Source organism: Heterocephalus glaber, unplaced genomic scaffold (genome assembly GCF_053883595.1).
Source record: "Heterocephalus glaber isolate CG9 unplaced genomic scaffold, H.glaber_assembly_v1.0 deba00000613, whole genome shotgun sequence".
NCBI classification, from domain to species: Eukaryota; Metazoa; Chordata; class Mammalia; order Rodentia; family Bathyergidae; genus Heterocephalus; species Heterocephalus glaber.
The window spans coordinates 5,779,306-5,851,394 of NW_028258152.1; the positions used below are offsets into that span (position 1 = coordinate 5,779,306).

General features: G+C 38.1%; 1 long non-coding RNA gene across 1 annotated transcript; it reads left to right on the forward strand.

The window, feature by feature from the left end:
• Positions 1–32,303: 32,303 nt before the first annotated feature.
• LOC147829465 (uncharacterized) lies at positions 32,304–43,963 on the forward strand. The gene is made up of 3 exons (XR_015449077.1): positions 32,304–34,474; positions 42,907–43,127; positions 43,301–43,963. It is a non-coding gene; the product is annotated as an uncharacterized LOC147829465 (long non-coding RNA).
• Positions 43,964–72,089: the final 28,126 nt, after the last annotated feature.

Genomic DNA, 72,089 nt, shown 5'->3' on the forward strand with positions numbered 1-72,089 from the left:
TCTCGCCTCAGTCTAGCCGAAAAGAGTTTCCTATAACTGCATGTATCATATGCATCAAAATGAAATGTCACATAAGGAACTTCTTCCTAGTACTGTGCTTTTGCTGTTTTCTAAACAACACAAACCAACAGTCCTGGGCCATGTGAGTTATAACGGCAGTGTTGGAACATGGAAGAGTTGGAGGACGCTTTGGAAAGATTATGGTAAGATTATGGCATGTTTCACAGATAAGGAAGTGAAAGCTCAGACATCACACTAAGCTTTTTTCTTTACAATAATAAATAACCTTTTTCCTTTCTCTTTCTTTCTTTCTTTCCTTCTTTCTTTCTCTTTCTTTCTTTCTTTTTTTCTTTCTTTCTTTCTCTTCCTTCCTCCCCCCCCCGTCTCTCTTTCCTTCTGTCTTTCTTTCTCCTTCCTTCCAGATATGTTTGTATATCTGGGAGAAAATTTCTGGGAAAAATTAGCACTTGCATCAGCAGACTGAGTGAACCGCAACCCTCACTAATATGGGAAGGCATCCTCTAAGCCTGTGAGGGTCCAAGGACAACTAAAAGCTAGGAAAAGGGCAAATCCTTTCTTTCTTCTGGAGCTGGGACGTCCACCTTTCCTGCTCTCCAACATCAAATCTGCTGGTTCTCTGGCCTTTAGACACCAGGTCTTACCCTGATTCTCATGATACCATGCACTTTCCTGGTGCTCCAGCTTAGAAAGAGCAGAGCAGGGGACTTCTGGTCTCTATAATCATGTGCCAATGTCCACAATAAATCCCCACTTATGTGTCTGTTCATCTGTTATCTGTCTACTATTGGTACTGATTCTCTGGATCACCCTAGTATCTTTCCCTCTGCTCTACTCTTCTCTTCCCTTCCCTTCCTTCCCTTTTTTTCCTTATGTAGCATTGAAACCAAAGGTTAGAAGTATTGTGCATTTTTCTCACCACTGTCTTCTCCTCCAGGTACCATTAAAATGCTTTTGAGAGTTTTGTTGAACTGAAGCTTGCCATTTAAATTCTCAGCCAATAGACATAATATTATTTGTGTGGAGGGGTTGTAATTTGAAAATAACCACTTATGTATTTTACTTTTTTTTGGTACCAGGGATCAAACTCGGGTCCTTGTGCTTGTGAGGCAGGTGCCGGAACCACTGAGCTAAATCCCCAGCCCCAATTTTACATTTTTTAACACTGCATAGCTCAGTTTATCTCTGAATTATTTGAACATCAGTTTCTTTATACCAGTGGTCAGTATAATTAATAAAACTACTTAAACCATTGAACCATCTGCTTTCCATTGAAACAGTGAGAACATTTCATTATGCAGGTTAACAATATTTAGCATGGATCATATTCATGTAGATTCTATTATCCTATTAGGTATAATTTTAACTTAGCTTTTACTTTTTAATATAATTTCAAAGTTGAAAAACATAAAGTTGAATATTAACCTAATAAGTAACTGTGACAGAGGAGTTACTGAGGTCATATAGCTCATTAAAAGGGGGGGTCAGGCAAGAGAAACCACCAGCAGTGTGAAGAGACAACCCACAATGTGGAAAAAAATCTTCACCTGCTCTTCCTCAGACAAAGGTCTACTATCTCGAATCTATAAAGAGCTTAAAAAGATCAGACCTCCCAAATTTAAAGACCCAATCCAAAAATGGGCATCTGAAATGAACAGACATTTCTCAGACAAAGAAGTAGAAATAGCAAATAAATACATGAAAAAATGTTCAACATCACTGGGCATTCAAGAGATGCAAATGAAAACAACACTGAGATTCCACTTCACTCCAGAAAGAATGGCTGCTATCATGAAATCAACCAATAACAAATGCTGGTGGGGGTGTGGGGAAAGAGGAACCCTGCTCCACTGCTGGTGGGAGTGTAGACTGGTGAAACCACTGTGGAAATCAGTATGGAGACACCTCAAAGAATTAGGACGGGAAGTCCCATTTGACCCCGCTATTCCACTGCTGGGGATCTTCCCCAAAGGATTAAAAGAATCATACCACAGTGATATATGTGTGCCCATGTTCATAGCAGCACAGTTTGTGATAGCTAAAACTTGGAAACAGTCCAAATGCCCATCAACTGGAGACTGGATAAAGAAAATGTGGTTTTGTTATAAAATGGAGTACTACTCAGCCATAAAAAATGAGAAATTAGAGACATTTATAGCTAAGTGGATGCACATTGAGGCGATACTCTTAAGTGAAATAAACAGGACACACATGAATAAATACAGAATAGCTTCTCTGATGTGAGAAACTGAAAGTGTAAATAAGGACTAAATGTATAATAGGTAATGTGAAATAGGAAGAAAAGGGGCAAAGTGGAAGGAAGTGGGAGGGCTAGGGGAAAGGATAGAAGGGAATGGGATTAATATGAGTAAATGTAAAAATAGGAACAAAATCTTTGTAAATAGGGAGGAATGGAGGGGTTGAAGGGAGGGCTGGGCAAGGGTGAAAAATAAGAACCAAGAGAGACTATGTAAAGGTGCAAATTTCCAATGATGAATGTCATATTGTATACCTAAAATGTACCAATGATTAGAATGAATAATCGATAATGCAAAATAGGAAGAAAAGGTCCAAAGGGGTAGGGGTAGTGGGAGGGGCAGGGGAAAGGAAAGAAGGGAAAGGAAAAATGCTGAGAAATGGAAAAAATGGAAATAAAGTCTTTGTAAATAGGGAAGGGTGGAGGGCATGAAGGGAGGGCTAGGAATGGGGAAAAAATAAGAACCAAGATGCATCATGTAAAGGTACAATTCCCAATGAGAAATGTAAGTGTGTTGTATACCTACAATGTACCACTAAAAGAATTTAATAAAAATCAAAAATAAAAAATAAATAAAAGGGGGGTCAGCACTAGAACCCAAGTCTACCTAGTTCTATTGTTTATTCCACCATGTCCTGTTGGCCTTCCTCACAAAAGCAAAGAGGACAGATGAACAGACTTATTTGCATCCTTCCAGTTTTAAAGTCCCTAAAGTAAACTTTTACCTATACATTTTTTATAATCATTCTTATTTGTGAATGAGAAGGGCATAGGATGTTACTATTCTGTCTTCCTTTTTGGAGTTCTACCTTTCTTTCATCTTTGGCCCTTTATTGCAGTTGTTCTGCAGAAATGATAAACTTCCAGATTTTTGACTGATATCATCAAAGACAGAAAATGCACTTCTTTGCCCTTGTGAAATAGGTTTCCTTCCTGACTAGACCAGGACATCAATTTTTATGAAAGCAGGTCCATTGAGAAGTGCCCTGAGCAATTCATTAAGAATGTGGGTAAAGCAATGGGGGGTTGAGACAGAACTTTCATGTTTCAACTTCTGTAGAAACCATATAACTTCACTCTCCGAGGAAGAACGTAAATGTGCCTTTTTACTTACAACATCTGTTCATCAACACTGAATCCCACCCCAAAATGCCCCTCCCTCTATAATCTCACTTCAACCTTGCCAAACGTCTGCATCTTATGCGATGAAGCACTTACAGAGTAAAATCCAATCACTCTTCAACACCCTCCTTCACCCCCTCCATTTCTGATTCTCTATTTACTAAACCCACCTCCTGGGTCTCTCCCTCCCTTTGACTAATTCTTCCTTGTCTTTGGCCTGTTTCTCACCCTCTGTTGATCCTTGAAATAAGGTTCCATCTTCTCTTTTCAGTATGCAAGGTCTGTTGACCAGTTCATCTGTGAAACCAGTAGCTACATTATCCTTCACAAAGGTAAACGTCCAGCCCAGATCTCTCTCATACCTTGCATAGATAAATATCTAGAGCCACGCTGTACTATAAGAAAAAGAAAATGAAAAAAAAGAAAACATGTGGCTACTCAAATTTAAACTTGTTAATAATTGTTACTATAACTTAAAACTCAAGTTATAGTTAGTCCCATGTGGCTACTTATTACCACAATGAACAGCACAAATATAGGACAGTTTTCAGTACAAAAATTTCAGTAGTACAGAGCTGCCTTTGAACCTTCTGTAGACAATATTAAAATATCCAAATAACTCCCCATAATCTTAAAGTGCTTACAACTTCTCTCCTGTGAATCTACAAATCTACTCCTCCATATGAATTTTCTCTTCTGTCTCCACTCTGCTCCTATTGCTACTGCCCTAGTTCCCACCAGTTTTGCAACAGTGTCCTAACTAATCTTTCTGCCCACATTCCTGCACCCCAAATTCAATTTTCATAATGCAGCCAAGCATCTCTTTCCAAAACTAAATCCTCTCAGTTAATCTCCTGCCAAGAACTCTTCAGTGTTTTCTCAGTGGTTATCTAAGGTGACCACTTCATTTATCACCTGAACCTAGGCAATTTTTTTGTAATGTGGTGCGGTGAATGATGACACTGCTATAACAGGACTAAACGGAGACTCTCCCAGGCAAACCAGTGAGTAGGGCCGCCTTGTACAGAATCTGAATAGTTCAGTGTGACTTAGGAGCTCTCCTATGATCTGGCTCTGGCTCTGTTCCCAGTGCTGTAGATCTCGCTGCCCCTCACCAGATGTGAAGTCCTGATCACACTTCAGTGAATTTGCTTCTTCCAGTCCTCATGCTCATCTCACCTGCACCCTCCTTCTCGTGCCTGCTAAAAATATAGAATTCCTTAAGACTTCTATAAATACTATATACTATTTCATTTTAAAATATATATAATTACTAGTTATGAAATAATATCTAATTCTCAGAAAAATTTGGAAAATGTAGTAAAACTCTCAAGAGAACAAATTATTCACATTCCTAGAACAAAGAGACAACCATTGTTAATATTCCATTTTCTCTGCTATATATACGTATGTAGTTTTTGTTCCAAAATTAATTTTTTTCCTGTTTTGTACAAGTTCTTATTATATAATACATTATTTGTATTTTTTGTCATTGAACAGCAGTTTATAAGTTTTAATGACTGAATATTCATTGTATGGAGACAAAATGGTTTAGCTAATATTGTGTTGGATATTTAAATTGCTTGAAATTTATAAAATAGTTAAATATGCTTTTGCATCACAAAAGCAATTCATAATCATTGTAGACTTATGGTAAAGAAATACACGAGGAATTGAAGAGATTTACTACATTCTGGAAAATGATTTTCATGTTTAAAAGGTAACTTTCTATGAAAGCATATTTCTAAATTTGTTAAGTCAATCAAAAATATTGCACTTCTAGAAATAGATAAATGCAAAATTTCAAGAATACAAGTATTGTATTAGGGAAGTTTCTACATGGTTATGAATATTTTCCCCAATAATTTAATACTGCCACTAAGCTGAATTCTCCCTAAATGTATACATACTAAATATGTTTATAAGGAATACATCTTAATATATTTAACAGCATTTGAGAAATTCTACTCATGAACATTAAGGTGTAATGTAGCCTTTCCAATAATTTCCCCAGCATTTTATTCACAAATGAAATATAGATTCATTTTGCAAATGTTATGCAAAATTTCTGACCTGGAAATCTTTGAAAATATAAATTATTTATACCAAAGATGTAAGATTTTAAAAAATGTAATAGGACCTGAACTTGTGGTTTTAGGAAACATAAACATGATTAATATAGCACAGGTAGAGTCACTATTTGCCATTTCAGCAAGTGAAAAGTACACTTGAGAATATATGAATAACAGAGTATGTGCCAAAACATGATTATAATTTTATTACTTCTGCTGTTCTGCTAATTTTAAAATGATTCATTCAACCTCAATTAAACTTTTAATATGCCACATCTTGGCAGGAAAATGTCACAAATTTATTATGGTGGTCTCTGAACCTCTGGTACCTATGTTTTAATTACTTCTTTTCAAAAAAGGAGATATTGAAATATTTGGAAGCTAGCTAGGATACATAGAGGTTGAGTAGTATCAATATGCATTTGGATTGGGTGGGAGGTGGTTAAAAACTATAAAAATAACAAGAACTCCACTCCACGTCGTAAATGTACACATCGCAGGTGATCCAGAAATCATGGTTGAAGGAAAACAGGAGCTTGGGCAGAATTTCAGCAAACACTCTAGCATATAAACCTAGTACCAACCAGTTGCCATAGAGAAAGAAGGAGCACGGTGGCACTTGACCAGTCTGAACAGGTTTCTGGAAAGGCCACGGGACTTATTTTCGAGGGTGGTATTCAGGTGTATCTGGGAATCATCAAGTGTGAGTGTGTATCCCACAGACTGTGCACAGTTGTGCAGGCTTTTTATGAGAATACTGAAATGCCAGCAAACACATCTTAGTATCTTTAGCCAATGAAAGAAGGAAAGAAAGCCAAGGAGAACGGCTCTAGAGCATGGCTGAAAACACTGAAAGTGTGCTGGTTATTGCAGGAGACAGCGTCTCTGTGTGTTTACTAGTGGTGCGATTCCCTGCGGTTTTCACAGAACAGTAGAGAGGGAAGCACCGACTGGGACTGGCGGTGGGAGATAGGGAATCAGGTAGCTGCGTTTCTAAGAAGAAACCCTCAGCAGTTCTGATCCTGTGAAGGGCGATCTCCTGCGACTCACACTTGCCACCCTGAGCTAGTAGTTACTCCCTTGAGTAGGGCACATTGCTTAGGGTTTTTATTTTTTCACTTACGGACATTTTTGTGTTTAATTAGTCCCTCACACGCAACTTGTTCCTAAATGGCCTAGATAGAATTAACATTCCTATAGACCAAATCACATTTTCCTTTGGCTTCCAATTGAATTTTATAGAAAAGATTCCGAAGTCACATAAGCTAAGTTGGTCGCCATAGTCGACATGTAAAATTAAGTGTTGTCGTTAGTAACGATACACTGTTGCAGCTTTGAAATCACTCTTACGTATATTACTTCATTTCATGTCATGATCACAGTAACTAATAAGTAGGACAGGAGCTAGTATCATTGTCGTGTTAATGAGTAAACTACTCTGAATTTAGACATATTTCACGCATTACTCAAGACTCCATAATTAGCAAGTGCTTAAGTTATCTAACTTGGAGTTCTGGATTCTTCACAGTGAAAACTGGATTGTTGTCATATATTTTTAAGTTTCAAAATATATATTAATAGATTGATATACAGATAGATAGAGAGATATCTCTACATAGGTGTCTATATGTTCCTTATGCAAATTTCTATATATAGAAAGCTAGATAAAAGGTTGGTATGGAAAGTCAAACACAATCTTGGTAAGCGTATACATGCACATATGTATAAATAAGTATTTATTTTCTATGTTCACACAAACATATTTCTAGAAAGGAGAAACCTGTCTACCTAAAGTCCCTAACTCCACCCCTCTCTGGACACTAGGAAGAGACAGGAATATGACATTTCCTTTAGCCTCAGGGAGGAATGAAAGGATAACCCCTCTGCCCTGCCTCCCTGGGAAGAAAGGCAGGAGGAAATAAGTCTCCATCCTGGAAATACACAAAGCATGAGTCATCCGTCTTAATGTAATGGCAATAGTCTCTGCCATCTAAAGTCACTTTAACTTGGAGAAAGTTGGCAGAACAATTTCCAACTTCCAAGTCAGGGCCCTGAGCTACTGAATATTTTATTTAAATGACCTTTCCCTTTAGCAAATTCTGAATCTGAATTTCCTTCCACTGCTGCAAGCCTCAGACTACAAGTAAAATAGCTGAAAGAGAGGAATAAAAATGGGAAAGTTGGTAAGACCACGACAGATGATGCCCCAGTTACATATAAAACATCAACCAAGAAGAAGGCAAGATTTGTCTTAGGTGATTTAAATTTCCAAATCTTTTAGCCATAATTTTTATTAGCTGCTAAATCTTAAGAATATTGAGTTGTATATGTCAGAGCAACATCAATGGTGGCTTATATCTTTTTATTTGGCCCTTTGGTAAGGTACTTTTGCACAATTATATCAACACATTGAGTTAGCTTTTGTCAAGAAGGGCAAGCACTTGAATCTTTATCAGTCATTCCATTAAAAACGAAGGGTCTGAGGGTCAAGAACAATAGGCAAATATCCTTGGCTTCAGTGGTGCATTTATTCTGATCTTTTGACACATTTTTACAGGCACGTCTGGTCAAGTATAGTCACATTAAGCCTAGAAAAAGGAAAGAGAAAATTCCACTCTACTTGACTCAAGAGTGGAAATTAAATACTATTATCTTTCACTTTGAAATTCACTTATAATAGTAACAGGTGCATTCAAGCCAGGCTGGGGTTAAAAATGAATGGGAAGAAACTACAGTGAATATTAGGTTCAAGATGTGATCAAATTTAACACAAGTAAGGCAGAGAGTCTAACATATAAATGAGACCAAGGATAGATTAATACCACAAATCTCATTAGTTGGAACAGAGACAGTAAATAGTAGAGTCTGCTCAATTATATTTTGAAATGAAAAAGGCATATATTGGGGAAGGACCACAAACTTTAATTGTTACTTAGATACATAAATGTTAATCTTAATTTATTCATATTTCCCAAAATAAATAAACACTCAGAGATAGTTTAATCTTCTAACTAATAACCATATTACAAATATTAATCATAAAAGTCAATCCCTAGAAATAGCATAACCACGCCTCTCATGCTATCAGTATTTTATATGATTTCATTGCAAAGATAGAAATATTCTTAACCAGTTTTCATCCTCAATGTAAATATTCTTAACTATTTTTTATCCTTTACATAGAGTGGGTGACTCTCAGGGAAGGAGTTAATAAGCCTACCTGTGGGGAGTCTTTGGAAGCAGACATTAGTAGTCCACCTGGGAAAGAATGACTTTATTTCTCTATGTTTCCAGAAAGAGTTGCATAGTGGTCGGCTTTGATTAACTATAATAAAATATATCAGATAATTAACTTATAGAAGACAGGGTTTATGTAACTTATAGTTCTGGAGTGTCCAGTCCATGACTGAGTGAACCCATTGCTTTTGACTTCTGACTAGGGTGTGGGATAGCAGGGAGTGCATGGGGGAACAAATTTGCTTATAGCACAAGCCAGGGAGTAAAGAGAGAAAGGAGATGGGCTGGGGTCCCACAATTCCCATAGGGGGCGTCTTCCCAGTGACCTGAGCACCTATCACCAAGCCCCACCTCCTAAGGGTTCCCCCACTTTTCAACGGAACCATTTTGAAACCAAGCCTTTAACACATGGGCCACTGAGAACGTTTCACATCTAAACGTAACAGGCTGAAAGAATGTCTCCACAAGAAATGTTTTTGCAACCACTGGAGACAAAACATGAGAATGAAAATGCTTGTATTCTAATCTTATTTGCATAACTTTTTTTCTGTCCGTAAAATTTAAGAACTTGAAGTAGTCCGTATCAGTAACAGGCATTTGTTTTGTTCCCTATTAGAATGGTTAACTTCCTCAAGACAGTAAAACCCCATGAAGAAAGAGGTCTTCTTTTGGTTTTGTTCATGAATGTAGATTTAGCTGGAATATAAGGAAATCTCAATTCATACCTGGGGAATAAATTTGTAGTAGGTACTTAAACTGACTTCTTATATATTAAACATCTCTGGATCCCTTCAGAATGTGTATGATGAAAGAAAGAACCTGGGGGCCGGGGATTTAGCTCAGTGGTTTCGCTGCCTGCTGTGCAAGCACAAGGACTGGAGTTCAATCCCTGGTACCAAAAAAAAAAAAAAGTAAAAATAGTAAGAAAGAAAGAACTTGGGCTGAGTCCAGGATAGGACTGAATACTAATCTAATCTAATCACAGTGTCCTGAGTTCCAGTTCCCCTTTACAGAAAACAAGACGTAACATCCTTTGCAGAGCATAGTAGATTACGCACATGAATGCAGACACACACACACACACACACACACAAAGTCCAGTGAAATATTTGACCTATAATATATAACCAATAAACTGAAATTATTTCTTACCATTTATTACTGGTATCTTTGTACTAAAAGAAGTTTAAATTGTTAAGCCAAAGGCTAGTGCAATGTCTCAAAAGTGGGGGAAAATTAGCTTTAAAAGAACAAGAGATCCATTGAGAGATTGAAAAGTAGCACTCTAAGCTGGGCATGATGGGGCCCTGGAAACTGAGGCAAGAGGGTCTCAAGTTCAAGGCCAGACTGGGCAACTTGGTGATTTAGCAAGACTCTACCTCAAAATTTAAAACAATATAAAGGCCTGGAGAAGTAGCTCAATGCAAATTCCTTGGGTTTCATCCCTGGGGGTAAAAAATGATTTAAATGGCATTCTCCGGGACTGTGGGTCTGAACCAGTTCCTGCTGAAAGATCCGAGGGCAGATTTCACTAGTTCAGTCCTCTATCTTTAATCACCCACTGATTTTTATACAGTTCAACATATGCCTTCTTAGGCCCCACAGCGCTTATATAATTTCTTTTCCATATTAATCTCAACCCCTTTTGTTTTAGTTCCTCTGTCTCCAAAACCAGGTAAATAACCTTGGAGACTCTATATGATAAATCTGTTCTCCAAGTGATTGTAGCATATATTAATTTAAATTGTTGTGACACTGGCTAAACTGGATCATTTCGATATGCTTTATGTATCACTTCAACATTTTAGAATTTAACTAAGAGCTAAATACTGCTTGGTAACATACTCCCTCAACTCATAAAAACACTAGAAAATCTTAGCCTGTGCCTAAGGCAAGATGTGATATTGTGAGGTAGCATCCTGCCATTTTACAGATGCCTCTGATAACACCATTCTTTTTAGCAAATTGAAATTATCCTGGATGGCTTGAAAACATCTGGAGAACCCTTCTCGGCTCCCAGTACTACAGTTTCTTCCAGTTTCTCTTAACTACTTTCTCCACCATCATTCTATGTCTTATTCTTGCCACTCTGGTTACACTGTCGTGACCCAGCATGCTCAGCTAGGGGTCTGAACTGGCAGCATATTCATCTACAGCCAACTGCAAAATCCAGTTGAAGACACCCATAGCACTGAAGGCACAGGATTGGGAACAGTTCTCCAAGTTAGGTAGCACAAAGGCAACGTGCCTTGGCCAGACTCACCTTTGGCGAAAGTTACCTCATCTGCATATTGACAGTGATGAAAACGCTGGCCCTAGCAATCAATTCATCAGTGCTACTCAGAGGTTCCAAGTCTGTGAAAGTGCTCTGAAACTGTGAGTGCCTAGAAATATCGGTTACCTTTATCATTATTACAAAAGGATCTCTTTCCTCAGACAGGTGATAAAGTTGCAAGGGAGTTGAAAACTATTAATAGAGTTGAGTTATAGCATTAGTGGGCTCAGGTATTTAGAAGGAAAAGGTCAAAATATTTTGAAATGCCAGCCAGAGATATCACAAGAGATGGATAATGCACTGAACTGGGAGTTGCATGTAGACATTTTTAATTTTATCTCTACATCTCACTCTACAAACAGGGAAAGTTACTTATCAAATTAACCATTACATGCCACGTACTGTGCTAGGTATACAATTCAAATAAATTATATTTCATCTTAAAATATTATAACAAAGTAGATATAATTATTCCTGCTTTGCAGGTGAGGGCACAGGAACTCCGAGTGGTTTAGTAGCATGCCTAAGATGACAGACATACTGAACAGTAGTCTTAAGAACAGGACCCGGTCTTTTTTCCAAATTCCTTTCGTTCCCTATTCTATCATGTTTTCTGCCTTCATTGTTTCATCTGTGTCTTGAATGGTTACTACCATAATTTGCTCAGGTGGCCTTCAACTCTAACCTGTGATGATTGACTGTAGACCACAAATCGGGTCAGTTGATTAACTGCTCAGAACTATTAAAGTAGCTGGAAATGACTCAACCAGTGCACCTATGATCAGATTGTAAAACTACCAAAATGTGGAGACTTTTGGTCCTCAGGCTTGTGGGGAGAAGACAGAAGATGTAGGGAGATGGGGCTCTGGGCTCAATCACTATGAGCACCCACTTTTACTCTAGCTAGCTGGGCAAATAAGGCAATGTTCAGTGTGTCAGGCCAGGAAGTATTTGGGAAACTCTGGTTATACAGAAAGCAAAGAACGTGTTTTATAGCTTCTAACTATTAAGTCCATGTCATTCAAGCTATGTTGTGATTCAAAAAATGACTTGGTTTCCCCAGCAAAATAAATAAATAAAAAGGAAGGATAATTTATATTATATATCCTGCAGCTTATACAGTTGGAACAGCAAATAAATTGTAGAAGTAGACAGACTGATTGAGCCAAGGAAACTAAAGACCAATCTTTGGAGCATTCCTTGGTAACTGTATGTATGTGAAAGTTTCATCAAACTTTTTCATCAAAAACAAAACCCAGTCTTGTTACATTTTAAGAGTTTGTTAGGCAAATCAGGACATACAGTGCCAGGTTGATCTACTGCTGACCAAAATCAGTTTTGAATTCTGAGATGCAATGTAAAATTCTACTGAAGTGATACTAATCTTTACTTTCCATTGATTCAGTAATTTTTAAAGTACATTACATTGTAGAAACATGCAAAGTAGTTACCACAGAACACATCATTGACATAGTTGATATTTAAAAGGTTATCAAGCATGTACATATTTGAAATATTGAGAGCAAAGTTTCCTGGACAAATTATAAAACTGGTACTTCCACCTGCTTTGGAGGTCAGCTTTTAGATTTTATAGTCACAAACTGCCCTTGAGTCGCTCACTGAAACAGCTGTGGAAGCATAGGGTGCAGTGGTTCCCACAATACCCTGTTTTCCAGAAGGAGTCTTCCAGCAATGGGAGATACACTAAGGGACAATGGAGAATGGTCCAAAAACACAGTATCCTGTGGGCCAAACCTTTCTTATGTAATTAACAGATATTGCAATCCCTTTTAAGGACATTGGCCCTAAAAACTTGCTCTTCCAAGAGGAAGCCAGATACTGCAAAGTGACTGCAACTGCATGTCCTACTTTGGGCTGGGACAAGTCCATACAATCCTGCAGCATGCAGAAGAAACAACTGGCTTGATTGCTTCCTTCTACAGCCTTCCACTAATCCATAATTCTTTTAAGGAGTGTATGGCTTCAAATAAAGATTGCCAATTCACATTCGTTCACATATGAGCTTAAGAGGGCAATGGACTCTGATATCGAACAATAAAATTATTGGTTTCATCTATGAGTCATAGAACAAATTCTTTCTTAAATACACATCATTATTTATGGCTTGCTAACATTATTAAAGAGTTTAGAGCTGGATGCTACTATATATGTTGGCTTTAGTAAAAGGAAACAATACTTCACAGATATAACCATAACAAGGCTTCCTTTCTTTCTCAGGAGTCAACTTATCATTTCATTTTGCCTGCTGTTTTAAAAGTGACAAAGTTGATCGAGTATCTTGTGCAAATTACAAAGTGGAAATAAATTGGCTTTTTATAAACATAAAAGATGCTTTAAATTCTGTTTACTTTAAAGAATCAATACTGATTCTTTTCAGTGCTTGTGATGGAACCCAGGGCCTTGAGCATGCTAGGCAAGCACTCTACCCCTGAGCTACATCCATGCATTCCCTGATTTTAAACTGTGGACTATAGCAGACTTTTAAATAAGGCCACCAGACTTACAAAAGCCTTAACTGGGATTTTTCTGGATAGAACAAAGAAGTTATGTTTATGGACGAACCTAAATGTAGAATGTCTCTTACAAACAGCTGACAGAAAGGGTTCAATGAAAAAAAGTTCCAGAAGGGTGATGCTAATGCAGTGGAATGCCTTTAGAAGGGTTCCCTCCTCTTCCAGTTTTTTTTTTTTAATTTGAGAAAAATTGTGTGACCATTAATCCAAGACACACCCAGCAGATTAGAAAAGCACACTCCTCTGTATATCTAGGCGGGTCATGGACAATGACCTTGAGTATGATAAAGATGGTCTTTGGCAATTCTGATTCCTATCAGCCATTCCTCACCTCTGCTTCCCTGACACCTTGAACCAAGCAGCTTTGCTTCCCCATTCCCTGACATCCTGATATGCTGCCTTGGAGCCAGCCAATCATGGCCTGAAACCATGGGAAAATTAAACCTCTCTTTCTTTAAACTCTAGGTATGGGGTATATTAGCTAAGCAGCAAACAGCTAATACAGATTAGTATTAGTTCTTTAAAAGCATGGTGGATTTCTGCAGTGAAGCCATCAATTCCTGGAATTTTTTTTTTATGGAAGCATTTTTATTACTGATTCATTCTCACTGTTTGATATTTGTCTGTTCAGGACTTCTATTTCTTTTTATTAACACACATTAATGGAGTTCAGTGTGATATTTCCATATATAAAAGCAGTGCATATTGATCAAATCCAACCACTCTTGTGCTCTCTACCCAGTCCTTAGTAATCACTACTCTCTATTTTCAGATTACGTTTTTGCTGATGCTGCTGTTGTTCTTCTTGTTGTCTGTTATTATTGTTTCCACATGAGAAACAACACTTAGAAGTTTCTGTATCTGGCTTATTTCACCTAACCTAACTATCTCAAGTTCCACCCATTTTGTTGCAAATGACAAGATTTCATCCTTCTTTGTGGCTGAATAATCCTCCATTGTGTAATACTCCAAGGTGATGGGCACCTTGGTTGGTTCCATATATGAGCTGGTATGGCTAGTGGGTCAATAAACATGGAAGCGTGCATTTCTACTTGGTATCCTGATTCCATTTCTTTTCCATATTCTTCCTGAGGGAGAGTTACTGGATCACATGGTGGGTCTCATTTTAGATTTTGGAGTAAACTATATATAGTTGTCTATAAAGGCTATACTAATTTACATTCCCACCAACAGAATATCAGAGTTCCTTTTTCTCCACATCCTCCCCAGCATTTGTTATGTTTTGGATTTTGGATAATAGCCATTTTAATTAGGATGAGATGGTATTTAATTGTAGTTTTGACTCATATTTTCTTGATGGCTAATTCTATTGAGTATTTTGCATATATTTATTGGCCATTTATATTTCTTCTGAGAAGTGTAACCATGTAAATATCCAGATCTCAGCTGTATTGGCTTACATCCAACTTGAGTTACAACCAGCCCCCCGGGAACCAATCGAGTTTGTAAGTCAAGGGTCCACTATAGTTGGTAAATATTTTCTCCCATTTTGTAGGTTGTTTCTTCACTCTTTTGGTTATTTATTGTACAGAAGCTTTTTAGTTTAAAGTAATCTTACTTGTCAATTTTTGCTTTAGTCTTCTGCCCTTGGGGGGGTGGGGCCACATGCAGAAAATCATTACCTATACCAGTGTTCTGAGGTTTTTCCACTATGTTTCCTGGTAGCAGTTCCACAGTTTCAAGTCCTACAGGTTTTGATCTATTGTGAGTTTATTTCTGGACAGCATGTAAGATGGGGATCAAGTTTCAACCTTCTGGACATGGATATACAATTTTCTTAGCCCCATTTGTTGAAGAGGCTGTCCTATCTCCCATGCATATTTTTGGCAAATTTATTGAGAATCAGCTGCCTGCAGACATGAGGGTTTTTTCTGGAATCTCTATTCTGTTCCATCAGTCTGTGTGCCTGTTTTTCTGATAATACCATGACATTTTGGTTATTATGGGTCTATACTATGTCTTGAAATCAGATATTGTGAGACTTTTTGCTTTGTTATTTTTGCTCAAGTTTGCTTTGGGTATTCAGTCTTTTGTGCTTCTATGTGAAATTTAAGATTGTTTTTTCTGGTTCTGTATGAAGATCTTTGGTATTTTTGATGGGGATTGCACTGAATCTATTGATCACTTTAAGGAGTATGGACATCACAATAATATTGATTCTTCCATGAACATGAGGAATATTTCCACCCTTATCTGTCTTTTTTCAATTTTTTTCAGTGATTTTTAATTTTTATTACACAGATTTTTCATTTCCTTATTTAGGTTTATTTCTACCTACTTTTGTACCTATTGTGAATGGCATTGTTTTTATAACTTCTTTCTCAGAAAATTCATTATTAACAGATGGAAAGCTACTAGCTTCTTATATTGATTTTGTTTCCTGCTACTTTATTAACTTTATCAGTTCTAATCTTTCAGTGGAGTCTTTAGTTTTCTATATATAGAATCATATCATCTACAAATAGGAATACTTTGACTTCCTCCCTTCATATTTGTATGTCTTTATTGTGTCTCATTGTTCTTGCTAAAATTCCTAGAACTGTGTTGAATGAAAGGGATGAGAGTAGAAACCCTTGAATTGTCCCTCATCTTAGAGAAAATGCTTTCAGCTTTTCCCTATTCATCATGATCTTACCTATGGGTTTGTCATACACAATCTTTATTATGTTAAGATAGTTCTATATGTAATTTGTTCAGGGTTTTCATCATGAAGTATGTTGAATTCTGGCACATTTTTCTGCACCTGTTTAAATAATCATGTGATTTTATGCTCCATTTTGTTGACATGCTGCACTGTGTTTATTGATTTGTATATGTTAAACCATCCTTGCATTCCTAGGATGAACCCAACTTGATCATGGTCTATCCTCTTTTTGGTTTGCTGTTGAATTTAATTTGCTAGAATTTTGTTGAGGATTTTTTCAGGTATGCTCATCACAGATATTGGTTCATAGCTTCCATTTTTGTGCAGTCTTGCCAGGTTTTAATAACAGGGTAACTTTGGTCTCATAAAATGAGTTTGTAAATGTTACTGTTTTAGTTACTTTTCTCATTACTGAGACAAAATAGCCAAAACTCAAAGCTAAGGGAGCAAAGATTTATTTGGCTCACAATATTTTAAGGTTTCAGTCTATAGTCAGCTGACTTCAAGGCAGGGTGGTATGGCAGACAAGCATTGCAGAAGAGAAACAGTTCATGGCAGGCAGAAGGTAGCAAAGCAAGCAAGGGACAAGATAAGACAAGCCCTTTTTCTATCCCTTATATTGTATCCAGGCTACCAGGGTTAGGTCAGTGCCAAATCAATCAGTGGACTGATTTAGTAATCACTCACCCTTAATCCTAGCACCCTTTATCCTAGCATTGAACTATGAATCAGTCACACACTAGATTCAGCCACCTCTGAAAAATCCCCACCTATGACCACAAGAGACTTTGGAGGGCCCATCTAAACACAAGCCAAAACAGTTACTTTCCTTTTGAGTCTATGGAATAATTTTAAAAGAGTGGATGCTAGTTCTTCTTTAAAAGTTTGGTAAAATTCAGCAGTGAAGCCATATAGTCTTGGGCTTTTCTCTCCAGGTGACTTTTTTTTTTTTTTTTTTTGGTACCGGGGATCTAACTCAGGTCCTTGTGCTTGCCCAGCAGGCGGCAAAACCACTGAGCTAAATTCCCGGCCCTCCAGGTGACTTTTTATAACTGATTCAGTCTCATGACTTGTTATTTGTCTATTCAGATTTTTTATGTCCTCTTGCTTAAGTGTTGGTAGGTCACATATGTCTAGAAATTTCTCCATTTCTTCTATATTTCCAACTTGTTAGCATTAGTTTTTCTCAATAACCCCTAATTAGCCTGTTGTATCCATTATTATGTTTTCTTTTTCAATTCCAACTCAGTATATTTGCATTTTCTCTCCTTTTGTTCTTGGTAAATATAGAGGAAGCTTTGTCAATTTTATCTTTTTAAAAAAAAAAAACTCTGTTTCATTGATATTTTTGTATTTTGAAGTGTCCATTTCCTTTATTTCTACTCTGATCTTTATTATTGTTATCCTTCTACTCTTTGTTGGTTTGGTTTGTTCACTTCTAGGTATATACCAAAGGAAATAAAATTATTCTATCAACAAGAAATCTGAGCTGCCATTATTGCAGCATTATTCACAGAAGCCAGGCTAGGGAATTCACCCAAATGTCCAAATGTCTATCAACAGATGAATGAATAAAGAAAATTGACATATATAATGAAGTCAGCCATAAGAAGCATGAAATTCTGTCATTTATAACAATGTAGATAGACCTGGAGCACATTATGTTAAGTAAAATAAGCACAGAAAGACAAACACTGCATGACTTCATTAAAAGTTGATTTCACCAAAGTTGAGCAGAATAATAGTTATCAGAGATTGAGGAAAATAAGAGAGAAGGGGAAGTGGAGAGGTCAATCAATGAGTCTGATGTTATTGTAATAAGTTCTGTCATTCTGTGGTACAGCAGGATGAACATCATTAAAAATAATGCATTATATATATATATATAAATAATTAGCAGAGATGAATTTGAATGTACTCACCATAAAGAAACGTTTAAAAGTTTAAAGTAGGCATGCTAATTAGCCTGAGTTGATCACTAGACAGTGCATACATGAATCAAAAGATCATACTGTACCTCATGAATGTGAATATATTATGTTTCAATAAAAAATTAAAAACAAACAAACCTTGTAGCTGTGGAGTGTTTGGGAGGCTTTTGTTTGTTTTCTTTTCTCTTTGCATAGAGAATGAAAGATGACGTGGGGCTCTGGTAAATTATTCCCTGCATGTGTCATGCTGTCTCGGGCCCCATCCTTTTTAAAGTGTGTGCCTCTGCCTGAGCACCCAGCACTTTTGGCTAATGCCAAAGTTAGTCATCATGGCAGGACCAGGTTGAATGTGGCTACCTTATTTAGGGATTGCTTCAATTGATCTGTGTCATTAGGTTTGGGTGAAATTGATCCAAGGCACTGATCCAAGCCACCTTAGGCATTGGCTAAATTGACCCATGACATTAGGTACTGATTAAATGGATCTATGACACTGATCCCATAGACAAGTCTAATTTAGCCTGTCTCATATCATTTAATTAAGGAAGTCTCTGCTGCTAGACTTTTCCTTCTGAGCAGAAAAGCAGAAACCAAGGCAGACTTTGCTTTCTTATTGCCCTAAGGTTTTTTATTTTTGTTTTTGTTTGGTTTTTGAGGATTAAATGTAATGAATTAAGCTACCTAAAACAAGATTATATGTTTTCTCCATGATAAATAAATGTCTTCTCATGTTACGTTTGTTATGATTAGGTCACAAAGCCTGCAGGGAACACAACTAAAAATCGAGCCAGCGAGTCACACTGCGCTTGATGGGGGGGGTTGGTTGAGCACTCCTACCTTCACTCTAGTCCTTCATTCCCTCCCATGTGCCTACTGCCCTTGACACAGGATAAATGCTTCATGGGGTCAGTGACAGATTATTGAGGGAACTTTTCTATGCATTTTATCATACAAAGAGCCACATACTTTCTTTCGATTCTTCCTGACTTCTTGTAGAATCCCTTGTTTATCTGGTATACAGAACTAATGGCCTTCTTTTTAACTACTAATCTACACTAAACTATGAATCAATTGATGATATTATCACATTGATATATTTAGGAAACCTAGATATTATTCATCTTTGTTGTTATTTGTTCTTAGACAGGAGGAAATTGTCAGTAGCAAATATTTCCACAAACACTGAATCAAGTAAAAAGTAAACAGTTGGAACAACTGATTTGTTTGTTCTTCCTAATACGTAATATCATAAATATTTGGAAATATTGAGGTATTTGGAAACCTAGGTATTTGTCAGTATGTTAGCACAGCTATAAACTAAATTCTGCTTTCATATTTTCACTCTTATAAAGCATACAACTGGAAAGTGATAAATTTGATTTCTAGTGTTGTATGCACATGTTAGTCTGTAGTCGTATAACTTGTGTGCTTTTCTTTGTCTCAGCGTTACAATACATTAAACTAACCATGAATGCCAGCCAACGCATAAAACATTATGTGTGTGATGATCTCAAAAATACAATGATATATCCCTGAATTCTAGGAACTTATAGTTTAGTAATATATATTCTTTATCTTTGTATTTTTCCTGTATATTCTCTCTCTCTCTCTCTCTCTCTCTCTCTCTCTCTCTCTTTCCCTCCCTCACTCCATCCATATGAAATTTAACTGGCAAATTTAGAGGCCTATAAAATCTGAAGCAGATTGACTCAGTATTTCAGGATTTCAACCTGAACTATAATGGCAGCATCCAGGAAAATATGAGAGTAAGACAGTAATTTTTAAACTTAAGTATCATCTCCTTGGCTAACAAACATGTGTTGAGCACTTTCCTATTAACAAAGGTTAATGTGTTGCTTGCATTTACCATGGTGTCTGAGAGAAGTGCCTGCTCTTTAAATGCAGTCAGGGAGGCCCCCACTGGGTCTATGCACCCACTCCTCGATTGGTTTTAGCCAGTGTTCGAACAGCATTAGTTTGCTATGTTGGTCAACATCATTCCAGTATGTTCTGTGGCCACTAGCAACACTCTTTTCAGAAAGTGAACCACTTCACCTAGTAGACTGTAAATAAATTCCACACAGCAATAGAATTTTCACTAGCCTACAATACTGTAGATTTCCTCAGAATAAAGAAGATCTGAACATGAAATAATTAAATATTGTATATTGGTTTTCTAGGGCTACCATAACTAAATACTGGGTATTAATAGAAATTTATTTTCTCACTGTTCTGGAGCTGAGAAGACCAATACCAAGGTCGGTTTCTCCAGAGGCCTCGTGGCATCCGTATCACTGATGTCCCTCCCCTTGTTACAATGACATACGTCATACTGAATTAGGACACTATCCTTATGGCCTCCTTTAACCTTGATTACCTCTTAAAAGGTCCTTTGTCCAAGTCAAGTCACATATGAATTTGGCCAAAGAGGGGAGAGAAATTTAGTCCATTACATATGGAGGAAAAGTCCTTGAAAATCATGACTTCAAGTAATCTCATGGCAAGAAACTCCTTTTAATATTTTTCCAAATAGATTTTCAAATTTTAATTTTGATAACACAAATGTGTGATTTAACAATGTATGTTCTTATTCAATTCATTAGTTTCTTTTCTAACCTCTAATATCAGGCTTTGTCATACTGAAATTGACAAACTCCTCTTAATTGTCCAAGGAATTTCCATATCTCTGAGGAAATAAATTAGACCAAAGATAAAATACAGCCATTGTGATTTTTACTCTACACCTCAGGTATAAGAAAGACCATTTGTTAATTTTCTAAATTATATTTAATCTAACCAACAGGCTACGGAGAAATAGGCTTTAGTGACTTTTATGACTCTATGACCTACTTTTGCTCAGGTATAACATTGATCCCGAAACCTTCATGACTAAGAACTTTTGGAGAAATCCCTGGTGTTCAGCCTACTCTGGTCATCATAGTCTCTAGTATGTTGCTCTGGTCCATGTAGGATAGACTGGACTGGAGTTGTGCAAGCCAGGCAGTCGGGGTCCTCCCTCCCTCAGAGCATGAGAGGAAGGTGGGAAACAGGTCAGAGATTTATGCCACCATTGGAGCCCCGAAAACACCTACTTGCACTCCTTTCCAGATTGGCGAAGAGCTCTCCAGCCTGCCTACTTTTTTTTATGCTGAGGATAAAACCCAGGGCCTCATGCATGCTAGGCAAGTGCTCTACCACTGAGCCACATCCCCAGCTACAACCCACTTCTATTTACCTTCATCATTCAGTGCTCTGTAGGGAATCTCCCATCAGCGGGCTTTAGAAATATGAAATGGAGGCTTCTCCTTATAGCAGTCATTTTTTTCTTACAAAAATAAAAATAACAAAAGCCCTGCACTGAGCTGTCTTGCAGGCTGACTTATTCAGTACAGATGACAGCTGAGGTCTACAAAATCCATGAAAATGAAAAATTTTACATCTGTCTCAACATAGCAACCAGGAGAGCATGAATATCTCCTAAGAAACAAAGAGAGCATCATAAACTAAGAAGATAAAGAAATTGGGTGAGTCTCATTATAGGTTCTTTGAATGTCTTTTAAAATACCTGTGTTTTACTTTCCTCATCTGCCCTCCATTCCACTTTTCTTACAAGTCTCAAAGCACACCCGTCTCTCTTGGGCAGGAGGAAGAGTCACATCCAGAGAAAAGTGACAGGGAGAGATGAGCCCTTTGACACTAACACATTCTTCCCTGCTGCATATGAATCTCTGTTCACTTTTATCCAAATCTGTGCAAAACTACTCATCTGGAGAATCTCAGTAATTCAGTGACCATTCTGGGATTAAACAAATTGTTCAAAAGTGTTGTAAGAAATTGGATTGGCCAGGCTAAGTGTATAGCTCAGTAGTAAAGCACTTGCCTGGGGTACAAAAGGCCCTGTGTTTGGTTTCCATCAAGGAAAGGAGAGAAAAAAGAAGGAAGAGACAGGCAAACAGACATACACATAAACACACACACACACACACACACACACACACACACAGATTTTACTTATTCCTGCTAGCTACCTCCAAATGTTTGAACAAGCCAGACAAGATTAATTTCTGTCTTCTCTGGTATTACTCAGGATTTCTACATTAAGAATTTTTATATTAAAGACATACTTTGCATAACTGTTTTTATAAAATTAAAATACAAATCAAATGTCATAATTTTTTAAATGTCATGTTAAAAGTGTTAACACTAAATTTCCCCCACATTAAGTTTCTTTTGTCAAAGACTTTTGTCAATTTTTAAAGGAAGAAAAACTGGAATAATGTGATTTGGGGGACTTGTTTTAAAGTCATCCAGGTCTGGGGTGGGGGTGGATTCTCGGGGAAAATGAAACAAGATTGATCATCAGATGTTAATTTTAAAAGCTTTGTGATAAAAACATGGGTGTTCATTACATTATTCTATTTTTGTATATATTTGAATTGTTTGGTAATGAAAGTTGAAAATAAGTAAAACTTCAAAATTGAATATAGGACTCCTTATTAAAAAAAGAACAACAACAGTAAACATGATGGAAAGGTAAACATAACTTTACTAAAGTACACTGGACAAGTGCCAGGGTTACTCAAGAAATTTCTGCTACTTTTCCAGTTAAAGTGCCGGGAACCCCAGGGAATTCAGCTCTGTTGTGCTCCTCTGTCACATTTGTGAAGGCTGACGGGTGTGTCAGTCCCCCTGAAAGTGTCTCTTTGGGGAATAACATCAGTGTGTCAGCTACTGCTGCTTGGTGCTCACTCTGTTTCTGTATTCTCCAAGGTCTTATCAGTCAGCAGCTGCACTTCTGAAAAGAATTTAAAACCAAGCCTCAGTGCAACTCTGCTTACCCTAATAATCTATTAATGGGGGTAAAGAAGGAGCAAAGAAACTGGCCATTCCCCTCCAATTGACCTTCATCTTCTGAGTCTGAGTCTGGCTATTTCCCTCTTTTAATCTTAATCTTTATATTAGATATAAAATAATCTTTATATTAGATATATGTACTTTGCATAACCGTTTTTGAAGAATAAGTATATTCATTCTAGAATTATCTGCCAAATAGTGTATGAAACCTTGCCAGGTATGACCAGGGATGGACAAAAGCAGCAGCCATTCTCTCTCCCTCTACAGAGCTTGCAACCATATTAGAGTATGGAGAACTAAAGGTAGAATAAGTTAAAAATGCAAGGCAGTGTAGGCTCTATGTCCACTGACTAGCATAGAAGTCAAATACTGTAGGAGTTCAAATAGGAAAGGGACATAGTTAGGAAGTAATTTGAAAACCTGCATTGCCAGGATGAGGTTTAAATAGTAGCTTTAACCATCTCGAAGTCAAGGCCTGAGTCAGAAGCAGCACAGTAAAAAGATCAGGACAACCGCATTAGCCACATCTCCCATCCAACGCCAGCTGTTACCTCAAAGACTCCATTCTCCTCTGTGCAAATCATCCAAGGCCATAATAAGGATTTACAATATATATTAACACTGGGGGCAATGCCTGTAACTACAGAGGCCCCCAGTAACTGTTTTCCTTTTTATTTTATTGGTTTTGAAAGACACAGGAGAAAAAAATTATAAACAAACAAATACAGCCAGATTAAAGAGACCCTGAGTGTCAGACTCGGGAATGACTTAGTTCTGTAGCTGGCTATTCCCCTCCAGTGGCTTCTTGCACACAAGGTCATGGTGAAAAGAGCGTTTGGGAAAATTATTGCTGCAATTATGCAACCTGGTTGAGAGGGAGAATTGGTTTAGAGAAATTCAGCAGGGGATCAATACAGTAGTATGAGCAGAGGGGAGTAAGGGCTTAAACTAGGGTTGTGACCAAAGATGAATGCACCATGAGCTAATGAAAGAGCCCTAGAAATACCCTCACATAGTCATGTTATTTTGTCAACTTTACAAAAATAAGATATTAACTACTTATAGTTACTGTCTCTCTCTACCCCGACTCCTTATCACTTTCTTCTCGTGCTCTGGAGTGGCAGTGGGCACTTTGGAAAAAAGGACAAAGGGGAATTTGTGTTGGAGAGAGATCTAGCTGAGTTTCATCACTTGCCTGGATGGTTATTGCTATCTCTATCTAGACAAAAGTGGTTTGGAGCTACTCCTTTGCCCCAGTGCCAATTTATATGATGACATAAGCTCACAGCTGTATTGCAACATAACACACCCAAGGCCCCTAGGCCACAGGTGGTGAGTGGTAGAGGAGAAAGGTTTTGAAAGGTATGGAGCCATGGACAAGCCTGTGGGAAATTCTTCTAACCATCAAGTATAGAAAATTAAAAGTTGACAATCTGGTTTTCATTGATAGTTAATTAAAATAGATGTTTTCTCCTGCCAGAAATATATTTGACAATTCTCCACATACATTCTAACTATATGACTGCAATGTAGTAATAAACACTCTATACTTCGGTTTGATGTTGGAATTGTAAAATAAATTTTTAAGAATAAATTTATAAGAATTTATAAGGTTTTATAGAGCATAAACCTTTAGTCTCATCTCACAGTAAGTTGAAACAGCTTATTTATGAAAAAATCTTTTGATAGTTTTTTTCACAGATTTGAGAACAATTTACATGACATTACCAATAATGAACTGTGATGCTAAAAGAAACTTTTCTAAACTATTAATAATTTTTTAAATGTCAATCCACCAGGCTGGAGAAGAGAGTAAGTTGTCTTTCATTCTCACTACAGAAAAATATACAATCATTAGCTTATAAAGAAATAATCAATAAGTATATAGCAAAGCAATCAGGAAAAAATGTGTTGAGGTATATCAGACAATTAATAAAAATGTTTGCTTATTTTCAGTTATTTTCTAGTGTTTGTCAGCTATGATCCCTAAAAAAATAATTTGTGTTTAATTTGTATAATTTTTTTCTGAAAAGAGAGCCCCCTAAACCTGGATCTATTCCCAGACTCTGACAATGAGAATAAAACAAAAAGACAGAAGCATTAAGGTGGCCTTAAAACATCTAGTGAATCATAGTTGTTATTTAGGAATCATGAAGAGAAAACATACCTAACCTGGAACACTGGAGAAATGTGGTGGTCTTTGAAATATTTGGTTGACTTAATGGAGTGAAAAACAATGTCAGACATGTCACTGGAGCTGGAGGAAAAGAATTCAAACTATAGACCATTTAAAGCAGTGTCCTCTCTGGAATTATCCTGAATCGTGGTTGGAAAGAGTAAAGTAATACTGATAGTCCTTTTTTCCCTTCTGTGGTCTCAGTGTGTGCTATGGCTTGAGTATGAGTACTGCTCCCCAAAAGATGATAGGACAAGGGTCTGGTCTCCCCAGTGGTGCCACTGGGAGGTACTGTGGACTTTCCGGAGGTGGGGCATTGTGGGAGACTGTCCTTAGGTCACTGGGGTTATGTCCCCTAGGGAGGACTGTGTGACCCTTGACCCTAGCATATTCTCTCAGGCTCCCTCCGCTTTCTCTCTCCCTCCCTCCTATCTCCTTGCTCCAGTGCAAAATGTGAGCATTTTGCTTGTGTATGAACTCCCCATCATTGCTCATCATTGCTATAAGCACCATGAGGTGATACAGTCAAGGTGTGGCCCTTGGCCCATGCCAAACCTGTATTACATCGTTTGGATTTAAGCTTACAAAACTGTGAGGCCAAATGAACTTTTTCTCCTTGTAAAGTTAATTACCTCAAGAATTTTATTGTAGTGACATGAAGCTAACAAATACACTAGGCTACGACCAGAGTGCAAAGACCTAACTCTGTTGGCTCTTCAGAGATTTTATGAAAGGTCTTCCCTGATAAATATATGTGAGATACTCTGGGTCAAAGAAAATTAGAGTTGTTTCTTAAACATACAATTTCTCAGATCCTTTGACATGCTAATTTGCCTTATTAATCTCTGAAAGAAGGCTATTTTGTTTACCATTAAAAAATTTTTCCACTGTTTTATGGGAACATTGTAATGACACAAGTTTAGAGTACTCAAGTCTAGTAGAAAATGAATAATAATGAACTCCACATTCCCTCAGTGTCTCACTGCCACTACCAACACTGCATTGTTTTTTACCTGCAGTGGGGTCTCGACTTACCTTCCTCTCTTTGACCTTATCATCACCATCCCTTTACCCAAACCATTCTCCAAGCTCTGGATAAAGCCCTGTCTCTTATTTGAAAGTTAGGTTATATTACCACTGTATCACTCTATTACTTCTAGAGTAAAGTACCATTCCTTAACATGGTTGTGGACAGTGAAGGATTTCTTCTCAGGCTACTGCTCCTGTCTCTCTATATGGCTTCCCTGAGAACTGCATTATTCCTCTTGTTACAGTTGATAGATGTCTTCTCCTAGATTTTAAGACTTGGAACTGAGGGAGTTAGAGATCATATTTTCTGTTGTTCAGCTCTTAGAAGCAGATGTGTCTACAGAGAAAAAGAAGACACATGCGCAAAGATGAACCAAGATGAGGAAGTGCTGATGGTATTTAAGTTAAGATGTCTATGTGATTTAGTGCCACACTTACCCTTGGTCTCCATAGATGATACCACAAACTTGTGATAAAAATCACCTCACTTGAGTTAGTGTGATGTGCTTCTGGCCCTTTGCTTGAATGCCAACAGTTTGGCATGCCTTTCATGATCTAGACCCTCTTCAGCTGTCCAATCTCATGGCTCACTGCTTCCCCCTCACCTTTCATGTTCATTCTGTATCATGTCATTCCAGTTCCACTCTTACCATCAAATCCTTCTCTGCACATGCCCTTCCTTTCTCTCTTCATCCTTTGTGTCTATATAAAAATGTGTTTTCCTTACAGAGACCTTCCCTGACTTCCAACTCTGGGTCATGTGCTTCTCACAACCCTTGTCCTCCTTTGAGTGGATTTAACTTGCTATGTGTCATTCCCTGTTTGTCTCCACTGTGTATTTCTCTACCACACCCCACCTGCAAAGGAAAGAACCATGACTGTCTCATTTATTTTTCCATATTCTCTGCCTAATACATACTGGACACATTCTACAAAGTGTGATGGAAAAATACAGGGAATATTTAATTTTAAAAATTTACTTCACTGAAAGACACATTGTCATTTATCTCCCTCAAAATACTTCCCTTTGCTTCAAACACACTCATCCCTTCATTCTGTCTACTTTCTGAAGCAGTTCTGAAAGTCTTCTTATGAGTGTCTTTAGTTGTGTTGCCATGGATGTCTTAATTTTCGGAATCTATCTATTCAAAATGTCTACCTTTCATGAGCATTCCACTTTGGGGAAGAGCTAGAAGTCACACGGTGTCAGATCCAGGGACATAATATTTTTACAAGTCTGCCTTTCTCTTGAGTCACACTTGCCAACAGCATTCACCACAGTTTTGAGCACACTCTGTAAAGACACTCACAAAAGAGGACCCTCAGAACTGCTTCAGAAAGTGGCAAGATTAATAGGATGAGTATGTTCAAAGTGAGACGAGTATTTTAAGGGGGATTAATGGCAATGTGTCTTTTATTGTAATAATTTTTAATGATTTTAATTTAAACATTAATTTAATTCAAACATTCACTGTACATTTTGATCAGCACTTGTATACTTTCAATATGTTTGTTATAAATTAATCACTCAGTGACAGGCACAAAACAGCAGTAAATGAATAGAATCGGATAAACACTCAGGAACCCATATTTGCTTTACAAGTGAGCACAGTTGGAGCCTCAATAGCCCCTGTGCGTATTGCTCTGTTCCGTTACGTCACTACCCAGGACCCCCAGGGGTCACCACTATCCCAAATTTTGTTTTGTTTTCCTCATTGACTTACATTTTTTAAAAAGAGCCTCATATCACATATGTAGGTATCCCTAAACAATAAAAATGTGTTGCTTATTTTTAACTAGTTTGAATTTTATAAGATTGTCACCATACTATGATTATACTTCAATTTGTACTTTTAAAGAGACACAGCATTTCTAAGCTTCATCCCTGTTCATGTGAGTAGTTCACAACAGGGGATGTGGTAGTTCACTTGTTTGTACTGCCTGATATTGCACTGAGTAAACTTACCATAGCTGATGTACCCACTTTGTTCCCATTCATCTACCCACTCAACTTCCTAGATTCCTTCCACAGTCTGTGACAAATTCTTTTTCCAAAGATGCTACAATATTCTGCATTCCATGGTGGTCTCTTCTCTGATTTTGTCATTATTCTATCAGGAAGTGTGGTTTTATTGGTCTTGCCCATGAATCTAGGTGGGGCTGTGTCTGCTTTCTCCAGGAGAGCCTGGCAGAGGTGACACATATGACTTCTGAGGCCAGGCACTTCCCACGCTGTTCCATGAATACTCATTCATGGAGTGCTGAGCCACCACGTAAAAGAATCCAAGTACCCTAAGGCCACCATATTCTGAGGAAGCCAAGCTACATGGAATGGCTATGAATGGGTGTCCAACTGGCAATTTTGGTCCTCAAATCAATGCAGCCCAGGTGCCAGGTACACGAATAAAGTAGCTTGCTGATGATTCCCAACCCCATCCATTGAGTTACTCCCAGCCTTCGAGTCTCTACAGCTGAGATCCCAGACATGTGCCCTAGCCAAGTTCCTACTCCATAGCACACTAAAGTTGGTATTGTTTTAAACAGCTAAGTTTTGGAGTCACTTGTAGTACAACTACTATAGCCAGAATAAACTCTTAAGCAACTGTCCCTCCCCTGGACCCCATATCTGTCAGCAAAGATACTTGCTGCTTTCAAGGATTTTCTAACTGATCAACCAATGTCCTTTATTCTGATACCCACCATAGCTCCTTCTATCCAGACCAACTCATTATTATTGACTGAACTGTTACCAAAATTCTTTATTAAAATCACGTCTCTATGCCCACCAATTTCACAGGACTCCTTGGCTCTGCTTGAGTAGAGCCACCTGTCAATCATTTCTCATGGATTACAAGATTTAGTTTCTCTAAAGACTGCTTCACCCTTGAGCAAACATGTCTATACTTTGTTCCTCAGTTTAGTCCAGAGATCACCTACATCCTTGTTTAAAAATACAGATTCTGGAGAGCACTCCAGACATGCCAAATTCCATATTTGGAGCAAGCACACCAGTGTGCTTTAAGCATTCTAGAATACACAAATCCATGAGTTTCCTGGGAACCATGGGGGAAATGGAGGATGTAGCACTGGGTGCAAACTTGAGAAAACAAACTTGGGGAAACCCAAGCAGAAATTCTTTTCCTTTTGCCAACTAAAATAATTAAGGCCCCAGTGTTCCATATATCTAGGCCTGCTTCTTTTCCTAGGCACCAAAAAACCCATGACCCCAAAGTTACATAGCAGATGATCAGAGGGCATAGCAAATCTTAAATTTAAAATGCTAAATAAATGACAAAATGAAAGAATGTAAAACGTATTGTCTACAAATCATTACAAAAGAAAGTTTTGCTTTTGGATTATGTTAGGGGTTAGTGTCAAGGCTGGGGAGTAGATTTATAACCTTCAACAATATTTAAAATACATAGTGGCTATATATACACAAACAAGCATACTGATAATAATACGAAATTTACGCTTAGGAATGGTTATTTCATTAATGTTAAACAGCCCCCATATGAAATTTCTCACTTTGTATGCCTTTCAAAACATTCTTTCAGGCTGGGGATTTAGCTCAGTGGTTCTGCTGCCTGCCTCACATGCACAAGGACCTGGGTTCGATCTCCGGTACCAAAAAAAAAAAAAAATTCTTTCATTTCCTTTTTTTCTGATTTCAACATTGTTGATATGTTTTATATACTCTGCTTCACTTCACAAAAGATTTTGAATATTTGCTCCATGTATATATTGAAACAAAAACAAATACAAATATATAGATAAGGGTTTTCCCACTCAAGCCACCTATACCTCAAAATTAGGGACAAAGGCAGAAAGTCATCTTCTCCCCAAATCTGTTAATCTGAGAAAATTATAAAATTTGACTCCTTCTTAACTTGTCATGAAACTATATACTGATGTTTGAATTTAACATTAAGAAATGTCTTCTTGGCTGTATGCTTATGAATCTTATATATTGTTTCTCTCAACCACTATACTTTGAGTTCTTCTAGTAAGCCATCACAAAATTTGCATGCAAAAGGCAAGATAAATAAGAGTAAAAGAAGGAAATAAGACAAGGAAAGGGAAACCAAAAGGAAACTGTCTCTCTTATTTAATGAAAAAATAAAACAAACTTTCATAACCAAATAAGAGAATAACAATCGTTATTATACTGTGTATCATTATAGTCAACAAGATATAAACCAAAAAGATTCTTACAAAGAAGAAACAAACTAACACAAACTTTCTTTTTTAACAAACTAAGATAAGCTATAAATTAAACAACTTACCATATACACTGAAGTATTTTTAAAACAACAGAATATGTAATTTGTGGAAGTATTTGAACTTCTCTCTCCTTCCTATTTAACTCTCTTCTACTTTGCTCTTTATTTATGTCTGTCTATACAAACATATACAGAGAGAGAGATATTGATATATAGATCTATCTACCTGTGGTGTTTCTGAGAAAAAAGAAACCATGCAATATTTTGTCTGACTCATTATAGTTAACATTATGTTCTCAAGTTAGATCCATTTACCTATGAATGTCTCAAGTTTATCTTTATGGCAGTGTAGTACTCTATTGTGTGTAAATACCACGTTTTCCTTATATGTTCATCTGTTGATAAACATGTATCCTGTTTCCAAGATTTAGCTATTTTAAATTGTGCTACCACAAACATGGGTATCCCTACAATATGATGATTTTTAACTCTTATGGAAAGATACCTAGATGTGGAATAGCTGGCTCAAATAGAATTTCTACTTTTGGTATTGTGAGAAATTGCCACACTGATTTTCACAGTGGCTGTACTAGTTTGTTTTTGTTTTGTTTTGGTTTGGTTTGGGTTTTTTGGTACCGGGGATTGAACTTGGGACCTTGCGCTTGCGAGGCAGGTGGTGGAACCACTGAGCTAAATCCCTGGCCCAGCTGTACTAGTTTGTATTCCCAACAACAATGTAGTAGAGTTCCTTTTTTTCCCAACATCCTCACCAGCATTTGTTATTATTATATTTTTTGATGGTAGCCATTCTTCCTGGGATAAAATAGTATCTCGATTTACTTTTAATTTATGTTTCTCTGATGGCCAGCGATGAACATTTTTTCATATATTTATTGGCCATTTGTACTTCTTCTCCTGAGAAGTATCTATTTATTTTGGTTGCCTAGTTTTTATTGGATTTTTTATTTTAAGGTGTCTAATTTTTTTTTATTCTGTATATATTCTTAATATTAGTCCTCTGTTCTAGGAATAACTGGCAAAAATACTTTTCCATGGTGTAGGTTGTCTCTTCACGCTGTTGTTTGTTTTCCTTTGCTGGGTAGAAGCTTTTTAATTTGATATGATCCCATTTGTTGATTCTCAGTATTATTTCTTGTGCCACTGGGTTCAGGTAAGAAAATTCTTGCCTATATCTATGGCCTCAAGAGTTGTACCTATTTTATCTTCTAACATATTAAGTATTTCTGTTTTAACATTTAGATTTTGATTCATTTTTATTTTAGTTTAATATATGGTGATGTATACGGGTCTAGACTTGGTCTTCTCCATGTAGATATCCAATTTCCCAGCACCATTTATTAAAGAAGCTATCTTTTCTCCAGTGTGTGTTTTGGCTCCTTGATCAAAGATCACATAGTTATATATGCCTGGGATTGTTTCTGCTTCTTCTATTCTGTTCCATTGATCCACATGCCTGTTTTTATGCCACTGCATGCTGTTTTAATTTCTGTAGCTTTATAATATAAATTCAAGTCAGGGATTGTGATTTCCCCCTGGTTTGCTTTTGTTACTCAGAATTGCTTTATGTATTCTGGGTCACTTCTGGTTCCATATAAATTTTAGGATTGTTTTCCCTGATCTGTGATAAATGATATTTGTGTTTTGATTGGAATTGTATTAAATCTATATACCAGTTTTGGAAGTATAGCCATTTTGATTATGTTGGTCCTGCCTACCTAGGAACAGGAGATATTTTTCCATTTTCTGATGTCTTCTTTGATTTTCTTCTTCAGAATGATGTTATTGTCATTGTAGAGGTCTCACTTCTCTAGTTAGGTTAATACCTAAGTACTTAATTTTTATATTATTGTAAATGGTATTATTTTCCTAATTTTTTTAGCAAGTTCATTACTAGTATATAGAAATGCTTTTGAGTTTTGTGGGTTTATTTTGTATTTTGATACACTGCTTAATTTGGTTATCAATTCTAGGAATCTTTCAGTTGAGTTTTTTTTTTTTGGTCTTATAAGTAAAAGATCATGTCATCTGCAAATAATGATATTTTGACTTTGTTCTTTGTTTTCTTTTTTCTTGCCTGATTGCTCTGGCTATTATTTCGAGGTCTATGTTGAACAGGAGTGGTGATAATGAACAGCCTTGTCTTGTTCCTGGTTTTAAAGGGAAGGCTGTCAGCTTTTTCCCCATTTAATATGATGTTGGCAGTAAGTTGGTCATAAATACCTTAATCACATTACAATAAAGACCTTCTATATCTATTTTCTTCAAGGTTTTTATCAGGAATGAATGTTGGATTTTTGTTAAAAGCTTTTTCTACATCTATTGAGATTATCATGTGATTTTTTCCTTGCTTCTATTTATGTAATGAATTCCATTTATTGATTTGGATGTGTTGAACCATTCTTGCATTCCTGGGATGAAGCCTACTTGGTTAGGATCTTTTTGATGATTTATCACATTCTGTTCGCAAGGATCTTGTCATGGATTTGTACATCTATATTCATTAGAGAAATTGGTCTATAGTTCTCTTTAGAGGTTGGATCCTTGTCTGGGTTTGAGCTCAAGATAATATTAGCTTCCAAGAATGATTTCAAAAGTACTCCTTATCTCTCAATTTCATTAAAAAATTTGAGGAGTCTTAGATCTTCCCTGAAGTTCTTGTTGAATTTGTCTGTGAATCCATCAAATCCTTGGCTTTTCTTCGTTGGAATTTTTTTTAATTATTGCTTGTTATTGGATTGTTCAAGATTTTTTAAGTCTTCTTGGTTCAGTTTTGGCAATTCATATGTATTGAGGAATCTCTTCCTTTTCTCTGAGTTCTCCAGTTGTTTGTAATATGTTTGTGAAGAAGTCGCTAATAATTTTCTAGATTTCTGAGGTATCCATTGTTATTTCACCTCTTTTATTTCTAATTGCATTAATTTGTTTTTTGTTACTGTTTTTGGCTAAGATTGGTGACGTGTTTGTCTATTTTATTTATTCTTTCAGAGAACCAGGTCTTTGATTCATTGATTCCTTGTGGGGTTTTTTCAGCCCCCATTTCATTAATTTCTGCTCTAGGTCTGACACTCTATCTTCACACTGGCCACTTCTGCTATCCATACTTTCAATCATATTTTTAAACTCCTGGATTTCTGTTTCGAACTTTCCTATGGAGTCCCTATGTTTCCAATGCTGGGCACTCATGTTTTGCATCTCCCTCTTTAGCTTCACTAGCTGTTTCTTAGTGTCTTCTCTAGACTCACTGATCATTTGTATCATTACAATCATTATGTGATTAGTTACATCTTCTTTGAACTCACCAAGCTCTACATAGAACTGTTTCACTTCCATTGGTACCATTTCAGTCCTATCTGCTGTGTAGTTGATGATTTCCTCCTTCTCAGTTCTCCTGTGCTGATTTGGGGGGAGTTGGGAGGTTTGGGGGGCATTTTGTTGCCTTGCCCTTTCATGTTCCTGTTTTTCGTTTATTTGCTTGCTTGTTTTTTATTCTGGGGATTGCAAATCCTTTGGCCCAGTGGCATATTCCTTGGGAGCATGCCACAGTATTGTTTATGACACCCCCAGGCAATCCAGGTATTTGCATAGGAGGAAAACCAATTGCTGGTCACTACCATGTTATGGAACTATGGTACTAAATTCAGTGACAATAATGGCATCAAATGTCAACTAGATATTGAAAAACCTCAGGAACCACTCAAGAACAGCTCTTCACCAAAACAGAGGACTCTGATCTTAGTGTAGACATTGGCTGACAGTAATTGAGAGCACCGACTTCTGCTGGATGTTGGCAGCAGTGCCAGAGCTCAAACATATCACTAGATAGGACCACCCCCTCTGATGATTGCTTCCACCGAATCTGGCCTCCCACAAATAAATATAGTCCCCGTGATCTTCATGCTCTGCCTGGGCTTCCCAGGGGGTCCCAGGAAACCCATATTCTGCTCTCATCCACTTGAAGCCTGTGTCCCAAGACTGTCTCTCACCCAGTCTCTGTGGAAGGTTTTGACTTCAGTTCTGAAGCAAAACTCTCCTCCTGGGCATTGGTCTCTTCTTTGGTAAGGTCAGTGTGTCGGTTGTCCCTTCTGTTGCCTTGTACTGTGGAGAACTGAGAGACTGGAGGCAGGGTGTGTGGGCTCCAGGTCCTCCTGATTCACCCTGGGACTTTGGCAGCCATTGGCATTGGCTGGGGGCTGGGTGGGTGCTTCCTAGGTCCTCCTGGGTTCAGCACTGGGTTCAGCATTGCCCTGGCATGGGGCAGTGGTGGCTGCGGAAATGAGTCTATCTCTTATGTCATAAGGATTGTTGGATTTTCAAATCTTAGAGACGATTCACTAGACTGTTGCATCAGCTTTACACTACCCTCCTGGTGTTTGCTCTTACATGCTTCCTCTATATGTGGTCTGATCAAAAAATGTGGTAAATGTTTATACTTTAAAATATTTATTGCAGTAAAAGGCACACTGCCATTAATCCCCCTCATTATACTTCCCCTCTCTTACACACTCCTGTCATTCCTGCCACTTCCTGAAGCAGTTGTGGAAGTCCTCTTTCATACAGGTCTTTATCAGGTGTGGTCAAAAATTGGTAAATGTCGCTGCCACTTGTGCCATCCACTGGAAAGGAAGGTTTGTGGAAACATGACAGAGTGTCTTCATCCACTTTATTCACCAGACCTGGTACCATGTGATTTCTGGCTCTTTCTCAAAGTAAAAATGACGATGAAAAGTAAACACTTTGAGTCAATTCAGGACATGGAGGCAGCCACAACAGTGCAACTAACAATAATCATCTTCTAGTAATGTAAAAATTCTTCACAATTACAGATAACATGTGCTTGTCCTACTAAAACTCAAGATTATGGCAGTCCCTACATGTTCTGTAAATTCTGTCAGAGAAGTTCTCTTTTTTAATGAGATACAAAAATGATTCACTTTGGAACATAGAGATATAAAAGTTATAACCACAAAAGCAATGGAAACGAATTCAGTAGTTAAGAGATTAATGTTTAACAATATGCAGATCAAGTATATTAGTCCATTTGATCCTCACAGCAACTCTATAAATGTGGGTGAAAAATGAAATTATTCTCTCAGGTTTTGCCACGTGTCTTCCTTTTTTCCTACAACATACTTTCCTCTGATAGCTCTTAGCTTCTCCCTTACTTTTTTAAGTGCTGACTCAAAAGTTACGATTTAGTAGTTCTTACTTGACTACCCAAATAAAATAGTATCTGACTCCCAGTACCATCCTTCACTCCTTCTTATGCTTTAGTTTTCTCCATAACACTTTCATCATCTCAAAAAAATGTAGTTTTTCTTTGCTTTCTCTACTTGAATGTAAGCTCCAAGCAGGAGCGGGGTGGGACTTACTCATTTTATTTGCTACCATAGTCCAAGGAGAACCTAGCATTTCGTGAACACTCAATAAATAAATTACCACATTGTTCCCATTTCATCAGTCAATGACATGTCAGGAACAGCAGGCTTAAGAGAATTGACCGACGTGACCTATCTAATACATAGCACATTAGGCTCTAGGTCACAAGTGTTTGTTCCAAGTCCCTCTATATTTTCAGGACCATCTCAAAGAAATTGTGCAACGTGATGTACACTATTGACTTCACTGGCATTAACTTCTGCAACAGTATGAGGCCTAGGGCTTTCTTTTGCCATTTCATGAATGTTGCCTGAAGCAAAAGAAAATTAAAGCAAGCTACATTTACTGATGTTGGATAAGATGATAGGAAAGCATTTGAGCAACCTCACCACACAGAACTGATGCGGATTTCCTTGGATGCCAGTCACATTTCCATGGTCTCTAAACAGGTCCCTTGGAAACCATTCCTGAGCCCTGTTTGTCAATAAACAGTTACTCCCACTACAATAGGAGCATCTTGAGAGATGGTGCTATTAAGATAGCAAAAGCCATTGGCTGTTCTCAGTGGTGGCCCATTTAGCAGCATGACAGGTAGGTGACATCCACGAGTGATGGAGAGGGGAACAGCCTTGGCAAAAGGACCTAATAACTGCTGTGTTTCTGTCCCATTTAAAGTATAGCAATAAAGAAGACCTCACATAATTTTATACCATCCTCTCCCTTGGCTTTTAAGGGTGATTCATATGCTTCTAACACAAAAAACAATTAAACTAACTCACTTAGAAATACTAAACTGTCTGTTGACTGCCATATTCGCCTCTTAACCAGTCCATTCCCAATTAACCAGCACTTTCAAACAGATCCTAGAACTGAATGCTAAAACTGCAAGAGGAATAAGAGATTACCTTTTAAAAGCTCATTTTAAAGATGAAAAAAATCTCAGCTAAAGTGTCCTATTAGTTCTTCCCAGTCAGAAAACAATGCAGATCCACGACCAGTACCCTACATGTTCTTTCTATTACACGCAGTAGGGTTGCATTTTGCACACATCTGATTCCCAACAAACTGTGAGCTGGATAGCTGATGAAATCAATGGGGCTGGCAATGCCATGAACAAATGTCAAACGATTTGTAAAAACATTGAGCGCATCCAGCCATGGTAGCACACACATGTAATCCCTTCACTCAGGCAGTCTGAGCAGGAGGATCCCCAGATCAAGCCCATCCTGGGCAACTTAGCAACTTAGCAAGATCCTGTCTCAAAATAAATAATTTATTAAAAGGTTTGTGATGTTGCTCAGTGTGAAGCTCCTGGGTTCAATCCCCAGTAAAGCAATAGCAGCAACAACAACAGTCATTGTGAGTCACTGTCTAATATAGTCAGAGTACACAGTAAACTTACATTAAATGATGTTTGTTACACTACTGGTGTTCTTTGGATAGTGATTGATGTCTGACAATTTATATAATAATAAGGGTTACATGTAAAAAATGTTATTCATGAAAATGTTTGATTAATCGGTACAATCAATTTCCTAGGCACACCTAAAAGCACAGTGTTTATTTTTTTTGAATTGCAATGTTGGAAGCCACAAAGGAATCTGCAAGGCTAGAACGCTGACGTAGAATTACTTCAGCCAATGCCTATTTTATAACTCAATCATTCCCCTTAAAAATGCATAGACCAGTGATGGCAAACCTTTTAGAACTTTCAGTGATAACAGCCTGCTGCAGCATTCTTGCCATAGGTTTGCCATCTCTGCTAGAGACATGTCAGTGTGGGAGACAGTCACTCGAGTTATTCACTGAACCATTTTCCTTTTGCTACTGACAACAGCTAGACTCCTGTTTTCAGCTGATTTTGCCATTAGCTGTAGCTTTGTGACTGAGTTTGGCCCCTACGTGCCCACCAGCAGTGACATGTGCCATGAGGCCCTTCCCCTGTGATCTTCTATTTACCTCCTTCGCCTTCCCTCCAGATGGAGAAAATCTAATGAAACACTCTGAGCTCCATGAGATGGCAAAGCCATGAAATAAAAAGAGCCTGAATCACACTTGGAAAAGAAAAATGTAAATGCTATGGAAACCCAGCCAAAAGCTTTAGAGAAGACTTTTGATGAAGCTGTGGTATCAGGGACAGACCCTGACTTAAGTTCAAACTGGAAGGAAAGAAAGCAAATTTGCTTTAGACAGATGAAGAAGCACATAGACAGCTTCAGATGTGAAATGCTTACCCATAGGTTAAGTTCCAGAAACAAGATATCTAATGTAGTCAAAGTACACAGTAAAGTATAGGCAAACCTTGAGTCTTAAGATATAACTTGAAGTGCAGTCAAATCATGAAGAGCCTTGTGTACCAAGCTAAAGAATTTAGACTTTGCCTTATAGACACTGGAATCCAGGAAAGGTTTTAAAGCTGGAGAGTGACACAAACAAGTTTATCCGCTAGAAGGTGAACTCTGGTGCCATGTGGAAAATAACTTGACAGGGGAATGCAAATATTATAGAAGACCATTAACCAGACTTTTGGAAAAGTTCAGGGGACAGATAGTGCAAGAACTGATCTACACTCAAAAGAAATTGATACAGAAACAGATATAAGAGGCCACTCCAAGGCCATATAATGTTTAAGTAGTTGTTAAGTGTAAGGGGTTATGAGTAACATTAGGAGAGAGTTAGGGAACACAAGTGAAGATACCGGTTAGAAGAAAAAGATGATACATTTGCTTTTAAATATGTTAAATATGAGGTCCAAACTAGAGAAGCTATCCAGTGGGCAGTTTGCATTACATATGTAGAACTTAGAAAAACATTCCAAATTGGAATTATAAATTTGGGCGCTGCCAACACAGAGTCAGTGTTTAAGCCAATGGAGTGGATGTGATCTGCCAAGAAAAGGGTATAGAGTGAGAAGAGAAGAAAGAAGAGATTTCACAGGATACTTGAAAGAATGGTTAGAGGGTTATAAAAAGCATCAGGAGAGGAAAATACCATGAAAACCAAAGAAAGAAAGGCTTTGAGACTCCCAGTCTCACAGAAGAGGTCAGACCAGATGCAGCCAGGAAGCCAGACCTGCTAAGCAGTCGCAGAGTAGGGTTACAGAGGCTGGCATTGTGTCAGACACTGTGGGCGTGTCCCAGAGATTTGCCATAGAATGCAAACCTGTCATCAGATGGAAGCGATAAGGTCTGGCCAGCAGTCAGGGCTCGAGCCAGAGGTCAAGCATCAAGTAAATGCAGAACCCAGGAGCTGAAGGATCAAGATTGGAAAAAAGACAACAACAACAAAAGAAGTTCAGAATTTCTGCCAGAGTTCCTACTAAGCAACTTCTGGCCAAATAGTAGATTGAGTCAAAATTAAATCGAGTGGTCACCAATCGTTTTCAGTTCCAGAGGCTGAAGGGCCACTGGGGACTGGCAGTTAGGTACACAGGCAATTGTGTTCATTTTGGAGGAGGATACCACAACTCACAGTGGCGAGGGTGAGGTTAGTTAGTGATGGCAATGAATGAAACTATCTTCTCCAAGCTTACTGAAGATTGAATGAAATTTTGTTTGGAGACATATATGGATGGCAGGATGAAGAGAAAACTTTTTAAAGGATGTTCATAAGCTAAGGATAAGAATCCACTGAAGAAGAAGAAATAGAAGGTTGAAAGAGCACATTATTTAAGAAATCAAAGTGGGAGTCAGAAGATATGGGGCCAAAATACTTAAGAAGCTTTGTGGAAACAATGTCTTATGTTACTTTATTATCTTGGTTGGTGCTGCTGAAACAAGATACTTGAGACTAAGAAATCTGTAAATAATAGAAATTTATTTCTCACAGTTCTGGAAGTTAGGAAATCTAAGATGGAGGTGCCAGCAGATTTGGTGTCTGGGAAGGACTGTTCTTTGCTTCCAAAATGGCACCTTGTTTCTCTGCCCTCACATGATGGAAAGCAGAAGGTCAAAAATAAACCCAACTAGTTCTTTGCAGCCCTTTTCTGAAGCCACTAAGTTCATATGTGAGGGCTCTGCTCTCATGACTTACTCACTTCCTAAACAGCTCACCCATTTCAAAATATTAATTTGGGGGGACATATTCAGGCCATAACATTTATCTTGGGGCTTTCATTTGGATTTTGTTGTTGTTTGCTTGCTCATTTGTTTTTTAATAGGAGGAAAATATGGGTGTAAGTATAGATGAACAGTGAGGGATATTGAAAGAGTTCATAACTGATGGCTTTTGTTTTCTTAGTGAAGCCACACTGCATCAGACACCGAGACAGTAGAATGTGAAAAGCATGTAGATTTGAAGAAAGAGTTTGGGAGTAGGGCTGCAAACCTGGGGCGTACGAGTGGTTAGACTCACATTGAAGGACAAGCTCAGGCAAGGTGACCCAAGGAGAAGGAATGTTCTCTACAAATGAGAAGAACTACATGGGTAAGAACAGGGGAACAAACAAATAAGGCAGATGTTTTGTCAGGTGGGAACCAAGGAAAGAAAAGGGAATGAGCTGTTCAAAAGTACTGATGAGAATATGTTGAAAAGCACTGACAGACCAGTCTACCCTGACCTGCCTCAGGGTGAAGGCCATAGACTATCACAGTTCCTAAGACAGTGCTCCATACATAAAGGCACTCAGGTGATGTGGAATGGGTGAACTGAATGAATAAAGGAAAAAGTGCCTGCTTGAAATGCAGGCCAGTTATGGGATAAATGAAGTGTGAGGTTATTAATAGAAAGGATTAGAAAAGTAGAAGAACAGGTTTGGTGGAAATGAAACAGTTGGAGAAGAGAAAGAAAACAAGGATGTAGGCAGAGTCATTTCAAGATTCAGATTTTCAGAGGGGCAGTTCCAAGTGATTCAGAAGTCCAAAGTGTATCCAGCAAATGGGAATAGTATGGTAACCTGGAGGCAAATGTCACAGTGAGGATAGGCCATTAGATGGCTCATCAGCCTATAACATGACCTTGCTTAAGATGACAACAAAGGCTGGAGTAAAGGTAGAAATTGTGAGCTACGTTCCACAGTCCTAGAAGGACTAAGAAGAAGTATCCCAGAGGTAATAATAACAAGAGCCAAATTATATCATTGAGACTATTTACTGGCCCACCCTACCACCCAGAATTCTTATGAGGATCAAAGAAAAGACTAATTGTACAAATGTTTTTGCTAAAAGTAAGGATTACAAGAATCTTTCAAAGGAAGAGATATTGTTAAACGAAAATTACCTAAAATTGTCATGAAGAAACTGCAGTGAACCAGGATAAGGCTGAGTCCTTTTAAAGAAGCCAGAATATGAGAGCAACATCCAGTGTTTTGTGGGGTAAAGCCGGGTTTCAGTAAAAGGAAAATGAAAAGAAAAGCATTTCAATACTCATGGCATACTAAATCCCAAGAGCATTAACTATATCATCTTGAATTCCCACAGCAACCATGCAAGATAGATAGCTTCCAAATAAGGAGATAGGGACTCTGGTTAAGTATCTTGGTTCAAAATTACACTGGTATTAAACAGTGTAGTCAGGATGTGAACCCAGCTCAGGCAGCTCAAATCCCATCCCCTTTCCATTTCATGATAATACATTAAACCTTGATGTGGTTAGTGCTTTATTTGGAAAAGGAAGATATAAACATCAACATGATACACAAACAACAGGACAGAAGCAAAAGATGAAGAAAAATGATCTGGAGGAGACTGCAGTGTGCACAGAGACTAGAGGGGTGAGCCACTGTGATGCATGGGATTGGAGGTGCAGGGTGTGGGGAGGTGGACAGAAAGTAAATAAATGAAACTAGTCGGGCTTGAGTGTCAACTGAAACTCTGATGTTCGGTAGATGTGGTGTTTGGGTGAAGTCCATTACCACCAGACTGGAGGTTAACTGGCTGCATTTTTAACATTAGATTTTCCTTTAATTTACATGAACAGTCAAACAGCCATCTTGACACTTTAACAAACACCCTTGAGGAATCAATTAAAAATTCCCATCCCAGAGGACTTACATATGTACAGTAACAGCTTGGGTTAATTTACTAATTCATCTAATCAGCCTGCCATATTATTACCTTCCTATTTCCCTAACTCTTGTTATAATTCACATATTACAAAGGAAATGTCTTCCAATTATTTTTCTGCAAGATTAGAGAACACATATAGACATATCCTTTTAGAAGACTGGTCATGACCTCAACTTATTTTGTGGAGGACAATTGATTAAATCATCTTCTTAAGTATTGAAGGAGTTTGAAAGCAGCTCTTTCAAACGTGGTGTCATTTTCATGATCTTGTTTGTGCCATTTTTTTTTTTGACAAATCCTTTCTTTATATATAGCATGGAGATACACATCAGTCAGGTTCCAAATGGCTCGTCAAAAATTCTGAGTTAGAAAATTTAGATTAAAGCAAGTTATTATTTAGGATAAATGCTGTGAAGCAGGGACAGCTTTTGCAGCCAGAGATTTTGAGACTAGAAGGAGTCTTATGTAACCCACATATGACTGGAGTGTGGGGGCAGTTTTGCTTCTCCCTTCCGGCTCATGTTAATAGTTGCACTCCCCAATCTGACCTTTCCCTCTTCCCAACCTGCCAATATGCCAAGTCCAAAAATAGGGAAGATTCATGGGGAACTCATACAGCAATCAAAAAGAGATTGCCCTAGCTCTTTCCATTAGGCTTCTTTATCTAATGACATTACTTCTTTCCTTCTCCCTCCACTTGGCCTCTCAGAAATTCTCTCTCTCTTGTCCTCTGGAAATCAACATTTTCTCACCATCCTTTAGAATGCAAGAGGAATTCATTTTTTTAAATGCCTTCCATCACAAAGAAGTTCTTTATACCAAAACTTTTGTTTAACTGATGAAAACTATTAAGCAAAGATGATACATGTGGCCCAGCTTGGAATAAAATGAGATTATTTGTATACCATTCATTTTTTTCACTACCACACACCCTCCACACCATTTTTCTATTATATGACCTCTGAAGTTCCTTCCAACTCTAAAATTCAATAATCTATTCTGTGGCTCATGATGAATTCAGGCATTGATAAATAGTGACCTAATAAAATCATAATACTGTAACATGAATGATTTGGGATAGGTGGACATCACATCTCTACTTTTTTTTCAGGGACAGGGCTTACTTGACAGCTCTTGGCTTGCTATTGGGCCTTAAAAGAAAATGAATGCACGACCATGGGACATCAAGTTACCATGCAACCTGAATTGCCCATCATAAACTAGATGTTATCTGACCCACTAAACTACAAAGTTGGATAGGCACAGCCAGACTCCATCACCAAGTGGAAGTGGTTGTATGTGATCAGCTCCAGGCAGGTCCTGAAGACACAAGTAAGTTGCATAATGCATGAAAAAGTGGCTCCAATGTATGTGGTTCCTATTCTTGCTACATTGCCTTCTGTTCCCCAGCATGCATCTATGGCTTCATGGGGTGTCCCCTGTGATTGGCAGACTGGAAGAGAAGACTACAGCCTGGTTTACACATACTTCTGTTCATTATGCAGGCATCATTAGAGGTGGACATCAGATGCTAGCTTGTTCAGCCTTTGGATATGGATTCACACTAGGACCAGCGACTCTCTAAAGAGCTCCCAGGCTTTCAGCTGTGGACTGAACTTCATCCTTGCTCCCTCATGCTCTGAAGGGTCCACCTGATTGAAATGAGTAGCTACTAGCTCCACTAGCTCTCCAGCAAGGAGGTGACCATTGTGAATTACCCAGCCTCTGATCTTGTAAGCTAACTAATAAATTCCCCTAAAAATACATGTGTATATTTTTCCTATTGACTCTGTTCCTCCACAGAACCCTAACCAGTGCAGCATGTTTGCTGTAAATCAGTTGACAACAAATGTATGTATTTATCTTTGGTCTCTGTTCTCTTACATTTGTTTATATCTCCATTTTATGCCAGTACCCTGCTGTTTTGATTAGTATAGATTTGTACTATATTTTGAAATCAAGTAGTATGATCCTTCCAGCTTTGTTTCTCTTGTTCAAGATTTTATCTATTCAAGTTCCTTTGCAACTCTATAAAAAAGGTTAGAATTATTTTTCCTATTTCGGTGAAAAACATCATTGAAATTTTGACATCGAATCTTTATTTTGGGTAGCATGAACCTTTTAACAACACAAATTTTTCAACCTATAACCACAGATATCTTATTTATTTGTATCTTCAAACAATGTTTCACAGTTTAATTATATATTATATATGTATATATTATATATATATCTTTATTCCTAAGGTGATTTTGTTTTCACTATTGCAAATAACATTACTATCCTGATTTCTTAAATATTTTACTGCTAATGTACAGCAAAGCTACTGATTTTTGTATGTTGATTTTTGTGTTTTCCAACTTCTCTAAATTTATTTAATAGTTCTAACAGTTTGAGGGTGGCATCTTTGGAGTTCTCTCTATATAAGATTGTATCAACTGCAAACAGAAACAATTTAATTTCTTTCTTTCTAATTTGAATGCTTCAATTTCTTTCTCTTGCCTAATCACTACTGCTAAGACTTCTAATACATTGTTGAATAGAAGTAATGAGAGTGGGTGTCCTTCTCTTGATGATCTCACAGGAAAAGCTTTCAACTTTTCACCACAAAGTATAATGATAGCAGTGGACTTGTCATATATGCCTTTATTGAATATGGTTATATTCATTCTACATTTAATTTGTTGAGTGTCTGTGTCATGAAAGGGTGTGAAATTTTGAATGCTTTTCTGCATCTACTAAAATGATCATATGGGTTTTGTCCACCATTCTGAAAATGTAGTATATCAAATTTATTGCTTTGTGTACACTGAACCATTCTTGCATCCCAGGGATAATTCCCACTTTGGTATTACGTGTTGGGATCATGATAATACTGGGCTCATGAAAAGAATTTGGAAATGTTTCTTGCTTTTTAATTTTTGAGGTATTTGAAAAGGATTTATATTAGTTTTTTAGAAGTTTGAATTCAGCAGTGAAGCTATCAAATCCTAAGTTCTTTGATGGGAGACCTTTCCTTATTGATTTAATGTCCTTATTCTTTATTGGTCACATTTCTTCCAGGATGGAGTGATCCTTGACTGATTTGAAATGCCCAGATAGAAGAATTCATGATCTTTGTAGCATCACACACACACACACACACACACACACACACACACACACAGAGCTGATTTTACAAAAACTTGCAGTATTGTTTGGCTTTTAATAAGTATGTGGAATTTGATATACTCATCTCTTCCTGGTTTTCAGGTTTAAACTGTCTAATATATAAAGCAGCCAATCAATCAAACATAAACCCACTTTTTGTATAGATCCATGCAGAAATATAAATGTGTCTTATACTGTAGCTAATTGTTAAAAGTTATCTAAAGGTTAGGGGGTATCACAATCCCCAAATTGAAACTATACTACAAAGCTCTTGAGATAAAAAAGCATGGTACTGGCAAAAAAACAGAACTGAGGATCAGTGGAACAGATTAGAAGATGCAGAAACAACCCCAGACATACTCAGCCACCTCATCTTTGACAAAAGAGCCAAACACCCTCACCAGAGGAAAGATAGCCTCTTTAATAAATGGTGCTGGAAAAACTGAGTTTCACCCTGCCAAAGATTAAAACTAGACCCACATCTCTCACCAGGCACTAAACTTAAATCAAAATGGATCAAAGATCTAAATATTAAAATAGAAACACTAAACCTGCTAGAAGATAGGTTAGGTAGAACTCTTGAAGACACTGGTATACGAAAAGCCTTCATGAACAAAACTTCAGTCGCATGTGAACTAGCAAAAAGAATCAACAACTGGGATCTCATCTTATTAAAAAGCTTCTATACAACAAGAGAAATCACCAAGAGAGTGAAGAGACAACCCACAATGTGGGAAAAATTTTTACGAGCTGTTCCTCAGACAAAGGTCTACTATCTAGAATATATAAAGAATTTTTAAAAGCCAGACCCCCCCAATCCAAAATGGTCATCTGAAATGAACAGACATTTCTCAGACAAAGAAGTAGAAATAGCAAATAAACATATGAAAAAATGTTCAACATCACTGATTATTCGAGAGATGCAAATGAAAACAACACTGAGATTCCACCTCACTCCAGAAAGAATGGCTGCTATCATGAAATCAACCAGTAACAAATGCTGGCGGGGCTGCAGGGAGAAAGGAACCCTTTTCCACTGTTGGTGGGAGTGTAGACTGGTGCAACCACTGTGGAAATCAGTATGGAGATACCTCAAAGAACTAGGACTAGAGGTCCCATTTGACCCAGCTATTCCCCTGCTGGGTATCTTCCCAAAAGAATTAAAAGCATCATACCACAGCGATATATGCACACACATGTTACAGTGGCGCAGTTTGTAATAGCTAAATCTTGGCAACAGCTCAAAGGCCTGTCAATTGGTGACTGGATAAAGAAGATGTGGGGTTTTTTACAAAATGGTGTACTACTCAGCCAGAAAGAAAGATAAACCAGAGACATTTATGGCTAAATGGATGCACCTTGAGCCCGTACTCTTTAGTGAAATAAATCGGACACACATGTGTACATACTGAATAGTTTCTCTGGTGTGAGAAGCCAAAAGTGTAAGTGAGAACAAAAATGTATAACAGATAATATAAATAGGAAGAAAAATTTCAAAGGAGAAGGGGAACTAGGAAAGGAGGTGGGGGAAAGGAAAGAAGAGAAAGAAAAAAATGAGAAAAGAAAAAAAATGGAAACAAAGCTTTTGTAAATAGGGAGGGGTGAGGGGTGGAGGGGTAGAAGAGAGGAGAGGGAAATGGGAAAAAACAAGAACCAAGATATATCATGTACGGGTACAAATTCCCAATGATGAATGGGATCATAATGTATACCTAAAATGTACCAATAAACTTAATTTTTTTTTAAGTTACCTAAGTGCTAGTCCATAGAGGGTTGTGGATTAATGTGTTTATGTCTTCAGGTCTTGAATTCTTGACCTGCATCTCAAGTGCCACAGTACTAATGGAAGACAATAGAGTATTTTCAATTTACTAGGTACTGTATCGGTCAGCAATTTGTTTGGTTAATGGTAATGTAGGCTGAGTTCATCTGGGCAGCTTTTCTGATCTCAAATGGGATCCCTAGTGTGACCGTGTCAGGTGCAAATCAGCTTCAGGTTAGATCTGTTGATCTTAGCCAGTTAGGATACCAGGCAGACTTACTTGGTTCTGGTCCTGGTGGTCTCATCCCCTAGCTCTATAGCCAATGCTTGCTTATATGACTAAGGAAGGCATCCCAAGAAAGAAAAGCCTGCAAAGTGCCCTAAGCTTAGGCTGGGTACTGCTACATAATTATGTCTGTTGCACTCTATTAGTCAAAACACATCACAAGGTGAGCCCCAATTGAAGGAGTAAGGAGCTGGACTCTTGGTGAACAGATCTGCAAAATCTCATTGCTAAGAGAATGGATACAAGGAGATATAAACAATCATGGCTATTATATTTGTCTCACACTGTGCTTAGCTTCACTGAAAAGGTGTTTGATTCGCTAATTAATTCAATAAATGTACAACACTACTACTCCTAGATTATCTTAATTAATCAGGAGAATTAGACTAAGTAAATTCTCTATCTCATTAAATTCTGTCTTAAAAATACAACACAGAGATGAAATCTTACAGAAAATATACCTGGTCCTTCAGATTCTCATTCCCCATACTTTGGGCAGCTGAGCAGTCCACATTTACTTGTGAGGTTACTTTATGGTTTCCTGAAGGCAATGCAGAAAAAATAGCATCAGTGCTTGATATGACATGAATTTGGATGTGGAAGTCTTTGAGTGGACAGCCTCATAGGAACTCAGCTTCTTCCTAGAAGGAAAATCAACCACCTTATCAACCAGAAGTTGAAAGAAAGTACATTCTGAAACACTTAATTAAAAAGTAAGCAGGCTGCCTCCCTGCGTAATGTAGCATGACCATCTGCTAACTGAGCCACCTCTACATTTTGCTGCCCCTTGGCAGGAGACAGCAGAGGCTTGGACTAACTGACCTGATCCTGGAAGAGGACAACATCCAAGGAGGGAAAGTAAGCCCAGGGGCCAGGAGACCCAGGGGAAAAAGTACAGAACTGGCCAGCAGCTTCAGGGATTCAAGTGGTACCTTCCCAAAGGGACAGGGTGAGAGACAACCAGGAGAGACTGGCAGTGAGAGAGTCTGAGCATGACACAGACTCCCTAAGAAGAGTAAGTTCTGGCTGGGAAGGACATGTGCCTGCCATTGAAAGGGAACAACCAGGCCCCACAAGTGTCCACATTAAATCCCACAGTCCCCTTGAACTTCTGCCCCATGGTTTACATCAGGAGAAACTAGAGGGATGATTTGTTTTCCCACCTGCCAATATGAGGAAGGACGTACCTTGGCTTGGATGGTTACCACAGTCTGAGGAGAATGGACAGAGTGGCCTCTGGTGCAGGGAGGGTACCTCAAAAACTCATGGACCCTAAAGCTATGTGGAGAAAATTGTGACTGGCTGGATTCCAAGGCTGTATATCCTGGAATGAAACCATTCATTCAAAAACACAGAGGATTTTTTTCTTTTACTCAATCATTTTTTTAATTTTTCTATTTTTAATTATTTCTTTCTTTCATCATTTTTGGGGGAAACTTGTGGAGTTTTTCCCCTTTTGTCTTCTACCTTCTTTAGCTTCCTTTCTCTCTTTTTTCTCTTTTCCCTTTTCATCTTTTTTCTTGCCTTCTTGTTTTTCATTTCCTGGGGGTTTTCTTTTTCTTTTTTTTTATTCTTTCTTTTTGACTGTTTTGTAACTATTAATTTCCTTTACTCCTCAAGCAAGGACAAAAATCACATGGTCATCTCAAAAGAAGCAGAAAAAGCCTTTGACAACATCAATATCCTTTTATTAAAAAAAACTAAAGAAAATGGGTATAGAAGGACTTTATCTCAATCTGACAAAAGCCATTAATGACAAACCGACTGACAACATCATATTAAATGGAGGAAAACTGAAAGCTTTCTTTCTAAAATTAGAAACAAGACAAGGATGTCCACTGTCATCATTCCTATTGAACATCATACTCGAAATATTAACAATAGCAATTAGACAAGAAAAAGAAATAAAATGGAAGAAATAAAAAGGAAGGAGTAAGTCAAATTATCATTATTGCATATGATCTGATCCTCTGCATAAAGACTCATAAAAATTCTCCAAAAGATTCCTAGCATTAATAATCAAATTCAGCAATGTAACACTATACAAAAATCAATAGTATTCCTGTACATCAACAATGAACCCACTGAAAAAGAAAGTAGGAAAAAAATACATTCACAATAGGATCAAGAAAAATTAAATACTCAGGAATTAACCTAAGCAACAAAGTGAAAGAACTCTACAATGAAAACTATAGTACTCTGAAAAAGGAAATCAAGGAGGACATCAGAAAATGGAAAGATCTCCCCTGTTCCTGGGTAGGCAGAATATAGTCAAAATGGACATACTTCCAAAATAATATACAGATTTTATATAATCCCAATTAACTTCTTCACAGAACTAGAGTAAACAATCCTAAAATGTATCTGGAACAAGAAGAAACTGTGAATAGCAAATTAATCTTGGGTAACAAGAGCAAAATAGTAGGCATCACAATTTCATACTTAAAATTATATTATAAAGCTACAGTGATAAAATCTGCATGTTTTTGGCACAAAAATAGACATGAGGGTCAATAGGTCAGAATAGAGAATCCACAAACAGTATCAAGCATATTCAAATATTTTATCTTTGACCAAGGGACCAAAAACATACACTGGAGATACACTGGAGGAAAGACAGCCTCTTTAATAAATTTTTTTTGGCAAAATTGGCTATCCACATGCAAAAGATTAAATCAAGGCCCATCTCTTTCACTGTGTAGTAAACTAAAATCAAAATGGATCAAAGAACTAAATGTTAAAACAGAAACACTGAACTTGCTCGAATATAAGCTAGGTAAAACTCTTGAAGTCATAGGCAAGGACTTTCTGAACAGAATTAGGCAATGATTTCTCCATTGAATCATTCCTACAGTCAGTGTCATTTGACATGGACTGTACCAACCTAGAGAGATTTTAAAAATTAAATACAGGACCCAGGCATGGTACATAGGAAAAGAGATGCATCTTGAGACCATAACGTTAGGTGAAACAAATCAGACACAGAAGCTTAAATATACCATGGTTTCTCTTATATAAGAAACTCAAATTATAAATAAACAACAAAGTAAAATATAGATAATTGAAAGTAGGGAGATAGATCTTTCTTGAATGGGAAGGGAATCTAGAGATGGGAAGAGGGAGGGAAGAGGGAGGGAAGAGAGGTAAAAGGGATTAAAAAAGAAATGTAGATGTATTATGTAAATGTCCTGAGTCGCTACAAAAAGGTAAACATTATGTACAGCAAACATGTACTAATAAAAAATTATATATATAAAAACCACTTCATTTTACCCAATAATGGTATCCCTGGTTCTTCATTCTGTAATTTGTCCTAAATATTGTTTAAAACCAATATTTCATTGAGTGCAGCATGATAAGTAGTTTGTTTTGAATTATTTTCATTCACATTCATATGATGAACAAGTTAAAACTTGAAATCAATTTTTGAGAATCTATTTCTATACTGTACAGCTTTATTTATCCTATTTTGCCTTGCAGCAGTGTCGAACTGGTAATTCAACACCACAAATATCTGTTTACCTACTATTTGAAAATGCTGTGTTGCTTTTGCTTTTGTGAAGAAATATGAACCATACTTCCTTAAGTACCTTGTCTTATGTGTTTGTCATTTTTGAAATATTGTTCTGTGGAGTTTTTAGTTTCTTTGGTTGGTTGTTTATACCTTTGTTGTTTTATATTCAAATTTAGATCTGATAATGCTGAGTTTAACAGATTTCTTTCCTAAATGTTCAGATGTGAGGAGATATAAAGACATTTATTTGACATTTTGATGGACACTGGATTACAAATAATGAATAGAGAGACACTGTTTAGCTGGGGCTTTAATTAGAATCTCACTTACTTTATCTCGATGTCTCAATAATTAGACACCATCTAATTTAATGTAAGAAGTTTGCCAAACTGGCTGCTGATCTGTGAGTTTATGAATGTATTAAACTTTCACTTTTAATAAAGAGAACATTAAACTGTATTTATTACACAGCTACACTTGATTACTTTTAAGTTACTTGAAAATACTTAGGTTCCACCAGACACATTACACAAGAAACAACAAAAAACTCAAGCAGAAAACAAAACTCAAATTCAAGATTTGGATATTTATGCATGTATCTATAATTCAGCTTTTAAAAGACAGTTTAATTTTCTTTATTTGAGATTAATTTTAAAGTACCACATTTCAATTAAGTATAGTACTTAAATTAATTTTTATATATGAAACTTTTGCATCATTGTAAATTATTTGGGGGTGAAGAATCTTGTAATCACAATTAGAACTTGCTAAGAATTTTCTTCTCTAAAATGATATAGGAAACTTGAGAGCAGCATAACTACTTTCTTTTTTGCAAATTGGAAAAATGGGTCTACTTAGCAGACCAAAACTTTTAGAAGTAGAGGGCGGATGGGTAGGTAAGTACTGAACAGAAGACCAAGCAGACCTTAAAATTGGTCATTAACACAAAGACAGATAACCCAACAAAGAAACTAATTATTTCAATTTTGAAATATTAGGCTTCACACTTTGAACTCTGTGGAGGGTTTTCTAAACAGTGACTTCAAGGCAATAGGGGTGATTAACTATAGTGATAAAAATAATGCTTCACTCCAATTCTCAGCAGCTGGCCCTCATAATTTAATTAAAATTTCTTATTGTAGGATATCCTTTGATAGCTAACTTAAAAGTAATTAATACATTTATGATGGCACTATGCCTTTTATTCTTTAAAATCAACTTCTTGTTTTTATGCTATGACAATCTCTTAAAGAACACAGCTTTAAGTCAACATAAAATATGCAGATTTCTGTATGCAGAGTTAAGCCAACTAAACAATCACAATGACTTTGAACTGTTCATCCCAAAGACGCATTGGGTGCATTTTTTATAAACTGAAATAATAAATAATAGATTGGGTCTAAAAGTAAGTTGTGTTTTTGCTGAGCCATCTACTCCCAAAATATCTGGAGTTTGAATCTCTAATACATTACACCATGAATTTCATTCCTTCTGCTAACTCTTAAGAGTAAAGGCAAAGGCAAGACCTTAGTAGTTTTGTATTTTGCTTAAAGTTTTTGTCTTTTTCTTCCTGTCAACTAAAATAATACTTTCTTCATTCAGAAGACAGAGAAAGAAGAGATTAGAGATTCTGTAATGCTCTGCTCCATCCATTTCAGGTTGTCAACCACTTTATTAAAATATGGAGTTTTCATTCAAAAGAAGTGATTTCTTAACTCTGATCTAAATTCTGCAAGGCAAAAATTATAAAAACTCAGGGAACCATCTACCGTATCCCCTCATTATGAGTGGGATATTTTCTCAGCCAGCAAGCTCTGCCATAGGGCGGGCAGGCAGGCATCTTTCAGACTTTGCCTGATTGGCACGTTTCCTTTTGTTTTCTGATGCCATAGTGGAAATATACAGAGATGCTAATCACTCTATTTGTGCTTACAATTTAAGTTCTTGCACATCACACTCGAAGTATGAGATGCAGAAAAACATCGAATAATGAGCGTTCTGTAACTCAGTGAATCCTTGATTCTGGGATCCAATATGTGGAATGTAGTTAATATTTCAAACTTTGACTCACTGTGTGATCAAGGTTCTTTCTATACCCACCCATTTGGCAAGGACTGTGTACTAACTTTTATTGTTTTGCTTCTTATGTGTCTACATATTGTCTTTGTAAACAAATTGCCACCCTAAGGTGGTTAAAGAATTCCTACTTAGTACATATTAGTGTCTTCTACTTTGCATATCCTACATGGCTTCATTTTGAAGTCAACTGAATAGTTATGTTTTACAAGCCAACTCCAGTGAAATTTTATGTTGGAGAAAGGCACTTAGTTCTTGAACCCATTGTAAATAAGCCCCAGTTCCAGTCTCTTCTCTCCCAAGCAGACCTGCTGAATATGTTTAATTTGCAATGGAAAGAGGAAACTTGCTTAGGGCATAGTTTCCAAAAATGTGTTCCTCTGTCATATGTTATTTTTTAAGGTTCCATAGTCCAATGAGTTTGTCAAATGGAAGATTAAAATTAATTAAAATAGGATTTCTTATGGAAAGATTGCTTAGGAAATTTAATTTGCTAATGAGCAATTATGAATCCCTGAGAGAATGATAATACATGTGGTTTCCTACCTAGGTGACCATAAAAACGATGACTTTGGAAAGCAGTTCAAATGACTAGTGTTCCTTTTTTTTTTTTTTTTTTTTTTTGGTCCAGTACTGGATATTGAATCCAGAGCCTTCACACTGAGCTACATCTCTAGCCCTTTTTCATTTTTATTCATTTATTTTTTGAAACGGTTTTACTAAGTCACTAAGTTGTACAGGCAGGGCTCAAGTTGTGATCCTCCTATCTCAGTTTTACAGAGTGCTAGGAGCACAGCTAAATGACTACCACACATAGCTAAATGACTAGTTTTCTATAGAACACTGTAAAATCCCATTCTTGTATAAGGCAAGAATGAATATTGAGGAAATACATTAGGCAAGAAGTAAGAAGAAAGGTAAAATATGGTAAAAGTGATATTCAGAATCAGAAGGCAGTATCCATCACAATACCTAAGTGTAGGATGCATGTCTAACAACATCAGTATCTACTTTGTGTTCCTGCATCCTGGTGATCACAGGATAACTGAGTGCACTGATCCACGTTTGCTGCATTCAGAGATAACAGCTGGAAGAGCTGCCACCACCAGAATGCCAGAGATTACCATGGCAGTAGGAAGGGAATTTGGAGATACACTCGGACTATCAAAAGCTTCTACCATTTCTTCTCAGTTTCCATTAACCAAAGCAAGTTACAATGCCACCTCTAATTTAAAGGTTTAGACTTCCAGGAGAAGAATAACAGAATATTGGCATGAATATTCTTCACGTCTAGACAGAAACTGAGAGCCACCTTCCCCCAAACATACATTGTCCCATCACTGCAGGTAGAAAGCCCAGGATCCTCACCCTGACTCAGGACAATTCTAATGAGAAATCCCAGCATCCAAGGGGTTGACTGAGCAGCCCCCTTTTAAGACTGAATCATGCTCCAAAATCTCTCCCCACCCAATCCTCTTCCCTTTTCTTCCCTTCCACAAGATGTTATTCCCAAGCCAGGGACTTAGCTCAGTGGTTCCTCTGCCTGCCCTGCAAGCCCAAGGACCCGAGTTTAACCCCCAGAACCAAAAAAGAAGAAGAAGAAGAAAAAAAGATGTTATTCCCAAAAGCACTGAAGACCCTCTCACTTGGTAATCTCCACCTCAGAGCCTGCTTGTCTTTGAAAAGTATAAAAGCATTGTGCTATATTATTCCACAGTTTCTTTCAGATGATGCATGTAGCTCTAATTACTTTATATTAGCTGATTTTTAGAAAATACCACAAGTTACTTATCCTCCTGTTGATGAGAATTTGGATCTGTCTCAACTTTTAAGATTTTATAGAGATTCTTGCTATATGTTACGTGTTCATATATGAAGGAGCTTCTCTGATGTAGATATATACTGTATAATAATATAATATATTATATCATACAGTATGTTATATGAATTGGAATAAAGTAGAGTCTCAATTTTTTTAGATGTTGTAGTTTCCTGAATATTAGCAGAATAGTAGTATATTCTATTCATAGAATAGTAGTATGGCCAGTTATAGTTTTCTAGGAATTACCTTTTCATATTCTTCCTTATTTTTCTATTGAATTCTTGACCTTTTTCTTATTGAGTTTAAAATGTGTACTTCTGATACAATTCTTTGTCAGATCATATATCTAAGATATTTGAAATATCTTCTCCTGGTCTGTGACTTGTCTTTTAACTTTATGACGTCTCTTTTACAAATAAGTGTTAAATTTTAATGCAAATTTATCCATCTTTTTCTTTTATGAATTATGCATTTTCTGTGTGGTTTAGAAAAAGATTTCAAGCCTTGAAAATAATCTGTATTTTCCTTGAAGGAATTACAGTTTTTGCTTTTTATATATGAGCTATTCATCTACCTGAAATTTATTTTATTTTTGTGTATGATATAGCGCAGGGGTGGTGAACCTGCGGCATGTATGCCATGGCGGGCTATTTGTTATCATTGAAAGCTCTGAAAGGTTCGCCATCACTGATAGAACGGCTATACATTTTTTTCAAATGGCAGCCAATTGTTTCAACAGCACGTTTTCTATCTTGATATCTCACATAAATTTATAATGTCATTTCTATAGAAATATAAATGTATATATGACCTCTTTTTAGTCTATTTGTCCATTTTTGCATTACCATCACTGAATTAATATGACTTTATAATGTCTTGACATCTGCAAAACCAAGTCCTTTCCTTTATTCTTCTTTAAAATTACCTTTACCACTCTCAACTTTTTTTGTTCCAAGTAAATTTTAGAATCAACCTGTTAATTTACACCAAATAAAATTCTCTGTTGCAATTTTGATTCAAATTGCATCAGACTCTTACATAGTAATTTGAAAATAATTGATATCTTTATGACATTGAATATTTCCATTTATGAAAATGGCATGTGTCCAGAGAGATTCTTTTTAACCACACACATGTCTGATACCCAAAGGAACACTGGATGTGTAGAAGAAGGTTATGCATATGTATTGTTCCAGTTTTCTCTTTCAATATAAACAGATTAAATCTGGCATGAATGTGATTTGGAATAGGAGTGGGGCTTTAAGAATGACTGATGCCACACTATCGGAGGAAGGTAGTAGCATCTGAAATGAACAAAAAGACCAAGATATTCAACAAAGGAAGTACAGCTATTAGATTCAAAAGCGTTATGAAAAATGCTTCACAGTATATGGCAAAAACAAAGAAAAAAATATTGTCCTTCACTACTGGGAGCAATGAAAGTTGGCAGTCTGATTCATTCATTCAATAAATATTCATTGAATACCCATTATTTTCTAGGCAATGTTCTGGCATTGGGGGAAGAGTAAGAGACAAAAAAGAGACCCTAACCTTAGTGAATCAAGTTAGGGAAGGAACTTATTAAATACTCGGTAAATACTGAACTCTGTATAAAAACTATAAACCACTGCTTTTTAACATCACCAAGAGAACGATAATCAATGTCGTGTGCCATAGTAGAAAGTATAAGTGCAAAGAAAGAAATTTTAAAAAAGAAATGAAATAAGAAAGTATAAGTGCAATTAAAGTTCTGGGGGGAAAGGGAGACTAAGAGTCAGAGTCGGTTTCCTGGAGGAGCACTACTTTAGGTTGGAATTTGATGACAGGTAGGATTTGGTGTTTTAGGTAAGAACAGCATCAGAAAAAAACACGAAGATGAAATTCTCTTTCTACTCCAACAAACAGAGAGGAACCCATCATTCCTGAAAAAGAGAATCATGTTGAGTGAAAGGAGATGAGGATGGATAAATCAAATGAAATCAAAGTTTGAGCAACAGCAAAGGAGTGCAAATGTCGCAGGGGGCTCTCTTCTTCCCCTCTCCTCTCTCTTTCTTCTTTCACGGACTGGGAACTGATCTGATAACAGCAAAATTGTAAGAGGTATTGCCCAACACTGATATGGAGGAGGCACTGGGAGGTGAAGAGATACGGAACACGAATGATGCTGTTGAGCTTGAGACACTGTGATAGACCTGAGGCAAAGACAGCACGGTCCCTGCTTCATGGAGCTCACAATCAACATGGGAAAGCAAGACTGGCGTGTTTAAAATAAACTAGTAAATGCTTGTGACCCAGATGCTCACTCAGACCTCTTGCCCCTTGGCTTGAGCCCCCAAATCTGACCCTGGTAAATCTCAAAACCCTTCTCATGCTTTCTGTAAATCCACAAGGGCTTACAGCTCTTGCAGTCACTGTGTCTACAGCACCTGTGTCCACGTGCGGTGCCTCTGTCCTTTCCTTTGACAATCTACGTGGAGAACACTAGCCCTTCATCAGTTTCCATGAAATCCACATGGTCTCCAAGCACTTCCCAAGTCTGCTTTCATTTCCTGAGGCATTGGGAACACGGAAAGTGATCGCAACCTTTCCCCACTCCTCCCACTCTCCTTTCTCGGTCCCTCATTCCTCCTTTTCCAGATTAGTTTCAAGGGTTTTGAAAGCTCCTTTATACATGTAAATCATGTAAATTTCTCCCTCAGTCCTTGCCCCAAACCATCATAACCAAACAAGTTAAGGTGTTATTAAACAAAGGGAAAGATATGGTTTCTTAATGGCAGCTAAGTTTGTAAGTAAAAAAACCAAAAGGTTGTTTTTCCTCACACAGAAAACACATAAAGAAAACAAACTGAAGCAGAAGATAAATATATTTCAGATGGTGTGGAAAAAGCTGGGGTTATGCGGACTATAATAGAAAGAAAAGAAGGAAAAGATCAATCAAGCAGGGTTTAATGGAGGAGATAGATCCTGAACTAGACCTTGAAGAAAGTTGGAATTAGTGTTACAGGAAGAGGAAGCAAAAGGTCATTCAAGGTAAGGAAATAACTTTAAGAAAACCAAAGAGGGAAGAGTGAGCCTGGCAGCTGGAAGAAGGAAATTCACAACTGAATTTAAAAAACAGGAAAAGGCTGACTGGGTGCAGGAAACACTGGATTTCCAGGCTCAAGAGTTTGGACTTCATCCAGTAAGAATCAAAAGAAGTTCTAAAACATGAACTTTGGAAAACAGGTAACAAGGGCAACTTTGGGAGGAGGGCTCAAAAGCAAGAACCAGAGGCCCAAGATCATCAGAATTCTTTGTTTCTGATCTCTGCTTTTTTGTGCAGGTGAGCCTCAGTTTCTTCTAAAAAATCTGCTTTTTCTTCCACGGGACTAGAGTGATTGAGCAGATTCCTGACTCATAATCCATGGAGCCCTTCCCTCTTGCTTCAACTCCTAGAATCAGAGAAAGATGGCAGCTCCTTTTAGACCACATGATAAATCACGCCTGATTCTGGGAGGGAGGAAGCAGGGAAGTAAGACAAGGGTGAGGCATGGACAGCACCACTGGGGGAAGAATTGTGAGGAAGCAACAACAGTTTGCATCTAAAATTGGACCCACTGATACAGTAGTTCTCATGTGAGGAAAATCCATCTTTTCAGCAAGCATCTATTGAGAAGCTATTATTCTTAAGTTCCTATTTTATATCCTTTTTTATAATTTTTTTTCACTTTCTTCTAAAGTAAGTCATTAGTCATTATTTTGTATGTGCTTTTAAGGTACCTTAAATTCTTTTTAGGGAAAATTACAGTCCACTACTTAATAGCTGTTATACACCAATTATTATGTTAAGATATAGTTCCCATTTTCAAGACTTCTGAGTCTAGGAGTGAAGATACTGTACCATGTGTGCAAATAACTAAAGAGAAAAAGATAAAGGTTATTTAAAAGGCACACAAAAATTCTATGACTTCAAAAACTTATCTTACCGTGAAAAATAGTCTGATGGAGCTGATATTAAAAGTAACATAAGGGCCCGGGATTTAGCTCAGGTTCTGGTGCCTGCCTCACAAGCACAAGGTCCTGAGTTTGATCCCTGGTACCAAAAAAAAAAAAAAAAATCAATACAATCATATTAATTTCGGCTGGGGATTTAGCTCAGTGGTTTCAACACCTGCTGCGCAAGCAGAAGGACCCGAGTTTGATCCCTGGTACCAAAAAATAATAATAATAAAAATAAAAAACATAAAAGTAACATAGAATAGATAAAATTAAAACCTGAAGATATGGCAATGAAAGTTTTTCTGTGGGGAAGAGCAACTTGAGACAAGAGGCCGAAGTAATAAAGAGCAGAACATGTTCAAGAAACAGTTGAATAAAACCCTCTCCAGTCTATGTTCAAGTGGTGAGGTAGCCTTTGGAAAGTGACAAAAAATACCTCTAAAATGATTACTGGAAAACTGTGATAGGGTAGCATGAGAGCAACTAAGGTGGAGAAGTAGAATAGGTTGCAAATTTCAGAGGATGAGGGAGCTGGGGAATAAGCATGATACAGAGCTGGGGTGACAATGTGCTCACAGCAAGAAGTGGGAAGCCTCTCATTTGTAGAAGCTCCAAATTTCAATCCCAATGCCAGAAGAGATATGGGGGAAAAGGAGCCTCTTCCTCCCCTCCCATACGGACTCTTGCTGGAGTTTTTGACAACTGTATGTGGTCTCTGGAATTCATCAGTCAAAAAACCTACAGAACCACTAATGGTGTCATTGACAAGTTCCCAGCCCTTACAGATCCAGACAAAAGTTGTTCCAACCCACAATCCACTCATCATGGAAATTCATTGACTTTTTTATGCAATCCATGTTGGTTAGTGTTGGATCCAAGAACCATTTCCTCTGATTTAAGTGCACTTTCCATGAAAGCCTGGAAATGATTCCCATCAAGACTTTCAAAGTCTTTACACTCTTATAAAGAGGAGTGCTTCTCAATCAAGCGTGATTTTACCCCCCTCTCCAACGGAGGGGTGATTTGGCAAGGTCTGGGGACACTTGTGATTGTCATATTTTTGAGGGGGACTGCTATGGGCGTCTAGGGAGTTGAAGCTGGGGGTGCCCCTAAACATCCCACAATACACGGGATAGCCCCACACAACAAACCACTATTTGATTCCATGTACGCAGAGCTAAGGTTGAGAAACCATGATATAGAGCAATTTCTCCCCTCCTCCAACTCCTCCATCTTTGTATGTTCTCAGCCTATGGGGGTTCACTTCAGTAACCAAAGGGGGTGCTTATTTGGTACCTGTGAGCAGCTGAGACACCAAATTTTCCTTGAACACAAGCTGCCCTTTTTGGGAAAAGATCTAGTTTTAAATAGCATATTTTCTCAATACATACAGAATAAAGTTCTCATCCATACTCAATTATACTTGCTTTGCCAGGAAGAGAAAGAAAGAAAGCAAAGAATGTAAATAGTGTGGGTGAATCTGTCCCGTGTTCCACTAGAGCATATGCCCCAGAGGAGCACGAGAAGGGAGATGTGAATCTGATGTTCCCTCAGTTGGTCTTGGTTCCTGAATTCCTCTCATAGTATGAGCATCTCGCCATGCTGAGTGTGATTCAAGTGTTTAAAGATACATTTTTTTTGTACAACATGGCCTCTAAATGCAAGCCAACTATTTTATCAGGTGTTTAGCAGAGAAAGCAGCAATCTCTTCCAATGCTGGAGGAAAAACTGGCTGAGCTGGATGGTATAGCAGCCTCAAATGTGATGCATAAAAACAACCATATATATTGCACTTTAAGGATGAAAAGAGGGATTTTTTTTCCTTCTGACTTCATATGATTTTTCTTGTTGTTCAATGACATTAGAGCCAAACTCTATGTAAAATGCAACTCCACATTAGGTGGGAGGGTGGACTAGAAGGTGGGGGAGAAAGAAGAGATCTTGAATAGAGCCTTGAGGCTTGGAATGATGAGAAGAAGGAATGTTGGGTGAGAACCAGAAAGACAAAAAGGAACGAGTGAATAAATGGCTGCTTTCTTAATTTTTAGAACTATTGCTTTGATAATTGGAAAGAAAAGCTGAGTAATTTCATAAAAGGAAAGCTGTATGACAGTTTAGTTGGTTGCAACACTGACTTTGCAAAGATATTACTGATTACTGTAGGATCCAGGACAGTAAACCTACAATGTAATAATACCTGTAGATTTGTTAACTCTCTTTTCATGTCTGCCTTATGTAAAACTTTTGCAGCTAATCATTTTTGTCTGTTAACTGAATAAATAATGTACTAGCTTGGTTTTTTATTTAAAAAGCCACAAAGGGGCTGGGGATTTAGCTCAGCGGTTCTGCCGCCTGCCTCGCAAGCACAACATCCTGAGTTCGATCCCCAGTACCAAAAATAAATAAATAAATAAATAAAATAAAAATAAAAAGCCACAAAGTACTGTATATGCCATAAATTCTAAACAGTTTGTTTAACTATTAAACAGCAAGTGACAATGACAGCTCTTGCAGGTGTGCCTTTGAGGCCTGTGTTTGTATTGTGCATATAAGTGGCTTTGCACGTGTATAAACAGAAAGGTTAAGGAGTGAGTGGTCACCAGGAATCTCTAACCTTGCTTGTGCATATTCTGCCAGTGGCCCGCCCTCCATAATTTGAAAGGGAGACTATTCACCAAGATGAGATGGGGAAAAGAAAATTAACTCATACATATTGCATGGGTCAAAAATTTTATGTGAGGTTTTGAAAGATAAATGCTATAGCAATCATTTCAGAAATTCCCATTTTAATTAAATGCAATATTTTCAAAATTGTGCTATGGTGCATAGCATAGGCTTTCTACCTTAGGTATCTTTCTGAATAATGCACTAAATAAAGGGAAAACTGTTCTCAGTACTATTTTCAACACATAAAATTCTATAATGATTTTTTTTTTCATTTGGGTCCATATTAAGGATACAGATACTCTCTGTGGACTACATTGCTGCCCTTTGTTGTCAAGATCCAGTAAGTGCTTTTCAAATTTTTGAAAAGAAATTTAGAATGCAGAATCACAGAAATTAAATACTAAGTTAGAAATATTGGGCTATTGGAAAGGACTCAGGAATGGAAAATTGTTATCTAACAGTTTGTCACCGGCTTACCTAATAACATTACTAAATAGTGAGTGTTATTTGGGTTCCAAAGACAGAAGAAATTAAAGTAAACCCTATAAATGTTTGTGACAGAATTTAACCTGGTTCTGTGAGATTCTACAGTCCATATCCTTTTCCCTATGGAATTCTGCTCACTTACTTAAAATTCCATGAGTTCAGTGATATTGTTTCCTAGTATAAATATATTCATACTTTAATATGTCCTACTCACTACAGACCTATGATCTGTCCAAATATTTCTATTGTATTCCATCTAAATTAATTAGAGCAAGGTAGTAACATTTAAATCTCCAAACCGTCTGGGGTGCACACAATAAAGATTTATGCCTCACATATATCACAGTCCAGTGGAATTCAAGCAACTGTCCTTGGCAGCTTTCTTCCAAGAGGTAATGCAGGAATCTAATCTCCTTCCTTACTCTGATGTTACCATGCTAAATTCAAGGCCTCCCAGATTCCCGCCACAAAGCAGAAGAGAGTTTGGACTATCACTGAGAGGGGGGCTGACTAGGCCAGCAAGTGGGATGTGTCGATTCCATCAGTCCACCAGAATGCTTATCTGTACCCAATCTAAATGGAACAGAGACTGAGATATGTAGACATCCCATGTGCTCAAGAAGAGGAACACAAAATCAGACATGGTGAACACATAGCATTGTCTGTGAGAGAATTTATAGAAAAAGGACTCTGTTCATATTGGGTAAATGCTGATGTCTATTCATGCCATGCAACTCTGGGTTACAAGGAGAAATGAAACTGTGCCACAAAAGTAATACATTTTGCAATGAGTAGCTTGAGACATCAGAAGAGAATATGCCTGAATACATTGGGAGAATATAGAAAGAGGAGAAATTATCAGTAAGTTCAGATACCAAGGCCTGGAGAACAAGAAAGAATTAGTAGAGAAATGGGGAGAAGCAGATGGTTGAGGATTAAGGGTATGTGAAAATATCATCGCTAACACTGCTTCTTATAAGCTGAACATTACATAGGTTGTTGATCTCCATAAAAACCCTATGAGGTAAGTTGTATTACCTCATTTTACAGATGATGAAACTGAGTCATAGGGTTTAATAATTTACCCCAAATCACACAGCTACTCGGTGCCAGAACTGGGATCCCAGCTTATCCCAGGCTACATCTAGCTGCAGATTCTTTTAACCTTTACACCAGACTGCGGTGCTAAAGCCAAACATTGCTAGAGTTCTTCTTTTACACGACTCCTAATATATGGCACAGAGGCAACTTTTCAAAATAAATGTGAAACGCTAGATGTCAAAGTTCCCATATAATTTACATTGCACTGATTCAGCAGCCTCTATTGGGCCCTTGCTTCCTGGTCTCATCTCTTCCATGCAAAGCAATTATTTAAGGACAAGCCAAACCGCTAGATACCTTACTCTAGCACCCTGCTTACAGAACCCTGCCTCTGCCACGTCAGTTAGAAGAAATGCTGCTTATTTTCTCCGGAGAAGGATGTTCAGAACTTTCTTTGTAATCTACCTCATTGTTCAGCAATCTGTAAATCAAGTAGGTATATTGCATCTGGAATGTATGAGAAATCTGAAATTTTCATTAGAATTCCAGGAAGGCTCTAAGTCTTGGATTGCATATGAAGCAAAAAGGGCAGAATATATCCTTTCCCCAGGCCCACTTATCGCAGAGTTGACAAATGAACCTAGATGTTGTCTCCTTCTTCCTCCTTTTTACCTATCCACTAGGCAGAGTTTTGTATATTGGAGAAGAAACTAATAGAATTCTATAGAGAGACAAGCATCACAGACATGGATTAAGATCTGTCCTTTTTTGGCTTTCTATGGAGCCCTCTTTTCCTTAGGAATCCTTCTTGCTTGGCCTTTTATGGTCTGATTATCTCTCAAGAACATTCTCAATAGTCTCTCAAAGCAGGGGTAACACTGATAGTGTTTAATGACCTTTACTGTGCAGTGACCAAGAGGCATGGATATCAGCCAGTCAGGATGGTCAGTGGCTGAACTGGGGAGTCCAGCTGTCCTTGTACTGGCCAACCGAGCATGGGCCCACCTGCCCAACCTTGTGCTCTACTGCTGTGACAGGCACATAAAGGAGACGTGTGACTTGCTGTACATTCTCCCTGTGCTAATGTGCATACTACCTCTCTCCTCGTGACAGCCACAGACCTACATCTACACCTATTGGCTTTCAGCAGCATAGTATTACTTGCATTTCAAATCCTGCTGATTTATCTTGCATAGCTGAAATTCTTGTTATATGTCCATGATTATTTTTTGAGATTGGTTTATATTGGGTACATTTCTTCCCATTTAAAAAAATCATTCACTGAATCTAACCACTTCTGCAAACTTGCTATCAGCGCATCATCACTAGAATATTTACCTGATGCCCCATCTCCATTTATTGCCAAATATGGACCCCTTGATTTTCAGAGTATAAATTCAAATCCTGTAATCTACATTCCAGTCCCTAACACATTCTACTTCCCTCCCATCATTTCTTAAGTCTATCTGCTCAGTGGAGTTGGTCAGTGCTTAAGGCAAAGACTACTAATTGCCTCCCATACAAATCATACTCTTCTCTTTAGAAGATGAATCCCAGTTTTATTAAGACAGGTGGGCATTCAACCTTTCTTGTGGTTTTCTTTCTGGTCAAGGATTTTGTTTTGTAATAGAAAGCTGCGACCATGGTGTTGATGACTGAACCTCCATGACTTAGGTAAAGACTGCACTCCGTGGAATGGCAGTGCAACAGGACACCTGGATACCTAAAGACCTCATGCAGCAGATCCACACCACCACCCTGGACCACAGGGTCCATTTTTCTGAACTTTATATGAGAAAGAATTAAACTTCTTTCCCATTTGAGCCTCTGTATTGGGTGGGGATCTCTTCCCGTGAGAGTTTCACCTACACCTAATAATTAGTGTAATTGAAACACTTAAAATTTTTTCTAGGTTAAAACTCAAAACATTGCCAAATAAAGTAAATGGTTAAACTTGCTAAACTGTTGCAATCCTGTCGAATTTGGACCGCACACTTTTTTCTTTCTTTCTAGCATAAGAGTTACAGCGAAATACTTGGCAATTCATACAATTTATGCTGACCATTCAGAATAGTTCTGGTAATGACTTCAGCCTAACATGTGGTGATCAACACCATCTCTGCCTTTGGTTGAGTAAAAGAAGATTAGAATTAATCAGGCTAAGAAGAAGTTTGGAAAGTGTCCTATAAAGAAATACCACTGGAGTGAAGTGGATTTGAACTGCTGGGCTCTAAGGCTCTGTAGTCCCCTTGGCAGGCAGTTCTTAGTGCTCTGTGGCATTTTCATTCCTGAGGATCTCACAGCGTACAAGCACAAGTGACTTTAAAATCCCTGCCCTATCCCCACTTGGTGGTACACTCCCATAATCCTAGCTACTCAAGAAGCTGAGGCAAGAGGGTCACAAATTCAAGGCCAGCCTGCACTATACAGCAAGATTCTGTCTCACAGTGAGATAAAAAATGGTGGGGTGTAGCTCAGTCATAGAGTGGCCCTGGTTCAATTCCAAGTACAGGAAACAAACAAACAATCCTCTGTTTTAAACTGAAATCAGGATGTAGGTTATCTACCAACCCCACACAGTGTTGTCTGGATCTGGATGCCCAGAGACCACCTCAAGTTTTGGATATAGAGTTGTTTGCCTCTATCCATAGATTCCACATCTGTGGTTTAAACCAATTATAGCTCAAAAATGGTTGGGGAAAGATTTGCAGTTGCACTGAACATGTACAGGCTTTTTTTTTCTTGTTACTACTCCTTAAATGACACAGCATAACAACTGTCCACATAGCATTTACATGGTACGAGACTTTGTCAGTAATCTAGAGATGACTTAAGGTAAGTGGGAGGATGCCTACAGGTTATATGTGAATACTATGCCATTTTATCTAAGGGACTTAAGTATCCAGAGATTTGGGTATCCAAGGCAGGTCCTGGAACAAATTCCATGCTCAGATACCAAGGGACAACTCTACCAAGGTCTAGCTGATTTCCTCTACTCAAGATTTGGAGCTGAGTGATGGGAATACCCATCTTATAACAAGGAGTGCAAACTCCCAGGTGATGAAAGCCCTATCCCCTGTAATGTCTAGCTCCCTCCCTTTCTAACAGGCAACCTCTACCATGAAACAGGAATGGGTCATTCCTATGGCAGCTGTTATACTTCTGTAGGAAATATGGCAAAATGTTTACACCTAGTAATTTGAGGGTGGTGACACTAGAGACTTTTTCTTTTTTTTTTTTGGTTCGGTTGAAATATTTTACAAAACATTTATAAGCTTATGTTTTATGCTTAGTATTTATTGTATTTATAGGTTAACATAATAATAAATCCTACATGACTTCCACAATTGCAAAAAATAAAAATGAATTCAGGTGGGCTACTTGTTCTGTTATGGTTACTAATTAATTTTTTCATGTAAATTTTCCTTTCAAAATCTATGAATGATGTTTGTTTTTCTTTCTGAACTTCCATAATCGATGGAAGACACAATGTTCCAAAGTCTACTGTTAGTACCCCACCCAGCTCCCTGAGTGGGGTATTCTACACTCCCCTTGTTATTTTGCTTTCCAGAGCAAGTGGATTTTTAAGCAACACTAGGAGTTTACTTTATTTCTGTTGTGTTTCCTTGATCATTCACTAGGTCTGTCTCTATGAATACAAAAGTTTCATCTCTCTTGATTGAATTTCAGTATTCAACTTCTTAAAGAAGCAAAGTGATACAATGCCAGCTTAATTTTTTAATGAGACGATACAATTGTTATAGAAGTAAGCAGGAGGTTTGGGCATCAGCAAAAATAATGAAAATCCTCTCATACAATAATTAACTAAAAATTAGGAATCCTCAATTTTACAGGATGAAATGAATACTAGTGAACAGTAATATGGGCATATTTGTTATCACTAATTTGTATATTTTGAAAAGGTTAAAACTGTAAATTTTGTCATATGTATTTTACCAGATTTAAAAAGACCAAACAAGAAATTTTCACTATGGCTTTGTCAGTTCATCATATTTAATTGATTCAATCTTCCCCTTTGATTGGATGAAAACTGAACAAGAAGCCTCAGTTAAAATCCTCAGTAGTAATGACCCCATCTTTGTGAATACTCAGAGCAGAGGGAGAACAATGATCTGGACCTGGTATTAAGCATTTTAAAGTAATCAACCTGGTTAAAAGGAAAGGTGTACATGTTTTGAAAAAACAGTAAGGGCTAGCTATAATGAGCACTAAGTACTTCAACATAAATTGTATCTTAAATATTCATGAACATGGTGGTATATATGCCTTACATATAGAAAGTGTACATGGTTCATCTTTAAACTTGGATATTTAATATCAAAGATGTTGCATTAATAAACCTATACAATACTCTGGAAAAATATCAACACCTAAAGATTTACACCTGGCAGGGGGGTTGTGTTTGAAAATTGGAAAGGACATCTAACCTCAATTTTCACAAAAATTGCAGAGCGTTTGAAGAAAACATCCTGACACGCAATTAAAAATGTTCCATATTGAAAGAGCCAATAGATTGGTCATCCCAAAAGGTTTAGAGCACACAAATGCAAGATAATAAAAAGACCAGTGGAGATAAGAATGCATCAGTTCTCCTCTATGCCAAGTAGACAAAGTTGAAAATGCTCAGCTGCCTTTGTTGGGACAAAGTCAAACTTGGATTAGGTCCTTGAAATAAGCAGATGACATCTGAATAAGATGACTCAGTAGGCTTCTTTAACAACGTATCAGTTCCTCTACTTCCCTTGGAACAAAAATCCCTCAATTTGGGGAGACTGCAGGTGAAAAATAAATTTGACACTTTCAGAGACTTGGTTTTAGTTTGCTGTGTAATGCATTACCCTTAGCAAATTTACCTCTATCTTTAGGGTAACGATAACATCTGTCATGAAGCTTTGTACATTTTTCTGTCCGCTGTTTCCAGTGTCATATATCTGACACACGATAACCTCTCTTTATTAACTCTAACATTAGGGAAAAGATTTTATTCACTCTGGCTGCCCACATGGTTATTCTTGACCTACCTGCAAATGTCTGACAAGACACTCTCTTATTCTGATGTTTCTATTTCTGACACTGATCACACATTTTAAGTATAAAATCATTTTTACTATGGGTACATAGTCATCAGAAAAATTGAAAAATCCATGCAGCCTCACTCTATGTGGTTACCTTTGTCTCCACTGCTTTAGTAACATTTTGTATCAAAATAAATTATTTCTTTTTTTAAATGGCTGAGCATTTAAATCCTCAAGCATTTTAGATTTTTGAAATCATCTTTGCTAGAATAAAAGTGTTGATCAAAATGTTGTCTTAGTTGTTACTGACAGCTGTTAAAATGCTGCTAAAAATATAGCGCCAACTACTGAAAAGCTAACTGCTCCTGTGATGTCCCAATGAGAAATTCTAAATGAGTTTTTCATCAGGTTCAACAGAGATGCACATTTCCCACAACTGACCCAATGGACTGCTGCACTTTATACCGGCTGTTAACTGCATATAATACCAGAGAAACAGTCTTGGCACATAATCTTAATGAGCACAAAAACTATGCAGTTATTTATGTAAGATTAGCACTTTTAAAGGTGATGAATTTCCTCCTCTAAAACAAGAATATATGAGAACGATAGCAGAAATTTAAAATCTTTATTTTCATTAAAATATACTGCTCCAGTTCCCCCCTTTTCAACTACAGTATATAATTTCCAAATTTAGAATCTCAGTGTAGGCACAGTGAAATCTGATTTGCTTCTAATAATATGACACACTAATTGAGATGCATGTGCTGTTTGGGGCTCGCTCATCTCAAAATCTGGCCATAGAAATGTATTAAGTTTGTGTATTTTCTATTTAAATGGACTCCCAATGCAATTGAGGTAGACGAATAAACAGGTAAACAAATCCAGAAATTAACAAATAAGGAAAGCTAATAAAAATATCCCAAAGAGTCTAAAAAAATTGAGTTTGGGTTATTTTGGTTATTAACCAAAACCCTGATATGTTTTGTATTCATCTTCTCGTCCACAATTTCTTATTTGCTTGCAGTGTTTATAAACTGCAACATGTGTGTTTTGCAATAAGCAAAGAAGTTCTATCTTATATTATTTCCCTATTCATCTTCTCCATCAACCCCCTCCTTTTCCCCTCTGTCTCTCCCTGCCTTTCTCAACTCTTTCCAACAGCTGGTAAGAGACAGGGGAAAAAAATCCAAGCTTTTTAGAAAGAAAAAAAAAATGCCAGCATGGCTAGGCTTATTACTGAAGTTAACTATTAACTAAATGATTTAGCCTTTAGGTTTCAAAAATTATTTAATACAATTAAATTATATGATGCATAATGGTCTTTTGTCACTAAAGATATAAAGGAGAAGTACATAACACGTTTTAAGTATGTTTAATTATTCTGACTTATGATTTTACAGATTAAACAATTCTATGCCCTTTTCCCCCCTCTCAGTGTCAGCTGTTAAAGAAATAGGATTAGGGACTGAGAACCAAAGGCTGGATCTACTAAAGCTGAAATAAAAAGCTAGGGAGGATTTTTTCCAACACAAACTTAGATGATATTAGGCTTTGTATCTGAAGTTACATAATAGAGGATATGATGTCACACATGTAAATTGCAAACGCTGAGTCGTGCACTTTGCAGTGGCAAACCTCAGGGAGTTTGACACTAATGGGATGGGGGAAAGAGGTGTCCCCAGGTTCAGAGACTGTGAACTTAGGGTGAACAATTGTCAAAAGAGAGATGTTGCTGCTTCTAGCTTTTAAACTGCTTCTAGCTTTTAAACTATTTGGCAGCTCTATAGGAGATGAAGTTAGGATCCTTTTTCTGTGCTTGTCTTTTTTTTTTCTAATTTCCAATTTTCTTCAAAATTTCCATCTTTTGGCAAAGAACAAATATGCCTGTCCAAAAGATTCAAAAGAACAAACTTTATTAAGAGACAGCTTAAAACGCAAGCAAATAATAACACTGCCAGGCACACACTTTACTAAGCTGAAGGGAACAAGCCTTCACAAACCAGCATGGGAATGAAGAATACTAATAACCTTCTCTTCTGGGTCAGGATCTCTCAAACGCCTCACTCCTAAAATGCATCTCAGTGAAGCCAACCTTAACTTCCAGTTAGAACAAGGCAAGGCACCTTGGAAGGCACGTTTCTTCAACAACTGTTCTCTCAGAGCACCCGAGAGAAAAATAAAGAGGAGAGTGGATACCTGAGGGAAACATAATCATTCAAACATATGGGCAGATATCTAAATACTGTGCTCGGATACCAAAAACAAATACAACTCTGCCTGTTAATAACTGCAAGGTCCTCCAACATCTCTCCCAAGACATGAGAGAAGGTGACATATATGAGTATTCAGAGGCCCCTCCCCACCATTTTTGTGTGAAAAAGTGCACATATATGTATCTTGAATACTCAATCTTAACCTTTTATCACCAAACTATTTTAAAGAGAGAAGATAAAAATTTGTGAAATGGCAAAAAAAAATTCTTTTATGCTTCTAAGCTGTTGCTGTTCTAATAACCCCACTTTACACTATATCAAGCTGTCTAAAATTGAAATTGATTAAAATAGTGGAGGGAATATCTAGGTAAATAATTTTATGGCAAATTATTTTGTTACGGTGGAAGGAATCACCAAAGCCCAATTTACCACTTTTGTAAATAGAATTTACATTATATGTCACCTTAAGGGGCAGGTTCTTTCCATCTCGTATTTTATTAAACCTGCAGAGAAGTTGAAGTGAACGCCTGTATATCTAACACCTAGATTCTCCCATTAACACTGTACTACATACTGTACGTACTTTATCCATTTTATCAATCCATCACTGTCAATTCCATCTTTTTTATTCATTTTCAAACTCGGTTTGTAGACCTCAGTACGTGATTCTTTTGAAAGTTCATTTAAATGCACACTGTTAATTCTGAAAATACATTAAATGTTTTCTTGGTCTCCCCTTACATATACCTTCCCAAATATAAACCTAGGCGCCACTCCTACAAATTAAAAAGGCAAAAGCGTGTCTTGCTGAAGGTCAAAATGCCACCTTGAGGCGTCTAAGAGCCCAGCGTGCCACCAGCACGAGTGGGTGACCAGGCAAGGGGAAGCTCTGTATTCCCACGGTGGGACCCCAGTGGAAGAAGGGTGATGGTGGTCACCAGGGCAGCTCCCTGCTTAACCCTGCTCTGCGTGGGGAGGGAGAAGCAACTTTCACAGCTATTTAGAACAAAACTGGAAAGAACGGGGCGGGGGGGGGGGGGGTCCTACAAAGCCTGTAGAAAACTGCAGGAAAAGGCGAGTTAAACCAGAAAGGTGTGCGCGCTCAGTTCCCGGGATTCAACCGAAGCTCACAGAATAACAAGCAGGTGAACCCGTCCTCCAATGGCAGTGACACTCGCACCCTCCACGCAAGGGTTTGTGTAACGGCGCGGTGGAGAAGTCTGGGGCACAAGCCTCGCACGCTCGCAAGTGCGCGTGAACACACACACGCGCACCCCCCCCCCGCACGGCCTCTCACACGCACACACATCTGATGCTGGTGACCAGTGTGCCTGGGGTTGGGGACTTCGCGGAGGCTCCCGGAATCGGGAGGCTGCGGGCAGCTCCGCAGAGCAGCGGGCGCGGGAGAACCCCGCGAGCCAGGCGAGAGGCTCCGTCCCCGCCCCCCAGCCCCACCCCCACCCCCACCCCGCCGCCCGCCAGCTCGGTGGCCCCCCTTTCACTTTCGCATCCGCGGAGGTGTCTGGCGGGGCGGTCGCGAGGGCGCGGAGGCGCGCGGGGCGGCGCGGGGGCGCGCGGCGGGAGGGGGCCTGGCTCCCGGCCGCTCTCCCGGGCTCGCCGCGCCGAGCGTCTGTGCCGCCTTCAGAGCGAGGGCACCGGTGCCTGCGGCCGCCGCGCGCCCTCCACGCCCCCGCGCGCAGACACCCGCCCCCCGCGGCGCCCCCCCACGGCGGGCTGGGGGTGGGGCGCAGGCGCCCGGAGCCCGGGAGAGGCGGGGAGAGCGGTGGCCTCCCGGGGTGGGCAGCCCGGGAGCAGGCAAAGAAACTTTTCCCTCCCGGCCCCCGCGCGTGGTCCCCAGCCCTCTCCTCCCGCTGCGGCTGGGACCTGCACCTGAGGCCCGGCGCGAGGTCGGGGCCGGACTTGGGGGGCGCGGAGAGGGGGTGCGTGCATTTGGGCTCCGTTTCCTCTCGGCCTCCTAGCTGTCAGCGGCTGGGGTTCCGAGGGCGGTCACCGGCGCCCCTCGCCCGTTTCCACCCCGGAGGCCGGACGCCGCGCTGCCTCCCTCCGGCCGTGAGGGTGTGACCCGGGGAGGGGGCCGTGGCGCCGCGGGCTCCCCCTGCGGCCGCCCCCACACGCACACGCACAACGCACACACACACGAACGCACGCTCGGCCGCCGCCGAGCTGTCACTGGCCGCCCCAGGCCCGGGCAGGGGGCGCCGACAGGCGGGCGGCCGGACTGGCCGGCTCCCAGGTCGCT